This window comes from Mirounga leonina, unplaced genomic scaffold, assembly GCF_011800145.1.
Source record: "Mirounga leonina isolate KUSES-001 unplaced genomic scaffold, KU_Mleo_1.0 Mir_418, whole genome shotgun sequence".
Classification (NCBI taxonomy): domain Eukaryota; kingdom Metazoa; phylum Chordata; class Mammalia; order Carnivora; family Phocidae; genus Mirounga; species Mirounga leonina.
Window position 1 is genome coordinate 22259971 of NW_023270739.1, and position 72089 is coordinate 22332059.

At 39.1% G+C, this 72089-nt stretch overlaps 2 protein-coding genes across 7 annotated transcripts in view; both read left to right on the forward strand.

The window, feature by feature from the left end:
• Positions 1-15589, forward strand: part of NR2C1 (nuclear receptor subfamily 2 group C member 1) — a 45837-nt gene extending 30248 nt beyond the window's left edge. For 3 of the 6 annotated variants that reach the window (XM_034987827.1, XM_034987826.1, XM_034987828.1), the window contains 5 exons: positions 1340-1461; positions 7131-7270; positions 8634-8771; positions 10689-10794; positions 13693-13965. In XM_034987827.1, the coding sequence (XP_034843718.1) occupies positions 1340-1461; positions 7131-7270; positions 8634-8771; positions 10689-10794; positions 13693-13867 (681 nt within the window). In that variant the 3' untranslated portion in view covers positions 13868-13965. Of the gene's footprint in view, positions 1-1339; positions 1462-7130; positions 7271-8633; positions 8772-10688; positions 10795-13692 lie in introns of all 6 variants that reach the window. The other 3 variants (XM_034987825.1, XM_034987829.1, XM_034987830.1) reach the window with 3 other exon arrangements.
• Positions 15590-27995: 12406 nt separating this feature from the next.
• Positions 27996-56675, forward strand: NDUFA12 (NADH:ubiquinone oxidoreductase subunit A12). The gene is made up of 4 exons (XM_034987831.1): positions 27996-28146; positions 29056-29138; positions 31586-31673; positions 56397-56675. The coding sequence occupies exons 1-4, from the start codon at positions 28061-28063 to the stop codon at positions 56575-56577; spliced, it is 438 nt and encodes a 145-aa protein (XP_034843722.1). The 5' UTR covers positions 27996-28060; the 3' UTR covers positions 56578-56675.
• The last annotated feature ends 15414 nt before the right edge of the window (positions 56676-72089 follow it).

Consider the following 72089-nt stretch of genomic DNA (forward strand, 5'->3'; position numbering starts at 1 on the left):
GCTCACTCTCTCTCTCCCTCTCAAATAAATAAATAAAATATTTTAAAATATATATATATTTTTTTCTCATACATGAAATTTCAACTGTTAATTTCTCTGTTGTTTTATTAGTGGCACCATTTATAAATAGATAAACCATTTGTGGCTAATAATGAACAAAGGCAATATTTTTTACCTAACATTTCTGGAGAATTTTTGTATCATTTTGATGAAAACCTTTTGATCTGTTAGGCATCATAGACACTTTTGAGAATCTGATTAAAGCTATCCTTTCCTCAGAAAAATACATACGGGTACATCCACCTACTCTACCCCTGAGGTAGCCAGTGTTAACTTGCTGTGATAGATCTTCTGTCCTTTATACACACACACACACACACACACTCTCTCTCTCTCTGTCCCTTTCTCTTTAACATAAATTAGGTCATCTACACATTGTTTCGTAGTTTTTCCACTTAGACGTCTGTGAGGTATTTTTTTTCTATGCCATTACATCTCAGTTTATCTCACTAATTTTAATGCCTACAAAGTACTCTATAGCATAGGTTATTTTCCTTAGTGATAGAAATTTAGGTTATAGATGAAATTACATTTCATTTATAGTAATGAAAGTTCTCTTTAACAAGCTTTTCAAAAATGCTTTTGATGTGGGATATTTATTTTCAACAGTTGACCCACACTTAAAGTGACTACCTGAGGTCAGGAGTACAAACGGACAGCCTGTGAGTATTAGAGCCACAGACACATTTTGTTTTACCTGTAGATTAAACAGGGAGTTGCACACAGAACCTGCTCTTTGAAAAATAGAGCAGGCAGTCCTTAGTCCAAATTGCCATATGTTTTCAGTATATGGAATTCGAGTCCCAGATAAAGGAATATGCACTTCCCAGATGGCACCAGCAGGCCCACTTCACTCATTATTCTCCTGACCCTGTAAGATTTGAATTTGTTACTCCACATAGCCTGCGTGAATGGAACATTTAACACACAGGATTACTCCTTAAACTGAACTATACCATTATTGATAAAGGAAGAGAAGAAAGGAAAAAAAGCACATTGTTAGACCAAGACAGAAATAACTTAAAAACACAACCAGGGAATATCATACCTGATATTTATTAAATGGGATCCTGCTTGTCTAAATATTGCTTTGTTAGCAGCTATGATCTACTCATTCTAAATCCTATTTATAGCTGTAAAATCCAGTCACTTGGATTATTTCACGATTTGCCTTTTGGTGAATATATCAAACTCCTATTTGATATGTTTACATGTAACTTTTTCAAAGAAAGTATCATTTAGAACTGTCATAATTTACCTCAGTCCCTGTTCACACTAGCTCACCATGCCTTCTCCTATGCCTGAGTACCTGAATGTGCACTACATTGGGGAGTCTGCCTCCAGACTGCTGTTCTTATCAATGCACTGGGCACTTTCGATTCCTTCCTTCCAGGCTCTAGGGTAAGTGTTTTGAAGTCCTTGAGTATAAATGTGATTTTACCGCACAAATGTACACTAAGCAAGAACTTTTATTTTGGATGGATTTGTATTAAAGGGAAAAAATGGTATAACATTATAAAGTTTTGTTATTTATATGACAAATTATGGCAGTTAGTATTTTCTTATTTTTATGTAGGAAGGGTATCCATGTTTCATAATTTGACTGAGTTAATAATTCAAATGGAATATATGCAGTGGAGCTGATAAATCATGGCCAGCATTTGTAATAGGCTGTCTTTGACCTGAAGATAGGGAGGCTGTAGGTATGCCCTGGGCCGTTGTTTCCCTCCCAGCCCCACTGTTTTCAGTGTTCATCTCAGGCATGTTCATAAGGAGCTGAAACATGCATACAGTGAATGTTTCAAAATAGAAACAGTTGTTTTCCAATCTGTGATTACAAAAAGTGGGGAAGGGGGAGATACTGTAGACCCCATAGTACCACAGTGATAATTTGGAGATACTTACCACCAAGAAACACACCAGTAATCTGTATTACATCTGTATTACCTGATGTTTGCCAGATTTATTTAGATTGTGTTAAAGTAACTGGTATGAAGACGCAAAGAGACTATGGAAAAAGTTAAGTCCATAGTCATAAAAGTATTTTTCTAGTCACAGGGCCCTACTCACCAACATGATTTCATAAATAATGTGCTTTCATATCCTATACTTCTGTTCTCCCATTTGCCAAAGGAATGATAACTGTCCATCCTTTATTCTTACAGAGTATTTAATATGATTAAGAAATTTCTCAGTCATGACTTTAAAAGCATACATGGAGCACCTGGGTGGCTCAGTCAGTTAAGCGTCGGGCTCTTGATCTCAGCTCAGGTCTTGATGCTCAGGGTCATGAGTTTGAGCCCCACGTTGGGCTCTGCACTGGCCATGGAGCCTCCTTAAAAAAAAAAAAAAAAGGCACACATAGAACCCCAGTATAATTTGGTGTTGGGTATACCATGCATTAAATCATATACTTAACTAATATAGTTACATAGATTGAAAGCCTAATTTAGAATGGTTAACCTTTAGAACTATTGTTAGCCCTTTCTCTCAAAATAACATTTAGTTTTCAGAATTTCTCCAGTCTGCTTTTTTTAACAAAGAATTAAAATATGATATAAATTTACATATTAGCAGTTTATTTTAAAGGGTTAGGTTTACTTAGTTCCCTAAGCTTGTAACTGGAGTACTTTTGTGTTGAAAAGTAATCTGGTGATATTTGTCATAATAGGCTATCAACTATTATAGTAAAAAAAAAAAACAAAAAAAAAAACGATTTTTAGGGAGTGCTTTGAACTCTTTGAATTATTTATATAGCACTGTTGATCTTAAGTACTTCTGTTAAGTGTGATTATCCTATGGAAACATTTCCAAAAAGAAACCAAAAATAAAACCTGAGGTTTCCAGTTATAATCCAGTCTTACAGTGGCAGCCACATTTCCCTCTGATCTGTACTGAAAAATGGTTTTAATGTAACAGCCACAGGATTCTTTGCAATCAGAATTAACCATTGGTGTAGCATGTGAGGCCATTAATCGCTACATAAACTCACTGTCGCCATCTAGGTTGTTTGTAGTTCTAGTTAATCAGATGGAAGAGGACTAAGTACTGATGATGGGAAATTCTGTTGAGTGGTAATAAAAGCTATTCTGAGTCTCCTAGAAACTGACATAGGTTGCATTTTTATCCGTAGACCCAAAACTTGGGAACAAAGCCCTAATATTGCAGAGAGAAACAGATAAGCAACATTAATCAGTTACTAAAAGTCGAGTTTGTTTTGATTACTTATTAAATGGAGAACAGTAGCTTTAAGAACCTTTCAAACAGTGGGTGGTTAATACTGTCTATTGTACAGTCCTTTATATTTTACAAGGATTTTACTTTTCTGTTTAAGATTTGTAGTTTCGGGGCGCCTGGGTGGCTCAGTCGTTAAGCGTCTGCCTTCGGCTCAGGTCATGATCCCAGGGTCCTGGGATCGAGTCCCACATCGGGTTCCCTCCTCGGTGGGAAGCCTGCTCTCCCTCTCCCACTCCCGCTGCTTCTGTTCCTGCTCTCACTATCTCTGTCTCTGTCAAATAAATAAATAAAATCTTTAAAAAAAAAAGATTTGTAGTTTCAAAACTTATAGGAATTCAGTTGTTTTTCACTTCTACCTGTGTAATTTAGGTGATTACACAGTAGTAAGTTCAGTTACAGGCACTTGGCATGATTTGTCAGCAGTCTTCTCTACCTGGATTCTCGTAATATAACCCAAAATTCTAAACCACCACTATTTGCTACAGGAGACTTTATTTTTTGAGTAATTTAAGAAACCTTCCATAGATGCTAAGTCTGAAAGTTGAATCTTTTAAAATCCCACTGAAACAAAGTAATGTTTTACTATAGATGCGGGTTTAAAACCAGCTTTATTGGGCACCTGGGTGGCTCAGTTCGTTGGGTGACTGCCTTTGGCTCGGGTCATGATCCCGGGGTCCTGGGATCGAGTCTCACATTGGGCTCCCCCTGCTCTGTGGTGAGCCTGCTTCCCCCTGTCCCTCTGCCTGCCACTCCCCCTGCTTGTGCTCTCTGTCAAATAAATAAAATCTTTTTAAAAAATTTTTAAAAATAAAAATAAAACCAGCTTTATTGCCGTATCACTGACAACTTTTCCCTAAGGACCATGCTTTCCTTTCAAACACATGCTGCTAGGTAAAGTATAATGCCTTGGGTTTATTTGCGTGGAAGACAAATGGTTAGGTTATCCCCACGTATACATGACTTTGGAAGTCTTATTTTATCAAAATAAATAGTATAAACAATGATCTGATCTCTAATTCTGAGTACTATGTACATATTTTAATGAACTTAACAATATAGAAGACTAGTTAGAGAAAAATACCTATACCTATTTGTAAAAGAAGTTGACATATTTACCGTTATGCAACCTAATGCCTCTATTAATTAACACTGGCATTGTTTCAGTGTACCTGACTGATACTTTAGCTACCCCATCCAGCTCCTTTTGCTTTTCAAAGGAAAGATGTTTAGAAAATAGGTAGTATAATGTGATTACAATAGTTATTTGTTTTTCACAGAAAAAAGTTGATAGCAAACATGCCCTTACTGTCACAAAATACTAGCTGTAAAGGGGAGTCTCTACTGAGAAATTTGACTTTAGCATTTTACTTGCTAAAATTTTAATGAGTTATACAAAAGCATAGATTTTGAACACCTGGGTTCAAATTCTGGATTTGTTCATCTCCTAGCTTTGCTACTTAACTAGGCTCTATTTCTACATCTATAATTTAAGAGCAGAAATGCTTTCTTGCTGGCGAGGCTACTTAGCGGAGATAATGAATGTAAATTATCTAATCCAGTGCTACTGCAAACTAGATTATCAATGCTCATTTTCCTTCATTCTCTTAGGAACCTTCTCTTTAAAAAGGACTTGCTGTTTTCCTTTCCTAGTGAACTTTTTAAAAACATTTGAACAGCATAGCTAGCTATACTACAAGGATATTTGGGGTTTTGTTTTGGATGAAGATGTAAATATATGTATCTTTCTGCAATTAATCTCCATATTTAGTTCTTTCACTTTTCCTTTGGAAACAAAGTAATCTGGTGGCTTATTCCTCATTTGCCACTTTTCGTCATTTTTCCTTTAGGGTACTCATAACAATTTTGGTGTCCCTCATCCTCTGCACGGTTACTCAATCTTTTCTCTGAGTCTCCCACAACAATGTCAAAGTACTTTCATCCTACTAGGTATAACACAGGCCAGAAAGAGCTTTGATTTTTTTTTTTTTTTTTTTTTTTTTGTCAGTTGGTTCTGTTCATTTTCCTATCCTGTGTCCACTAATTACCTTGGTTAGCTGTTTCCTCTTTAAAACTTCGGACTCAGAGGTTAAGGTGAAAACTGAATTACTGTGAACTTTCCCATCATGTTTGCTTTTAACCTTTTCCTCCTGTTTATAAAATTTTAAAGTAACACTGAAGTATAGAAATATAAAGTAAAACTTCATTCTCCAGAGGTAACTAACCCCACTAATTAACAGTTTGGTGTCCTAACAGACCTTTTCAGTGCCATATTTTAACAATCCATTACACACTTGCATATCCTATTCTTTGCCTTTCTTTTTATACTTATAAGATGGGTCTCTTCCTATGTCTGCAAATGTCAGTTTACCCTGTTCTCCTGAATGGTTGCCTAGTATTCTCTTTTACAGGATCTCTTATTGATTTACTCATTCTTTATTAGTAGACATTTGGGTTCTTGCTAATTTTCTTTGTTATTCTATCCAGTGCTACAATAAGCACTGTAGCATTGTATGTATAATTTGCCTACTTTGTGTATTTCTATAAAATAGGTTCTTACAAGTGGAATAGCTAAGTCTCATCGCTTCTCGGCCTTTTGGCTAAGATCAAGTGTGGAATAGCTAAGTCTCAGAGGGTGTATGTTCTAGTTTTTTTATAGAGAGGTACTATTAAATTGTCCTCCAAAAAGATGTTGAGCCAGTTAACACCTCAGCAATGCTTACGTGAGAATGAATGCTTATTTCCTCACACCATCCTCGATTCTGGATTTTAGCTGTCTTTTCTGATACATGAAAATATTATCTTGGTCTCTTTTATTTTCTTTGATTTTAAGATATAAATTTTACATCATTTTTTATATGGAGATTTGAAAATATGATTTTCTTTTCATTTAAACTTCACTTTCAAATAGATTTTAATTGCCATAAGAAATTGGCAATACCCTAGATCTTTTTGTTTTTTAAGTTCTTTCCCATCTTTCTCTACTCAGATGTCAGCCCCTCAGGCTGGCCTTTTCTAGCCACCTTACCTGAACACCCCCCTCCCCACCGTTTTTTAATGCATAATCCTGCTTTATAGTAATGTAGAATTTTTCTTACCTGAGAGAAACCTAATGTATATATAACCATATACATGTGTATATAATATATAAAATATTTGAAATGGTATTTTTGTATGTTTACCTTCTGTTTCATGGAGGCAGACTTAATCCATCCTGTTAATTGCTGTTTCTCCAGTACCTTGAATAGTGCCTGGCATATACTATATGTCATCCCTTATTCACATAATTCTTATATTTACATCTCATAATAATGAGAGCAGGGAATAGGACGTATAGTTTCTCTTCATTTTATATAGCTAGGCAGCTGAGACCTGGGAAGCTTATTAGCCAGATTTCAAATGGATAATCAGTGGATGATCTAGTTTTTAAAACTGTGGCTGACTTCTAATATTTTTTCTACTCTCTCATGCTCTGGAGATTTCTTATTCAGAAGTTCAGGAAGGGACCATTCTTATTTTCATTTCTCCTAGCAAAATCCACAGTATCTCATTTATAGGGATACTAATATCCCATCTGAAACATGCTTAATAAACCGTTTCGGGATGCCTAAGTGACCTAGTTTGTTAAGCATCTGCCTCCGGCTCAGGTCATAATCTCAAGGTCCTGGGATCCAGCCCCTGCTCAGCAGGGAGTCTGCTTCTCCCTCTCCCTTTGTCCCTCCCCCTGCTCGTGCTCTCTCTCTCAAATAAATAAATAAATTTTTTTTAAAAAGTTGTAAAGTTTATAAAATACATGTTAATATCTGATACATGTTTGTTGTGTTTCATTTTAATAGGCAAGAAAATAGCATATCATTGGTGAAAGCTTATTGGAATGAACTTTTTACTCTTGGTCTTGCCCAGTGTTGGCAAGTGATGAATGTGGCAACTATATTAGCAACATTTGTCAATTGTCTTCACAGTAGCCTTCAACAGGGTAAGGAGCATCTTATTTATTTCTTTTTCCAGGATATAAGAGAGGGTGTCAATTTTATAAACTATGTTATCATTAAAGTTAGATAGTTGATTAATGTTTAAGATACCAGCATCCTTTTTACTAGAGATAACTTTTACATTTTGATAAATTCACCCATTAATTACCCAAAAATATTTTCAAATGAGAGCATAACAAAATTGAAACAATTATATTTAACTCTGGCAGGCAGCTTCTGAGTAGGCCCTGTGAAGTTTTGCATATTTGGACATAGATACCAAAGGATCCAGGGATTAGCTTACATAGAGGTGACCAGATATTTTTAAATGTATACTCCTCACCAATTTTCAAACTGACTTTTTTTAATTATAGTCCTTTGCATCCCAGCATAGGCTGGGTTGTTTTTGTTTTTGTTTTTAATCAGTTCATTGGGATATATTCTTTCACTTAAACAGAGCAATCTTTACTTTTTTCCTTTTCTTGATGCCGTGGTCATTACGGCTTTAATTGAGGACACAGGCGGTCATTGATTTATAAATGTTTAATTTTAAATTGGCTTGTGACTAACCAGGAGCATGGGAGGAACTGCTTTTTGAATTTAGGAATAATTTACAAATTGGGAATCATGTTTTATTTCCTTAGCATGTCCCATTTCTCATTGTTTTGCGTTATTTTTAAATCATCTGCTTCCACTTCCTGTTTGAGGCAGAAAAATCACCTTAAAATGTCATCAGCAGTAGATCTGCTAGAAGGTAGCACTACATTCCATCTTATTTATGGACTCCTGGTCTTGATTCATTTCGCATGAATTTGTAATGGGTTATATATAGCCTACTTCATTAAAGCTGTGGTTGACTAGTCAGATGTGTTTTAAACATAAACACAATAAATTTTAAAAGTTATTATAAAACTTTATTATACTCAACTTTTCTTTGGTCTTGGCAGTGTTTTTTTGCTAAGTATTTTTATTTTAATAGTGTTGGGAACTTCAAAAATCTAGGTGCTTTTGCTCATTTTTTTCAACCAATTACAAGCTTAAATAAAATCTTGTTACCAAAATTTGAGTCTTCTGTAGGCTAGTTTTTCAGGTTATCCTTACAGCTTACCTTCTCAAAGATATATCTTGAAACACTAAATTTCTTGGGGTTTTTGTTTTTTTTTTCTAACAGCTTGTTTTTTTCCTTGAATGAGGAATGTCTGAAGATCACAAGTTTCATCTTCACTTGCAGAGATAATGAATTTTAAACATTTACAGCTTGGTTATATTCAAAGCTAGAAATTAGTGAGAAGGAAATATATTGAGTAAAAATAGTCATACATTTTAGCCAAAAACTAGAAGCTTTCGTTTGTTTGTTTTTAATTAAAGATAAAATGTCAACAGAAAGAAGAAAATTATTGATGGAGCACATCTTTAAACTACAGGAGTTCTGTAACAGCATGGTTAAACTCTGCATTGATGGATATGAATATGCCTACCTGAAGGCAATAGTACTCTTCAGTCCAGGTACATAAACATTTCTTTCTTATTTAAAACACAATATTGGGGGAATCTCATACATTGCTGGTGGGAATGTGAAAGGATGCACTGAAAGTGGAGACAGCCCAAGTGTCCATCAATAAATGAATAAACCAGATGTAATATCTACAGACGGTGGGGTATCAGCCATAAAAAGGAATGAAATTCTGATACATGCTACATCGTGGTTGAAAACAGTACACTAAGTGAAAGAAGCCAGTCACAAAAGACCACATTTTATATGATTCCATTTATATGAAATGTCTGGAATAGGCAAGTCTGTAGAGACATAAACTAGATTAGTGGCTACCAGGGACTAAGGAGGGGGAGCATGGGAGGTGATTGCCAATGGGCACAGAATTTCTCTTGGGATGACAAAAATGTTCTAAAATTCAATTGTAATGATGGTTGCACAGCTCTGAATCTACGAAAAACTATTGAATTACACACTTTAAATCAGTGAATTTTATGGATATTAGACATTGATCTAGGTATGAAAAGGAAAGTTGAAGAAATCATTGAAATGACATAATTATGTTCACATCAATATTTGAATTCTTAGGCATATTTTGGTAGGCATGATGAGAAGGCAAATGAAAGGTGAGTATTGGTTTGTTAATGGGTTAAACTTCTAAACATCTTAGTAGAGTTACCAACAAATAGAAAAATGTCTCTTATTTTCCTGCCAGTTTCTAGCTTTCACATACAGTAAAATGACAGCTCAATGATCAATTTATGAATAAGAAAAATTGACTATTCTCTTAGACCCTGTATTTTTTATTTTGGTGTGTCTATTCCTGTGCATCATAATAAAATTATATGAGGAAACCTGCTTCTTAAACTCAGTGATACTAATATGACACTTAAAGCTTTTTTTCCTGTTTCTTAAGAGTTTCACGTAAGTTAATAACATGTATTTCCATTTTAATCACAACCAGTTTGCCACCTTCATTTACCTTAAAATTGAAAGAACATAGATTTGATTTAGTATAATTTTATTAAGTATTCCCAATATTTTCTATTTATTTTTTATTCTCTTTAGTCAGAGCAGAGCTTTCCATGTTTTTCAATATTGCCTAAGTTAGGCATAATTTTATTGAAGTTCTCTTAATATTCCCATTTTTGTGAAATTTTGTAGTGACTATTGAAATGTTTATATAGATTACTTTGTGTTTCTGTGTTACAGTTTTTCTTATAGAAATACTGTCCATTCTTTGATAATTTCAGAAGTATCTTTTTACCCAACAATGATGGGAAGGTTCTTATGAAAAAAGTAGTGTAGAATATAATCTGCAGGTATTTCATTGGATTAAAAATGCTTTTTTAACTAAGCTAAGTCATTTTATTTTTTGTTCCTGTTGAAGCAAAATGATCAAACTCCCTTCCATGACTTTTGGAATAGAGAAAACTATTTTAGTAGAAACCAGTGATCTCATTTATTTACATTTTAGAATATGTATATGAGACAAAATCATTATGAGGGTTAAAGTACAGGGGCACCTGGGTGGCTCAGTTGGTTGAGTGTTTGCCTTCAGCTCCAGTCATGATCCCCGGGGTCCTGGGATTGAGCCCCACATGGGGCTCCCTGCTCAGCTAGAAGTCTGTTTCTCCCTCTCCCTCTGCCCTTCCCCCCCCACTCATACTCTCTCTCTTTCCCTCTCAAATAAATAAATAAAATATTTTTTAAATAAATTTTTTAAAGGGCTTAAAGTAGAGTGTCTGGCATTTAGTAGGTGGGTTACTAAATACATTTGTGGAGTGAGAGAACCACGCATAGGATAGCGCTTTTTTTTTTTTTTTTTTTTTGACTGAACTGTTCTTCCCACCCCCTTCTATCTCATCTCTCTGTGTCTTATTAAATGAACATTCAGAACTAGGGTAACAATATATTCTTTAATGTTTCAGATCATCCAGGCCTAGAAAACATGGAACAAATCGAGAAATTTCAGGAAAAGGCATATGTGGAATTCCAAGATTATATAACCAAAACATATCCAGATGACACCTACAGGTATGTAAAAGTTAAATACTATTTAATTAAATCCATCTTAAAATTTTTTATGAATCTATTTCATTATTTTCCCTTCCAAGAGTATATCAGTGTTTTAGTCAGCATGGACCTTTGAAATAGCTAATCCTATTAAAAGCAGTAGTGCATTGGTGCAAGTGATTTACAGGTAGTATTTCATGCATTTCTTACAATTTATAGAAGAAGACTTGAGCAGAAAGGTTAAATAACTTGCTCAGGGTCACACACAGATGGCAGGGCCTGCCTGTGAGCTCAGGTTGTCTGGCTCTAGTGCCCAAACTATTTTCTTCAGATGAAATAAAGGATTTTATTGTATTTTTTTAAAGACTTTATTTGTTTATTTGACAGAGAGAGAGACACACACACACACAGCGAGAGAGGGAACACAAGCAGGGGGAGTGGGAGAGGGAGAAGCAGGCTTCCCGCGGAGCAGGGAGCCCGATGTGGGGCTCGATCCCAGGACCCTGGGATCATGACCTGAGCCGAAGGCAGACGCTTAACGACTGAGCCACCCAGGAGCCCCAAATAAAGGATTTTATTAGTGAAAGGGAAGAAACAGGAATGAATGAATAAAAACACCATCTGACTATTTTATAAATAATTAGGAATTTGGTTTATGATATTTCTACCAAGATATTTCTTGCCAATATCCCTTGAAAAGAAATTTTTTTTTAATAAGATCCAACTCAGTTTTTGAAGAGGAACAGTATTGGAGAGTAGTTCTGCTAGCACGTGGCTGGCAGAGCCAGAATACCACGGCTCTACTCCTGACCCCATCACTTACTAGCTATATGACTGTGGGCAAGTTACTCAACTTCTGTGTTTCAGTTTCTTTCTCTGTAAAATGTAGATAATAGTACCCACAATTAGTATAATGATTAAATCAGTTGATATATGTAAATAGCTTAGAACACTGCCTATTGTATAGTATATCATATTGCATATAGTGTAACATATATGTAATATAATATATAATAAGGACTATATAGATGTTTACTAAGATTATTAAATTAACATGCTTTGTACTAATAAAAGAATGTTTTACATAAAATAATTATTTACAGATAATAAATAATAGATTTATAAGCCAGTTCCATCATAAAAATCACCTTTAGTTTATCTAACCAGTTTTCCTACCCTGCTTCCTACCAGTTTTATTCCTGCAGCTCACGTGGTAACAAATAGGAACTGGGTAATTTGAAGAGGAGACTAGTGGGTATAGGAATGTGACTAGGGATGCCTGGGAGGCTCAGTCGTTCGATTAAGCATCTGCCTTCGGCTCAAGTCATGATCCCAAGGTTCTGGGATCGAGTCCCACATCGAGCTGCTTGCTCAGCAGGGATCCTTCTTCTCCCTCTGCCTGACGCTCCCCCTGCCTGTGCGCTCTCTCTCTCTGACAAATGAATAAATAAGATCTTAAAAAAAAAAAAAAAGGTGACTTAATCCTGTTTTCGATTGGTCACAAATGTTAGAGTGCAAGGCCTTAGAATACAAGAGGGATACACATACCCAAGCTTTTCAGAAAGTTGGTTTTTTTTGTTGGGGGTGGTTTTGTTATGATTGTTCTCAATTTTTTAAAGTCTCTAAAATTGTTTTATACCTCATTGTACAAACAAATATAGTATTTAAATTTTTCCTCCTTCTTGGCATATAGCTGTTGGCTGACCTCTGTTCCAGTAGGTTCCAGGTGCTTTGATTGATCTCTGAACTCTCTCAGTTTCTTATATTTTGATTTATTTAAAAATAATAAATTAACTTTGGGGGCACCTGGGTGGCTCAGTCGTTAAGCATCTGCCTTTGGCTCAGGTCATGATCCCAGGGTTCTGGGATCAAGCCCCGCATTGGGCTCCCTGCTCGGCAGGAAGCCTGCTTCTCCTTCTCCCACTACCCCTGCTTGTGTTCCCTCTCTCGCTGTCTTTCTCTGTCAAATAAATAAATAAAATCTTTTAGAAAAATAATAATAATATAATAAATTAACTTTGGATAGGAGTTTTCAGCTTATACCTTATGCAAAGTATGGTTTTGCCTTTAAGATCCTCAGTAGCACAGAAACTGGCAGGAATCATTTCATTAATCTTTACCACAACACAGAGAGACCAGGAGTAAGTAGCTAACACGCGTTCACATAGGTGGAGGGGTAGTTGAATCAAGATTTGAACCCAGTGGTCTTGATTCCATATTCTATGCTCTTCCCCAGTCTTTCCAGTAATAACTATTGCCTGTTTTACCATTTCCATTTGTTTTTTGATTACCACTGAGCCCCATGTGTCCTGATAACACAGAACATTGCTGTTCTTACAACCTCAACTGAATCTCTAAGCCATTCTTAAATGTATAATTTGATCTGTGCTTTAATAACTTAGTTCCATGGTGGAGCGCCTGGGTGGCTCAGTTGGTTGAGCGTCCAACTCTTGATTTCAGCTCAGGTCATGACCCTCAGGGTCGTGGGATGGGCCCGTGTCGGGCTCCAAGCTCAGTGGGGAGTCTACTTGAGATTCTCTCTCTCTTTCTCTCTCTCTCTCCCTCTCTCCCCGCTCCCCCGCAGTGCTCGTGTGTGCACATGTGCTCTCTCTAAAATAAATAAATATTTTTTAAAATAAATAACTTATTAGTTCCATGGTCCATTCAGCCAAGTGGAGGCAACACAGTATAGTAGTTAAGAGCAAAGCTTTCCTATCAAGTCTGTTGGACTGCATTTATATCCAGATGATTGTCATACCCTCTAAGGCTTGAGAATACTTAAGTTTTTATTTTTTAACTTTTTAAAATTAGATCTTTATTAAATTAGACCACAACCAATATACATGCAGAAATTACTCCTCTATTTTTCTACTAAATCTCTTTTGGATTTACACCCTTGTTTTTCCTTCCCCTTTTTAGGTTGTCCAGACTGCTACTCAGATTGCCTGCTTTGAGATTGATGAATGCTACCATCACTGAAGAATTGTTTTTCAAAGGTCTCATTGGCAATGTACGAATTGATAGTGTCATCCCACATATTTTAAAAATGGAGCCTGCAGATTATAACTCACAAATAATCGGTCACAGCATCTGAAGGCTGAGATGTCAGTATAAACTTATTGTTGTTTCCCAGAACACAAGAAGACACCAAATTGAACTCATTGCTTCCAGGGTATCAGGAAATTTAGACTTGAAAGAGTAACCAAAAACCCAGGGTGTTTTTATTTTAACTTCTTAAGAATTTTTGAAGTGACTGGGCAGGTGGCAGGAATTAGAATTTCCCTTCCTGTCTTAAGTGACTAAGAAATACTATGAATTTATTCTTGGTTAAGATGACACCCTAAGCTATCACTTCTTGGCATCTAAACTAAGATCACGTATTATATTTTATCTTATAAAACAAATAAATTAGTCTTTTTTTTTTCCAGAATTGTGTTCTATTCATGTTTTCATTATGAACTAGTATAAACATTTAATCTTCAGAAATCCCTAAGGAGGATTTCCTTGCAGTTTACTCTTCCATAATATAATCTGTTTGTTTTAATTACCATGTAAAAGATTATTTTATGCTTAATGGTATGATGATAACATTAGAACCATAGGAAATATTAATTAAATATATATATATTTTTTGTCTTTTGTAAATATTACGGCACCCTAGCATATACCAGTCTCATTGCTGGCAATGAGACATAAGCCTACATGATCTCAAGACTTTTTTTAGTGTTGTATATTATTAGTTATAAGCACTTTTTATTTATGTATGTAGCAGAAAATTGTTTTTGAGAATGAGATAGGGTTCATGTTTTAATATTTTTGGTTTACTGCTGTGTTTTAAAAGTAGTAGAGACTGAGCCCAAAATGTTTCAATATTTTAAAATAGACATTAAAATTGTTGCTCTTCCATTCCACAAAAAGCATTGGACTTCTCTCCCTCTTTTCGGACCTGAATTAGAACATCCTGACCTTCAGTGAGTTTTAGCCCTTTTCTTTTAGGTCATTAGAAATACCCAGTTTGTTAAATAATGGATTTATCATAGCCAATCTGTGTTTTCAAGGTGAGTTAAACAATTATTTTAAAGCAGATTGATAATTTTTAAAAATTTAAGTTTTTTTAATATGTAAAGGAATATGCACTGATATTTCACTCTAAAGGGGGGAAAGCTGTTTTAACAGTAGTATGAGCATCAGCCTGAAGCCTTGTTGCCACAGCAAAACCATTTTAGACTCCTTGGATGCCTTCCACAGTAATGTTTTCCTTAGCAAAACTGAGACTGTTAAATCTTTCTTTGCTCTGATTGTCATGATGAATTATTTTGGTATGTCTGTGTGTTGATTTAAAAAAAAAAACAAATATGGAGATTTTATTGCACTCAGAGTACATTTTTTATAAAGATTTTTGCAATAGAAAAACTGAATTTAGGGGAGGGTGTGGATTTTACAAATTGCTACTTTATAGTAAATCAGAAGTTTAAAAGTATCAACTTACAGTCTTTACCAACTTATTAAGGGAAACTTTTTTCCCTATTTAAAATGTGATTTTTATCAACAGGTTTATTTATAATTATCAACTAGGAAAAACTACATTTAGTACAAAATAATTCATATGGAAAAATCAGTAGGTTTATATCTTTATAAACCCAATGAAGTAAGCCAAGGATTCAGGAAAATAATTCTTTAAAATAATGTACTAATGGTTAATTAAGATACATGTTCCTTTCAGGTATTTGTCCTGATTAAATTTGTAGTTATATTTGGAAGTGTTTTTAAAACTATATTAAAATGTGAACTACATTAAAAATGTCCATTTATTTGACTTCAGAGTCCTGTTTGTTCAGTGTTTGTCATCCATTTGTTCTATTGTTAAGAAATTTCTAACAGGATTTATTAACTAGGAAGGGAAATGCATGGAAAACATTTCCATATCCAATATTTTAGGACTATTTCCAATTCGCTTTGAAGAATTTCTTCTAAAACTGCAGATTGACTATTTTCTCTCTCCTGAAATTTCAGTAAAATAGCAGAAAGGTGTAACCACACAATGATAAATAAGACAGGAAACAAGAAATCAAAGGATAAGAGAATTCAGTAAATTCTTGGAAAACAAAATGCGATAAAGACTAACTGACTTATTAGCAGAGCCAGAACGAAGGAAGCTCTATTCTGAGTGCCTGCAAAAGGCAGTTCAGTGAGAAAGGCCAGTATCCTCAGAAAAGATGCTTAGTACTTGGAAGAACTGGTACTCATATTCCGAGATGATGCTTGGGACATTTAAAAAAAAAAAAAATTGGTTGCAAGTCTGTGTACAAAATCATTGAATTACCTTTTCCTGCCCTTACTTAAGCCAGCTGACCACTTTTTGTCCTTCTACCTTTTTGATCAGAGGGCCAGAGGTTAATTTTCTTGAGCAACTGAACTGGAAGATCAGACTTAACAGCGCACCAGGAATAACAGAAAGCCTGGGTTAGATACGTATGGGGTTGAAAATATGGGTTAAGTGAAAATCTGCATTCTGAATGTGGGCTCTACAGTCATGTTTCCACAATGCTGGCCATGGGTATAGGCTCCTCTGCCAGGGTTTTTTTCTTCAGAGAAATTAATTGGTCTTAGAGAAAAGATCTCCAGATACTCACTTTTGGTTGTATCTTGATGAAAAGCCTGCTGGCCCCTTTGTCATTCTTCAGTGAAGCCCACTAATTTCAAGTCATAGAAGTATACATGCAGTTTCTGTTCAACTCTTTATTGCCTACTATTAAATTTGAACTTAGAATCAGGATCACCGATAATTGAGGAAAATCTCCAATACATAAGAGATCAGACATTGTTAGGGCTGAGGGCAGGCAAATAAATCCAGGGGTCAGAAAAATATCCACCCTCAAAGGTAATTAACATTTTGAAAGAAAATAGACGTTAAATGAGAACAGGATGGTTTGGGGGCAGGAGGGGTGGTTTGTTTTCAAATTTTTATTTAAATTCTAGTTAGTTAACATACAGTGCAGTATCGGTTTCAGGAGTAGAATTCACTTACATGCAACACCCAGTGCTCATCATAACAAGTGCCCTCCTTTATACCCATCCCCCATCCAGCCCCTCCCCCACCTACCTCCCTCCATCAACCCTCAGTTTGTTCTCTACCATTAAGAGTCTCTTATGGTGTAAATACCCAGTAGTGCAATTGCTGGATCATATGGTAGCTCTATTTTCAACTTTTTGAGGAACCTCCATACTGTTTTCCAGAGTGGCTGCACCAGCTTGCGTTCCCACCAACAGTGTAAGAAGATTCCCCTTTCTCCGCATCCCTGCCAACATCTGTTGTTTCCTGACTTGTTAATTTTAGGGATCCAAAGGGGTATGTGCACCCTGATGTTTATAGCAGCAATGTCCACAATAGCCAAACTCTGGAAAGAGCCAAAATGTCCATCGACAGATGAATGGTTAAAGAAGATGTGGTATATATGTACAATGGAATATTACGCAGCCATCAAAAGGAATGAAATCTTGCCATTTGCAACGATGTGGATGGAACTGGAGGGTATTATGCTGAGTGAAATAAGTCAATCAGAGAAAGACATGTATCATATGACCTCACTGATACGAGGAATTCTTAATCTCAGGAAACAAACAGGGTTGCTGGAGTGGTGGGGGGTGGGAGGGATGGGGTGGCTGGGTGATAGACATTGGGGAGGGTATCTGCTATGGTGAGCGCTGTGAATTGTGTAAGACTGTTGAATCACAGACCTGTACCTCTGAAACAATACATTAAAAAAATGTTTAAAAAAAAGGGGGGGAAGAACGAAGGGGGGAAATCAGAGGGGAGATGAACCATGAGAGACGATGGACTCTGAAAAACAAACTGAGGGTTCTAGAGGGGAGGGGGGTGGGAGGATGGGTTAGCCTGGTGATGGGTATTAAAGAGGGCACATTCTGCACGGAGCACTGGGTGTTATACGCAAATACTGAATCATGGAACACTACATCAAAAACTAATGATGTAATGTATGGTGATTAACATAATAAAAAAAAGTCTCTTGTGGTTTATTTCCCTCTTTTTTTTTCCCCTCCCATATGTTCATATGAGTGAGATCATATGGTATTTATCTTTGACTGACTTACTTTGCTTTAGCATAATACATTAGCTCCATCCACGTCATTACAAATAGCAAGATTTCATTCTTTTTGATGATCTTCTTTATCCATTCATCAGTCGATGGACATTTGAACTCTTTCCATAGTTTGGCTATTGATAATGACACTATAAACATTGGGGTGCCTGTACCCCTTCTAATCTGTATTTTTGTATCCTTTGGGTAAATACCTAGTAGCACAATTGCCAGGTTGTAGGGTAATTTACTTTTTAACTTTATAGGAAACTCCATACTGTTTTCCAGAGTGGCTGTAGCAGTTTGCATTCCCACCAACAGTGCAAGAGGGTTCCCCTTTTTCCGCATCCTCGCCAACATCTGTTGTTTCCTGTGTTGTTTATTTTAGCCATTCTGACAGGTATGAGGTTGTATCTCATCATGGTTTTGATTTGTATTTCCCTGATGATAAAGTAATGTTGAGCATCTTTTCATGTGTCTGTTAACCATCTGGATGTCTTCTTTGGGAAAATGTCTTTCATGTCTTCTGCCCATTTCTTAACTGGATTATTTGTTTTTAGGTGTTGAGTTTGATAAGTTCTTTATAAACTTTGAATACTAACCCTTCTCTTAGTCCATAGACTGCCTTTTAGTATTGTTGATTGTTTCCTTCACTGTACAGAAACTTTTTATCTTGATGAAGGTCCAACATTTTTGCTTTTGTTTCTTGCCTCCAGCAACACGTCTAATAAGTTGCTTCAGCACTCTTCTAGGATTTTGATGGTTTCCTGCCTCACATGTAGGTCTTTCATCCATTTTGAATTTATTTTTGTGTATGGTGTAAGAAAGTGGTCAGTTTCATTTTTCTGCATGTTGCTGTTGTCCAGTTTTCCCAACACCATTTGTTGAAAAGAGACTCTTTTTCCATTGGATTTTCTTTCCTGCTTTGTCAAAGATTAGTTGACCTTATTGGGTGCTTTGAAAAGGGACATTTTGAGCAAGGAACTGTCCTTGGAAATTAAAAATGATAGCCAAAGCAATTCACTAGAAGGGTTGGAAGATAAAGTTGTTGAGGAACTCACCCTGAAAACATATAACCAAAAGATAAATAAGAAAAAATAAAATTAGAAAATCAAATCAGGAGGCCTAACATTTTAATAGCTAGAGTTTAAGAAAACAGAAAAGAGGGGCGCCTGGGTGGCTCAGTCGTTAAGCGTCTGCCTTCAGCTCAGGTCATGGTCCAAGGGTCCTGGAATCGAGCCCCACATCGGGCTCCCTGATTAGAGGGAAGCCTGCTCTTCACTCTCCTGCTCCCCCTGCTTGTGCCCTCTCTTGCTCTCTGTCAAAAAAATAAATAAAATCTTTAAAAAAAAAAAAAAGACTTGAGGTAAGGAAATTATTAAATAATACAAGAAAAGTTACATAAAAGGACATGTGTCTGTTTCTAGGTTGAAAGGATCCACCCCTTTTTAAAAATATTTTTTTATTTATTTGAGAGAGAGCCTGCCTAGAGTGGTGGAAGGGGCAGAGGGAGAGGAAGAATCTCAAGCAGACTCCCCGCTGAGTGTGGAGCCCTAATCGGGGCTGGATCCCAGGACTCTAAGACCAAGACCAGAGCTGAAATCAATAGTCGGAGGCTTAACTAACTGAGCCACCCAGGCGCCCCAAGAATCCACCCTTTAAATGAAAAAGATCCATACTGTCTTAGAACAGTATAGTCAAAGAGAATATATTATATAGCTGCTTCTAGCAATATAGTGGAATAGGTACTGTGAAGGCCTTTTTTTCTATTACTGGGCTCATAAGTTTGGCGTGAGTTCTCAAAGAAGGGTAAGTTTGGTGCAGGTCATGAGATCCCCCCCCATCTCTGGTCCTGGCAGAAGCAAATATACATCTTCTCTGGAGCAAATATCCATAATTTAGATAAGTTGGCACACTCTTTTGTAAAGGGCAGAAAGTAAATACTTTTTACTTTGTGGGCCATCCACGGTCTGTAGCAACTACTCAAATCTGCTATTGTAGTGCAAAGGAGTTACAGACAGTACCTAATGAACGGGCCTGGCTGTGGTCTGGTAGAACATTTACAAAAGCAGGTAATGGACCCAGCTGCCCTTGGGGCATAGATTGCTGGCCCCTGATTTAGAACCTCAAGGCTGTCCCAGATTAAGCTCACCCATATATGAGCTCACAAAATTATTAAATTCACAAGGAAACAAGCCACTTGAACGAGTCCAAAATAAGCAGCACATAAAGACTCCAAAAGACAATATGAGATACAGAAATTGCCACATCCAGATTATAAATGTATATGATAGGTTTTAAGGAAAAAAACGGAATCAAAAAGTAAGCAAGAAACAGGAACAGCAGAAAAGACCAAACTTTAAAAACAAGCCAAAACAACATTTAGAAATAAACTTAATGAATTTTTTTAAAGATTTTATTTTAAAGAGAGAGAAGACAAGCATGGGGAGGGGCAGAGGGAGAGGGGAAGCAGGCTCCCTGCTGAGTGCAGAGCCAAACATGGGACTTGATCCCCAGGACCCCAAGATCATGAGCTCATCTGACACTTAACCAACTGAGCCACCTAGGCACCCCAAAAAACTTACTGAAATTTTAAAAATCTATCCACGGTGGAAGATCATGCTGCTGACACATTTAATTCTAACTCCCTCCTTAAATGTCATTAAAACAGCCAAATTTGTTCAAGGCATATCTCAAAGAAAAATAATGGGAGAGAAATAAAGCCACAAAATTTTGAAAGTTGGAAAACACATTAGTGGTGGTCATCTTATTAGCAAACCTGAGAAAGTTGACTTAGCCTGCAGTGGGGAAAGCGGGGAAGCAGCCTGATTTGCCCGACAGATCCTCCAGAATGCTTTAGTATTACAACATCTACTTTGGAACAGAATATAAAGGGATTTATTGAAAGTCTATTAAGGAGGCAGATACACACTAGAATGATAATATCTGAAAGTCTGGGGATAACAAGTGTAGAGTACGTGGAACAGCAGGATGTGTGTTGAAGATGGGAGTGTCCATTGATACAAGCATCTCAAAAGTAATTTAACATTACATAGTAAAGTATAATGTGCACAATTCTGCTATTTCACCCTAGACAAACTCTTTAACATGTGCCAGGAGGCATACAAAAGTGTTCATGTCAGCATTGTAAGAACAACAACAACAAAAACCTCCAAATACCCATTGACAGGAGAATGGATAGGTAAATTGCAGTGTAGTCACCCGATGGGGTATTATGTAACCCCAAAAAAGGAATAAAATACCAACATCAATGAATCCAGAAGTCATGTATGAAAAAGCAAGCCCAAAAGTATCATTTAACCTGTTTACTGAAAACAGGTAAATACAATATATTGTTGAGAGGTCCTTATGTATGTGGTGAAATTAACTTAAAAAGCAAGGAAGGGGTGCCTGGCTGGCTCCGTCAGAAGAGCATGGGACTCCTGATCTCAGGGTCATGAGTTCAAGCCTCATGTCAAGTGTAGAGATCACTTAGGTAAAAAACTTTAAAAAAAAAAAAAAAGCAAGGGAATTATAAGTACTTAATATAGAATTCTAGTTACTTCTGGAAGAGTAAGAAGATACAAACAGGGAGGGACATACAAGGGGCTTTCAAAGTATTAATAGCACTCTATTTGTTACAAATTCTATTGCTTAGTAACAAACCACTCAGGCTTAGTGGTTTACAATAACATTTGTTACTCTCATGAATCTACAGTGAGGACAGAGCTTGGCATAGACAGGTTTTCTGCACCAAGCAGCTCAAGGAGGGGTTGGAATTTTTGGAATCACACACATCTGGAGGTTGATAGCAGCTGTTTGCTGTGGCAAAGTAGCAAACGTCTGGAAGAGCATGAAGACCAGAAATATGTCAGCCGTTCTTGGGAGAGGATATATCTCAGCAGCCTCCGGAGAATCTCAATGTAGACAAGAGCTTACCCTGACAAGATTTCCTGATGGGTCTTCGTCTAATGAAGTTGTTTATAAATTGACACAAGAAATTGTAAGAAGTTAAAACAATTGTAGCATTTTGGACTAAAAGATACACAACAGTGCAAAATAAAGAGAATTTTGGCCCTTCAAACATATGGGCTGGAAGAAGGCTAAGAAAACTACTCAGCTACAGACATGGGCTCCTTTCGTGAGAAATAAAGGGTAATTTCCATGTGGCCATTGGGATGAGTGTTGAGAGAGACAGACAGAGACAGATGGAAGCCAGATCGTCTTCTAACCTAGCCTCAGTGTCTTTGTCCATTTGGGCTGCTATACAAAACACCACAGACTGGGTGTGAAACCGCTATAGAAACGTGAAGATGGATGGAAATTAAGATGAATACACTAATACTTCAGCAAACCTTGGCTTAAAACTGAACAAATTTTTCTCTTCCTCCTTCTCGAAGCCTCCTCCTCCCCTTCGCTTATTTTTCTGTAGAATCCTTTGTTCCGAGAACTCAGTATCTCTACTGATATCTTTGCTGACCTCAGTGTATACTCAGTAATGAGACTCAGATGGCCAGCACGGGTGCTGGTCATGAGACCACCTTGAAGACATGACTAAACGTGTTTGGCAGCATGTACCAGATTCCTCTGAAAACCGCCCGGGGGGCGCCTGGGCCGCTCAGTTGATCAAGCATCTGCCTTCTGCTCCGGTCTTGATCCCAGAGTCGGGCCTGTTTCTCCCTCTGCCTCTCTCCCCTGCTTGTGCTCTCTCACTCTCTGTCAAATAAGTAAAATCTTTAAAAACAAAACCAAAAAACCACCCAGATCCTGTATTTTCCTATAAAACCCCTCAGCCTTTTACCCCGGGCGGGTCTGCAATTTTGAAGGCGAGAGCCTGCTGCAGCCTCCTTTGCCCGGCAAAGTAATAAAACTAGCGTTCCTCTTCGTCTCCAAATTCTGTCTTTGGGTTGTTCTGGCTCTGGAGCACAGAGGTTGGTTTTTGACAACAGGTCGCTTATAAGGAACATTTGTTTCTCACCATTCTGGAGGCTGAAAAGTCAAAGATCAGGGTGCCAGTAGGGTCAAGTTCAGGTGACTTCTTGACCGTGGGTTGCAGGCTGCTGACTTCTGCAGTGTCCTCACATGATGGAAAGAGCTAAGGATCTCTCTGGAGCCTCTTTTAGAGGCACTAATCCCACTCATGAGGGTTCCACCCTCATGACTTAAACACCTCCGGAAGCCCCCACCTACTATCACCTTTGAGGGTTAGGATTTCAACATGAATTTGGGGGAGGGAGCACATGTTCAGAGAATAGCACTAAGAAACCAAGCATCATTGGGGCACCTGGGGCCAGTAGTTTAAGCATCCATCTCTTGATTTCAGCTCAGGTCATGATCTCAGGGTCCTGGGATTGAGCCCTGCATCGGGCTCTGCGCTGCGCTCACTGAGGAGTCTGCTTGAGATTCTCTCTCTCCTTCTCTCATTGTCCATCCCCCCCCACTCACATGTGTGCTCTCTCTCTCTCTCAAATTAAGCTTAAAAAAAAAACATCATTGCTTCTTCATTGAGACAGACACAAAGGCCTCTCAAATTCAGAGGAAGATAAAGTATACTTATTTTTAAGATTTATTTATTTGAGAGAGAGAGCACATGCGTGTAAGTGGAGGGCAGGGCAGAGGGAGAGAATCTTCAAGCAGACTCCTGGCGGAGCACAGAACCCAATTTGGGGCTCAGTCCCCCAACCCATGAGATCATGACCTGAGTGGAAACCAAGAGCCAGAGGCTTCACCCACCGAGCCACCCAGGTGCCCCTCAACTGTACTTCTTGATGGGAGAGTGGCAAAATTCTGGAACAGTGTAGCGAACCAGAATTTTTTTGTGGCCATTTTTGGAAAACAATCTGTCACAGATAGTATTCGCTTAGGCTCAGTTGTAGACTCTTAAGATTAAATACACACATATATATTTCACAATATTTGATATAAAATGATCCTAAAATAGAAAAAATTAGGTGGTCTTAGACCCTCAGAATGCCACAATTTCCTGTATCTAGAAGAAGGGAATAAGTTCTTCAGAGGTTGTAAGCACAAATTGGCCTTTAAATAGATACACCAAAAAATTCAGTGAACTTATATTAGGAGAATGGAACATGAATGTGTGTGTGTGTGTGTGTGTTGTCAAAGAGCGAAATCCTCATCTTCTATGTTGGGAAGTCAGATAATACCTAAAATTTTAAAAATCTAGAAATAAGAATGTAATCTAGCATTATGTTAGTGAATACCAAAATAAGTAGTTAAAGGGTTGAAACAATTCATACTGATCTTGGGAGTTGGAAATCGGATCAGGAAGCAGACCTATATAATTCTTTCGACCAGGTCTGTATACTAAATGTATTAAATTTTTAAAAAGAAAAAAATGGAAGAGCTAAACAGCAAATTAGATTGCAAAAGACAGAATTAAGATTTCTGGCAATATTTTTGTTCACATGAGGACAGTATTATCTGGATTATCTGGATTCTGCATGTGCCTTTAGGTTTCTTTGGCTCTGTAATAATAATACTAATATCAAGTTAATGACAAAAATCAGAACCGGGTACTATGACAAAAGAGCAACCAGGGATCAAGAAATCAAATAGAATAATGTTGAAATTGAAAAAAAATCTATCAAGACTGTATGGTATATAAAGGTGAAGAAGTGGCTCAGAATGCAAAATGCAAAGGTAGAAATGGAAAATATGCAGGTAAAATTTAAAAATACAGAAGATGAATCCAGAAGGACAAATGTTCACCTAATATCCAGATTTCAGAAATGGAGAGGGGGAAATTATCAAAAGAACAGTTTCTACAACTAACAACGACACATCTCCAAATTTAAAGATGGTGTTGAATTCCAACAAGGATCAACCAGAAAAAGCCCAAGATAAGTCCACATGAAATTTCAGAACTTTAAAAACAAACAGAAAAATCTGAGAAACAAGTTTCTTGCAAAGGAATAAATCTAGTTGACCCTTGAGCAACACAGGTTTGAACTACATGGGTCCACTTAAATGCCGATTTTTTTTTTTTAAGATTTTATTTATTTATTTGAGACAGAGAGAATGAGAGACAGAGAGCATGAGAGGGAGGAGGGCCAGAGGGAGGAGCAGACTCCCCGCCGAGCAGGGAGCCCGATGCGGGACTCGATCCCGGGACTCCAGGATCATGACCTGAGCCGAAGGCAGTCGCTTAACCAACTGAGCCACCCAGGCGCCCCTTAAATGCCGATTTTTTACAATACAGTACTGTAAATTTATTTTCCTTACGATTTTCTTAACATTCTTTTCTCTAGCCTACTTCATTGTAAGAATAAAGTATATAATACTTGTAACATACAAAACTTGTGTTAACTGGCTGTTTATGTTATCAGTAAGGCTTCTGGTCAACAGGTTATTAGTAGTTAAGTTTTGGGGGAGTCAAAATTTATACATGGATTTTCAACTGTGTGGGGGGGTGCTCAGTGCCTCTAATCCCTGTGTTGGTCAAGGGTCAACTGCATTAGATTGGCAGAAAGATTTCTACCAGTGATATTAGATATTAGAGGGTAATGGAGCAATATTTTCAAAGTAATATGAGAATTCCATGCCCTAGAATTCGTTTTGAGCCTAGAATTCTATGTCCCTGCAAATGATCAGTCAAGAGGGAAGTTAAAAAAAAAAAAAGGAAATTTTATTTCCTACACACATTAAAAAAAAAAAAGGTACCTACCAAAACAAATACAAACAAAACAGAAACAAGCAAACAAATGACAGAATTCTAAGAAAGAAAAATATGCAGGATCGAAGACTCATTCATATAGAAGCATGAATAATAATAGCTGTTCATCAGGCCTAAAGACAATTGATCAAAATTGGAACAGGAAATCAAAGTAGTCTGAAAAATTTATTCAAGAAGACATATGCCTCTTCTATTATTAAGAAGTAATTTATCCAACTCATGTTTGTTGTGTACTTATAATAATAACCAGGCAGTGGGTTAAGGATTTTATGTACCTTTTCTTATTTAATCCTCACAATGGTCCCATAATGTAGGTAATATTTTTTTTTTAAAAAGATTTATTTATTTATTTGAGAGAGCGAGAATGAGAGAGAGAGTACATGAGAGGGGGGAGGGTTAGAGGGAGAAGCAGGCTCCTCGCCGAGCAGGGAGCCTGATGCGGGACTCGATCCAGGGACTCCAGGATCATGACCTGAGCCGAAGGCAGTCGCTTAACCAACTGAGCCACCCAGGCGCCCTAGGTAATATTATTAACCCCATTTTACAAATGAGTAAAATGAGGCTAAGCACCTTGCCAAGTATAGCTAGTAAGTGACAGAGCTGAGATTTGAACAGACAAAAAATCCTAGGGAAGGGATCCTTAGAGAAATAGCTGCTGATAGCATGTCTAGAGCAGAAAACAGAAGATATGCTGGGGATCCATCCAAAAGATTGGAAAACAGAATCTGGAAGAGATATTCGTACTCCCCTGTTTATTGCAGCATTATTTACATTAGCCAAGAGGTAGAAGCAACCTAAAATGTCCAATATGTCCATCAAAAGATGAATGGAGGAAGAAAATGTGATATATACATGCAATAGAATATTATTCAGCCTTTAAAAAGAAGGAAATCTTGTCATAGCTACAACCTGGATGAAACTTAAGGACATCTTGCTAAGTAAAATAAGCTAGTTGCAAAAAGACAAGTACTGCATGGTTCCACTTATAGCAACTATCTGAAGTGAAATGTTATGGTGGTTCAGTGCATATAGGGTTTCAGTTTTGCAAGATGAAAAGGCTCTAGAGATCTGGTGTACAACAATGTGCATATAGTTAACACTACTATACACTTAAGAATGGTTAGAATAGTACATTTTATGTTGTGTTTTTTGCCACAAAAGAAAAAAAAAGATGCTAGGGAACCAACTTGTAATTTTGAATACTTAAATAAAAGAGAGAATCAAGCACCCATCCTGCCTTTTCTATATGAACTGTGTATCAGGAACCAGATAGTTGAAGGGAAGTGTCTCTTTAACAATTGTGACTAATGAAGAAGAAAATGAAATTATTTAGGCAATGCTCACCAATGTCTGCTAAAAATCACAAAAAGTGAAACACACCATGTATGCTTCCTGATGGAAAGATATCATCACCTATAAAATATACCTAAAACATAAAAAAAACACAAATCTGGGCAAGCACCTAGGTGTAATTACAAATACACAGGAAATACAGGGGATAGAGGAACACAGGGACATGATCAACAAAATCCAGACTGTGGAACACTCTACTGGAGAAACTGCCAGTTTTTTCGTCAAATAAATTGGAAGGACACACACACACACACACAAACAAAACGGAACAAAAACACAAGTTTTAAAGCATACTACGTAAAATAAAATAGACACTGGAAAATTGAAATATTCATTTAATATCCTTTATTATTTAAAAATTTTAAGTAACACGCACGATTTAGTTTTCTAATAAATTTTTAAGCTTTTAAATTTTGAATTTTAACTTTGCAACTAAATCTTTGAGAGCAGATATTAAACTTATACTTTTCTATACATCCTCCTCGCTCTCCTACCTACACTAGTATATGTACTCGTAGCGAAATGTATTCAATATCGAATTTGTTAACGGTATCTTGTTTCTAGGACAAGAAAGGATTTTTTTTTTTTTAAGATTTTATTTATTTATTTGACAGAGAGAGACACAGCGAAAGAGGGAACACAAGCAGAGGGGGTGGGAGAGGGAGAAGCAGGCTCCCCGCGGAGCAGGGAGCCCGATGCGGGACTCGATTCCAGGACCCTGGGATCATGACCTGAGCTGAAGGCAGACACTTAACCATCTGAGCCACCCAGGCGCCCCAAGAAAGGATTTTTTGAAGTAGTCTGAGCCAATCATTTTAGAGGAGGACACTGAGGTCCCTCGCGGAGGAACCTCCACCTATGGAAGCCTAGTCTCCACCTATGGAAGCCTAGCCAGAGCCTCTAAAATCTTAGTAATTTCCGTGCCTTCGCTTCCCAGGGAAACTAGCTGAGCGTTTGCCGGCAAACCGTAAAGTGGTCGCGCAGAGAAGCTCTAGCTCCGCGCATGCGTAGAGCCATCCCCGCCTTTCTTGCGCGCGTGCGCGAGCGGGAACTTTTCGTGGTGGGTACCGTCCTGCCGAGTGTTCGCTTCCTCCGGTGTGTTTTGAGCGTCGTACCCGGGAGGCTGGGCCTACGGGACAAGATGGAGCTCTTGCAGGTCCTGAAACGCGGGCTGCAGCAGGTCAGCGGCCACGGCGGCCTCCGTGGCTATCTACGGGTTTTCTTCAGGTAGGCGGCCAGAGCCATGCTCTTGGCCTCTGGGATTATACTTGAGTTAGCTGGTTTCTTGGAAGGAGTCCCGGGCTTGGATCCCCTTGGCGAATTCGCAGCTCTTGTCAAGGACAATCTGCCCAATCTCTGCCCTGCGTCCCCAGGCCGAAGTGTGTGTCCAGGAGTCGCCTTGAGACAGGATCAGAGCCAGCTGTAGAGACAGTAAGAGTCGAGGGCGTGTGGGCTGCACCCCTGCCCGGCTTTCTGGAGAGTAGTGAGCTTTGCCCTACGCTCTGACCTTGGGAAAGTTTTTACCTTCACTGGCCTTCAGTTTCCTCCTCTGTACTAGTAAGGCATTGGCGGAGATGATCATAACGGCCGCTACTAGTCCTGACATTGGTTCAGTTGGAGGCGCAGCATCGTCCGCGGGAACCGAATCGGAGACCCAGAATCAAATGAAAGCCTTGGAGACATTCGAATCATTTTAAGACGAAATACTTTGGCTTTCAGATTTCCTGAGGTTTTTTGCTAACCGCAGTGCTTCATGGCCTTGGAGTAATAGATAAAAGTAGTCTTGTAATTTGAAGATATTGCATCTATATATTTAGTGTAATTTTAAGCATATCCGCTGAGTCGATCTATCTTTTCTATGTGTCTACATGGTACTTGGGGCGACTTGAGCAGGGATTCTAGAGTTCTTACCTGAAGCTGATTCTTCAGCAGTGGCTGGCTTGATCCTGAAGATGGAGGCTAGAAGTGTACAACTAGTGACCATCCCCACATCTCATTTTACTAGTCGATGCAGCAGACTTTGTTTCTGAAAGTTGTTATACTCACTGTATTTTGTGCTTTGAACAAAGAATCATTGTAAAATGTTTCTCTCTCTCTCTCTCTCTCTCTCTCTTTTTTTTTTTTGGATATTCACAGGGCAAATGATGTGAGGGTTGGTACCTTAGTGGGGGAAGACAAATATGGAAACAAATACTATGAAGACAACAAGCAGTTTTTTGGTGAGTACAGTATTTTTTGGTATAAATAATGAGAGTGAGATTGAGACTTGATTTTTTTTTTTAAGATTTTTTATTTTATTTATTCGAGAGAGAGAGAGCAGGGGCTGGGGGAAGGAGCAGAGGGAGAGAGAGACGCAGATTCCCCATCTGGGGGCTCTGGGATCGTGACCTAAGCAGAAGGCAGATGCTTAACCGACTGAGCCACCCAGGCGCCCCGAGACTTGATTTGACTCTGTTTTCCATAATGTACAAAGAGCTTCTTTATGACTGTATAAACAGCATACCTTTTTTTTTTTAATTTCATGGGATTATGTTATGTATGTTGTTTGTAAATGGAAATATTTTTACTTAAAACTATGGGCCATTTTTCCATAGTGGTAAGTTGGATGTATCTATAGCATTCTTCTTTGTTTGAATTTTTGTTTGTGTTTTTTATTATTAAAAAAATTAGCATTCTTTTTAATAGCAACACAATATTCCACTGTATGAAAGAATCATTCTTCTTTCAAGCACTGATACTTAGATTGCCTTCAACCTTATGCTATTAGAAACAATGCTGCAGTGACTGGCTTGTAACTACATCCACATTCATTTGTTTAAGTATTGTAAGAATAAATTCCTGGAAGTAGAATTGCTGAGTCTAAGTATGTACATTTAAAATTTTGATATATGTATATTGTGAGATTGTTAAGGCCCATCTCTATCATCATGGCCTAAGAATTCTGTGAAACCTTTTCCAAGGTTTTTTCATCTGCCTTCACATTCCCCTGCCTAATTGGATTGTAGTTTACTTTTAGTTACTTATTCTCAAGATTGATGTCTCTAACAGAAGAAGCAAATCTTGAATTTTTTTTTTTTCCCTGCAAAAAGCTTTATTGTTTCCATTTGGTCTAGGGCTTGGGAGAAGGCTTCAGGATGGTTAAGAAGCTGCCTAGGGTGGTAGGGAGAGGCCCAGGCAGATGCCTTAGCACCAGGGGGATGCCAGAGGGGCCCCTTAAAGGCATCTGGGCTCCAGAGAATCTTAAATGTGCTTGAAAAATCTGTATTTCCTTTAATACATAAGGTCGTATTTAAATAGCATTTGTTGATATTTGTTGATTATGTATTTACCTAGGAAAACTCTATAAAGGGCTCCTGGGTGGCTCAGTCGGTTAAGCATCTGCCTTCAGCTCAGGTCATGATCCTGGGGTCTTGGGATTGAGCCCCGCATCCAGCTCCCTGCTCTGTGGGGAGCCTACTTCTCCCTCTCCCTCTGCCCCGCCACTCCCCCTGCTTGTGCTCTCTCATGTACATGCACGCTCTCTCTGTGTCAAATAAATAAATAAAATCTTAAAAAAAAAAAAGAAAACTCTATAAAGTAAATGCAGATTACTTTTTGTTTATTGGCTTAAAATACATTACAGGGATGAATTCAGTATTTTCTGTTTGGGGGATAGGGGCATTAAGGAAGAGGTGGAAGGAATTAACATTTATTACGCACTTTTTTGCCCAGTGCTAAACTAGATGTATGTGTGTGATATTTAATTTTCATAGCGACCTGAAGATGTAGGTATAATCATCCACTTTTTTTTTTAAGATTTTATTTTTAAGTAATCTCTATACCCAGCATGGGGCTTGAACTTACAACCCTGAGATCAAGAGTCTCATGCTCTACCGACTGAGCCAACCAGCGCCCCTATATTCATCCACTTTTAATAGAGAAACTGAGGCTCATAAAACTTATCTAAAATCCATTGATAATAAGTGACAAAGTCTTGATTAGAATCCAGGTCTCTGCTCAACTTAGTAGAATAGAAACATTCCTGTAAATTGTAATTAGGCCCCCAACTATTCCACAGAAATTTGTTAAATAAAGAATGCTGCCATACTGTTTTGATGACATGAGCTGTCTTACTTATCTGACCATTGTTTATAATGTTTGCTTATTATGTATGATCACCAATTTCCAAAAGGATCTCTGTGGTCATTTTAAAATATTTATATGGAAACATACAAGTATGACTGCTGTGAATGCATTTCTCCTGCCCCAGTCTCAGAAGAGCACTTTCTCTCCTGAATACCCTGAACAGCTGGGAACACATTCCCCTACTCTCCTCTACTCCCTTGGCAGAAGGACAGGGGAGAAGCAAGAGTTCTCCACTGTGGGAAATGCCTGAGCCCCAGCCACAGAGTGGGTCTCAGTCTCAGTGTAGGGATTTTGCTCTTGTAGCTGCCAGGCTATTGATAAAAGCTTGCCATATACTTCCCGAGGCATGCCTCCACTAATATACCCAGGGTGCTATTCCTCTAACTTTTCTCTTACGTAAGAGCACATAAAAGTCTTTTATTAATAAAAAATAGTTGTCTTCTTTGGTATTATACAATTATGCTTATTTTTGTTTGTTTTTGTTTTGTTAAGGTTGTCTTTATTTCCTCACATCTTTATAAATGTTGATCTTTCCACCCAGGCCGTCACCGATGGGTTATATATACTACTGAAATGAATGGCAAAAACACATTTTGGGATGTGGATGGAAGCATGGTGCCCCCTGAATGGTAAACTAAGTCAACATTTTATTTTATTTGGCTTGGCAGTATTTGTTTCATTACACAAATATTTGTTGAATATCTATTTATAAAACAGTGGTATTCTGAAAACATCTGTCCCAGGTATGGTGACTGTGTAATAAAGAGCCCTAAAGCTTTGTGTCTTATAACAACAAGTATTTATCTCTCATAGTTTTTATGGGTCAGGAGTTCAGGCAAGACACAGTCAGCATAGCTTATCTCTGCTCCACAGTGTCAGGTAGAAGACTCAAAGGCTGGATGCCAGAATCATCTGAAGACTTGTTCATTCAGTATCTGGCAGTTGGTGCTGGCTGTCAGCTAGGGGCATAGCTGGAGCATTGGGTTGGAACACCCTCAGGTAGCCTGGGCTTCCTCAGGCAGGTGCTCTAGAGAGAACATTTGGCAAAAGCCCTATTGCCTTAACTGACTTAGTCTTGGAAATCATCCAGTATCATTTCTGCATTCCGTTGGTTGAGGCAATTAGAAAACTGTGCCCAGGCTTAATGAAGGAGAACAAAGACCTACCTCTTAACGGAGGCATGTCAACATCACATTATATGTTGGCATATATAATGGTGTGCCCGTCTTTGGGAAAAAACAGTATGCCACATTGTCACCTGCTGTGAGTAAAGGAAAAAGTATAAAGAATTCTGACTGAATATTTGGCAATTTGACTTTAAGCAAGTTCCTTAATCTTTCTGGGGTTTTCTCATCTGTAAAATGAGAGCCCTCAAATTCCTTAGGTCTCTAAAAACTAATTTTATAATATACCAAAAGATTTTATTTATTCATTTGAGAGAGAGCAAGAGAGCACAAGCAAGGGGAGCGGCAGAGGGAGGGGAGCCTGATGCGGGGCTCGATCCCAGGACCCCGGGATCACAACCTGAGCTATGCCACCCAGGCACCCCTATAATATACCTATTTTGACATTGAATTCTAAATGCTCTTACTTGAATTATCAAATTTTATATAAAATATTTCAAAGCAAAGTACTCCTATCTATTTCATAGATTGCTAAAATAATGCCATTTGTTTGATACACAGTTATTAAACTCTGGATAATCTGTTACAGTCAGTCTAGAAAATTTCACCAAAAACTAGAAATAAGGTATGTTAGGTAACTGTGATGTTTTGTTTTAGTTGAACTTGAGCATCAGAAACAGTTTCGGGCTCTATTGAGTAGAAACTGGAATAATCTCAGAGTATTCACTTCTATTCTGAAGACTGAATTAGAAATCCAGGCATGTAACATGAGTGAGTGAAGTACAGTGTGAGACAATAGGGAGCAGTGGGGACTCTAGACTGAAAAGCACACACTGCGTCAAAGAGGACAGCAGTGCTATTCATCACTTCCAGTTCCATCAGCTGAGAATTCAGCCAGTGGTTTCTAGATAGAAAGTGGAAATGTGTATTTCCTTGGGAGGTTTCTTGTTTTGTTGTTGTTGTTGTTTTTTAAGATTTTTTATTTTGCACGAGAGAGAGCGCATGCGCCCGCCAATGAGCATGAGCAGGGGAAGGGGCAGAAGGAGAGGGAGAAGCAGACTCCCCACTGAGCAGGGAGCCTGATGCGGGACTCGATCCCAGAACCCTGGGATCATGACCTGAGCTGAAGGCAGACGCCTAACCAACTAAGCCACCCAGGCGCCCAAACTTCTTGTTTTTTAAATGTTAATTTAAAATATTTGTCAGCTTAAATACAGCAGTATCCAATAGAACTTTTTCTGATGATAGAAATGTTCTATGTCTGTGCTGTGTTCTAAGGTAGCCCAGGGCACTGTGAAATGTGACTAATGTGACTAAGGAAGTGAATTTTTTATTTTATTTTATTTAAATAGGCTACTTGATTGGACAGAATGGAAATTGTGAACTAAGCAAAACACATTTGTCAGATTTCACCTGCAATCAGTTTTCAACCTCTCGTGTGCTATTTGCACTAATTAGGAGCGTTGACCCTTGTCAGTGATGTTGTTTGAAGAACATGATATAGGCATACCTAGTTTCATTATGCTTTGCTTTATTGTGCTGTCCATATCAGATAATAAGTTTTTTACACATTGAAGGTTTATGGCAACCCTGCCTTGAGCAAGTCTGTTGGTGCCATTTTTCTAACACCATTTGCTCACTTTATGTCTCTGTTTGGTAATTCTTGGCAGTATTTCATTTTATTTTTATTGGGGTGGCAGTGGGGGTGGAGGGAGAGGGAGAGAGAGAATCTTAAGCAGCCTCCACACCCAACATGGAGCCTGACACAGGGCTTGATCTCACAACCCTGAGATCATGACCTGAGCCAAAATCAAGGGTTGGATGCTTAACTGACTGAGCCACCCACACACCCCAATTCTCACAAGATTCAAGTTTTTTCATTGTTACTATATTTGTTATGGTGACCCATAATCAAGTGATCTTTGATACTACTATTGTGATCATTTGGTGGTGCCATGCACTGCACCCATATAAGACAGTAAACTTAATAAATGTTGCGTATGTTCTGACTGCTCCACCAACTGGCCACTCCCCTGTCTTCCTGTCCTCAGGCCTCCCTATTCCCTGAGACACAATATTGAAATTAAGCCAATTAATAACCCACCAAAGGCCTCTGAGTGTTCAAGTGAAAGGAAGAGTTGCACGTCTATCACTTTAAATCAGGAGCTGAAAATGATAAAGCTTGGTGAGGAAGGCATGTCGAAAGCCAAGATAAGCTGAAAGCTAGGCCTCTTGCATCAGTTAGCTGGGCTGTGAATACAAAGGAAAAGTTCTTTTCTTTTTTTTTTTTTTTTAAGATTTTATCCATCCATTAGAGAGCGAGCACAAGCAGTGGGAACGGCAGGCAGAGGGAGAAGGAGGAAAGCAGACTCCCTGCTGAGCAAGGAGTCCGATGCAGGGCTGGATCCCAGGACCGTGGGATCATGACCTGAGCTGAAGGCAGATGCTTAACCGACTGAGCCACCCAGGTGCCCCGCAAAGGAAAAGTTCTTGAAGGAAATTAAAAGTGCTACTCCAGTGAACACAAGAATTTTAAGAAAGTGAAATAGCCTTATTGCTGATATGGAGAAAGTTTTAGTGTTCTGGAACCACAACATTGCCTAAGCCAGAGCTTAAACCAGAGCAAAGCCCTAACTCTCTCCAGTTCTATGAAGGCTGAGAGAGGTGAGGAAGCTGCCCAAGAAAAGTGAAGCTAGCAGAGTTTGGTTCATGAAATTTAAGTAAAGAAACCGTCTCCATAACATAAAAGTGCAAAGTGAAGCAGCAAGTTCTCCAGAAGATCTAGCTAAGGTAATTAGTGAAGGTGGCTACACTAAACAACAGATTTTCAGTGTACACGGAACAGCCTTTTATTGGGAGAAGATGTCATTGAGGACTTTCATAGCTAGAGAGAAGTTAATGCCTGGCTTTGAAGCTTCAAAGGATGGGCTGGCTCTTTTATTAGGGGTAATGCAGCTGGTGATTTTCAGCTGAAGCCTGTATTTATTCACTGTTCAGAAAATCCCATGGCCCTTAAGAATTAAGATAAATCTACCTGTGCTCTATCAGTAGAAGAACAAAGCCTGGATGACAGCACATATGTTTGCAACATGGTTTACTAAATATTTTAAGCCCACTTTTGAGACCTACCGCTCAGAAAAAAAGATTCCTTTCAAAATATTGCTGCTTACTGACAATGTACCTGGTCACCCAGGAGGTCTGGTGGAGATGGACAATGAGATTCATGTTGTTTCATGCCTGCTAACACAGCATCTATTCTCTAGCCCACAGATCAAGGAGTGATTTTGATTTTCAGGTTTCTTTTAAGAAATACATTGCATAAGGCTAGAGCTGCCATAGGTAGTGATTCCTCTGATGGATCTGGGCAAAGTAGATTGAAAACCTTCTAAGGGGCGCCTAGGGTGGCTCAGTCATTAAGAGTCTGCCTTCGGCTCGGCTCGTGATCCCAGTGTCCTGGGATTGAGCCCTGCATCAGGCTCCCTGCTCAGCGGGAAGCCTGCTTCTCCCTCTCCCACTCCCCCTGCTTGTGTTCCCTCTCTCGCTGTGTCTCTCTTTGTCAAATAAAATCTTTAAAGAGAAAAAAGAAAACCTCGAAAGGATTCACCATTCTAGATGCCATTAAAAACATTTGTTTTTTCATGGGAAGAGTTCAAAATATCAACAGGAGTTTGGAAGAAGTTGATTCCAACTTATTGATCATGGATGGTTTTGAGGGTTCAAGACTTGAGTGGATAAAGTAACTATGGACGTAAATGTAGAAATAGCAACAGAACTAGAATTAGAAGCTGAGCCTAAAGATGTGACTGAATTACTGCAATCTCATGATTAAACTTGAACAGATGAGTTCCTTTTTTCTTTTTTCCAGATGAATTATTTATAAGTTTTAAAATCAATTTATTAAGGCATAAATTACAAACAATAAATGAACTAATTTCAAATGTGCCTTTAATGACTTCTGACAATAAACATTCCTGTGTAATCACTGCCCAAATGAAGATACAGGATATTTCTATCATCCCAAACACTTCTTCTTATGCCTCTTTCCTCCTCTGCTTCTTATGGATGAGCAAATAAAGTAGTTTCTTGATACGGAATTTACTCCTGGTGGAGATGCTGTGAAGATTGTTGAAATGACAACAAAGGATTTAGAATATCACATAAACTTAGTTGATAAAGCGGTGGCAGGTTTGAGAGGATTGACTCCACAATTTTGAAAGAAGTTTTACTCTGGGTAAGTGCTGTCAAACAGCATTGCATGTTACAGAGAAATTGTTCATGAAAAGAAGAGTCAATCAGTGTGACAGACTTCATTGCAATTTTAAGTGCCACAGCCACCCTGCCACCCTGGTCATTCAGCAGCCGTCAACCTCAAGGCAAGACCCTCCACAGCAAAAAGATTAAAACTCCCTAAAAGCTTAAAAAAAAAAAAAAAAAAAAACCTCCCTAAAAGCTCAGATGATGGTTAGTATTTTTAGCAATAAAGTATTTTTAAATCAAGGCATGTTGGGTTTTTTTTTTTTTTAGACATTTTGCTATTGCACACGTAAAAGACTATAGTGTAGTATAAACATAACTTGCATGTACTGGAAAGCCAAAAAAACTCATTTGACTTGCTTTATTGCAATATTTGCTTTATTGTGTTAGTCTGGAACCAAACCTGCGATTTCTCCGAGGTATGCCTGTATTGGATTATGTCTTTATAATAAAACTCAGAGGCTCTTAACATGAGAAAGCAGCAGTGATGTTACATTTGAGGCTGCATTTTGTGCTCTTTTTATGTGTTTTTTAAGATTATTTATTTAGGGATGCCTCGGTGGCTCAGTCGGTTAAGTGTCTGCCTTCGGCTTAGGTCTTGATCCCAGGGTTCTGGGATTGAGTCCCTCATCAGGCTCCTTGCTCAGCAGGGAGACTACTTCTCCCTCTGCTGCTTCCCCTGCTTGTGCTCTCTCTCTCTCACAAGTAAATAAATAAAATCTTTAAAAAATATATATATATACTCTCCCTGGATTGGAAGCAAATAAAAAAAAAGATTTATTTATTTTAGAGAGAGAGTGAAAAAAACAAACATGCACACATGAGTGGGGGGAGGGGCAGAGGGAGAAGGAGAGAGGCTCAAGCAGACTCCATGCTGAGCGTGGAGCTCATTGTGGGGCTCTGTACCATGACTGAGATCATGACCTGAGCCAAAGTTAAGAGTCGGACACTTAACCAAGCAAGCCACCCAGGCACCCCTGTGCTCTTTTTAATGGGCAGTAATAGCCTATGGTTCTTTTAAGGTCTGAGGGACTGTGATTTTAGGTTAAGAGCTCTCTCCTTTCTCTCAAGGGACATTTTATATGTCAGAGGCACTATTGGAGTCCCAGGTCTCAAAGTGGAATTTGGTTTTAGGAGGCAAGGTGTCCTAGTTATTTGTTTATTAGTTGATTGTTTTGGGGGCGGGGTTAGTCCTGGGAGGATGCAGAAGGCCTGTGGGCTGTCTTGTTCAGATCTCAGATGGATTGAAGTCTGTCTCCTTCAAAGCACTCATCTTTACATCAGTGCTCATGGTCTGTATTTTGGGAGACTGTGCGGTGGGGGCAAGGGGGAACTGATTTAAATTATGTGATGAAACACATTTAAAATGATAAAGTAGTAAAAAATATGAAAAGATAAAAGTACTAAAATCAGCCAAGCAAGTTCTTTTATATGATCTGAGATCACACGAAAAAGGAGGTTCAAAGCTGTAGAAAAAACATCACTCCAGCAGGAGCCTGAGGGCAGTTGAGGATATAAAGCTGAATCTCTTTGTGGAGAGGATCCTCCTAAGGGCTGAGTATCTTTGATGACCCTTGTTTGTAAGGGAAGCTTAAAGTCTTATGATGTAGGGAGAAGTACGGTTGGACAAGTTTAGCTGTTTGTTTCTCAGACTCCCCTTTGCTGAGTGTAATACACTGTGGAATTCTAAATTTGTGGATTCTTACCTTTGATCCATGAAAAAATTTAAGTTGGGTTGATCATCTTTAATTAGAGTCTGGTATTATCTTACATTTAAATTAGTGAATAACACAATTTATCATCGTTACTCATTCAAATAACTATTTATTGCATGCCTACCAGGTGCCAAGAACTGTTGTAGGCACTGGGAATACGACAGTAATACAACAAAGTTCTTGCTCTCATTGCGGGGAAGGCAGAAAAACAAATGTGTTCTCTGTTTTAGGCAATGATAAATGCAAGGAAGATAACATGAAGCTGGCATTCATAAAGAGATAAAGAATAATGGGAAGGTCCGGTGGCTGTTTTATTTGGAGGTTAGGGAAGATGTCGTTGAGGAACTAACATTTGAAGAGGGGAGGGAGCAAGCCAGAGAAAGGGGGGGAAGAGGTCCAGGCAGTAGGAGCCACAAGGCAAAAGCCTGTGTGTTGAGATTTATTTGCTTGTATTCAAAGAGCAGCAATATGGCCAGTTTGGCTGGAGTGGAATGAGTGAAAGGAAGATTTTAGGTAATGAAGTAGGAGAAATAGCTAGAGCCTAGATCATGTAGATGTGGTGAGCCATGGTTTTTTGGCCTTTTTTCTAAGTTTCTTTGAAAGTAACTGGAAGGTAAAGTAGGATGTGATCTGTTTTACAATTTTTTAAAATTGGGAACAGTCCTAAACTTTCTGAGAAGTTACAAGTATCTGAATCATTTCAAAGTAGGTTGCCAAAGGGATGACCTGAATACTCAAGTGTGTGATTCCTACAAACAAGGATATTCTATGTAACCACAGTTTACCCATCAAAGGCAGAAAATTAACAGTGGTATACCACTACGGTCTAATCTTCAGACCCCATTCCATTTTCATCACTTTGCCAACAAGGTCTTTTATAGCCAGAGGATATAATTGTGCATTTCATATGGATCTCATTTCTCTCTAGTCTCACTCTAGATTTGTTCCTTAGCTTTTCCTTGATTTTCATGATCTTTGTGCTTTTGAAGATTACAGGCCGGTTATGTTGTAGAAAGTCCGTCGGTGTGGGTCCGTCAGTCTAGTCTCATGACTAAATTCAGGCTTTGTGTCCTGAGCAGGACTATCACAGAAGCCGTATCATGTTCTTGTTGCATTCTATTAGGTGGCACCCTATTTTGATTTGTCCCATTAGTGATAAGTTCTCTCACTTGAATAATTCAGGGTAGTTTTTCCTTTCTAAAGTTTTGGTGGCTCTGCCAGGTTTTTCCTTTCTAAAGTTTTCCCTTTGCAATTAATTAGCATTTTGTGTAGATGTACTTTGAAGTTATATGAGTTATATATATTACTCATCAAACTTAGTCTGCTCATTTATTTATGTCATTATGAACTCTGCTTTTAATAATGGGTTATAATTCATTACTATACTTGTTTTATTTATTTATTTACCCACTCCACCTATTTTGCTTATCACCCTGTCTCCCTCTCCTCTGACAACCATCAATTTGTTTTCTGTATTTATGGATCTGTTTCTGCTTTTTATTTTTTTGTTTTGTTTTTTATATGTTTTGTATGTTTGTTATACGTGAAATCGTATGGTATTTGTTGTCTCAGTCTGACTGACTTTGCTTAGCACAATACCCTCTAGTCCATCCATGTTGTCACAGATGGTAAGATCACATTCTTTTTTATGGCTACTACTCCACTGTATATGTATACCACATCTTCTTTATCCATTCATCTATGGGTGGGCACTTAAGTTGCTTCCATGTCTTGTCTATTTTAAATAATGCTACAATTAACATAGGGGTGCATTTATTTTTTTGAATTAGTGTTTTCATTTTCCTTGGGTAAATACCCAGTAGTGGAATTACTGGATCATATGGTAATTCTATTTTTAATTTTTTGAGGAACCTCCATACTGTTTTTCGCTGTAGTTGCACCAATTTCATTCCCACCAACAGTGCACAAGCATTCCTTTTTCTCCACATCCTCACCAACACTTGTTATTTCTCATCTTTTTGTTGCTATTCTGACAGCTATAAGGTGATATCTCATTGTGGTTTTGATTTGCATTTCCCTGATGATTAGTGATGTTGGGCATCTTTTCATGTATTTGTTTACCATCTCTATGTCTTTGGAAAAATATCAGTTCAGGTCCTCTGCCCATTTTTTTTTTAAAGACTTATTTATTTGTGAGAAAGAGAGAGATCACAATCCGGGGAGAGGGGCAGGGGGAGAAGCAGACTCCCCGATGAGCAGGGAGCCTGACGCGGGGCTCAATCCCAGGACCCTGGGATCATGACCTGAGCTGAAGGCAGACGCTTTACCGACTGAGCCACCTAGGCGCCCTCTCTGCCCTTTTTTTAAAGATTTTATTTATTTGAGAGAAAGAGAGCATGAGCAGAGGAAGAGGGAGAAGCAGACTCCCTGCCAAACCGGGAGCCCAACATGGGGCTCAATCCCAGGACTCTGAGATAGGTCCTAAGCCAAAGGCAGTCACTTAACTGACTGAGCCACCCAGGTGCCCCTGCCCATTTTAAAATCCGATCATTTGGGGTCTTTCGGTGTTGAGCTCTATAATAAATTTTTTATATATTTTGGATATTAATCCCTTATTGGATATATCATTTGCAGATATATTCTCCCATTCTCTAGGTTGCCTTTTTGTTTTCTTGATGGTTTCATTTGCTGTGCAAAAGCTTTTCATTTTGGTGTAGTCCCAGTAGTTTAGTTTTGCTTTTGTTTCGCTTGTCTGAAGGGACATGTCCATAAATATGTTGCTAAGGGCAATGTCCAAGAGATTACTGCCTATGATTTACATTTTTAAAGCATCTCTGTCATTGCTGTGAAGAATGAGGAAAGGGGCAGTATGGAAACAGACTAATCACTTAGGAAGCTGTTGTATGTAGTTGTCTGGGCAGGAGATGTTGGAGGCTGGACTAAGGTGCTAGTAATGTAGGTTGTGAGTTTTTGGGGTATTAGTTATCCATTACTATATAACAGATTATCCCAAATTTAGCTTAAAACAATAAACAGTATCTCACAATTTCTGTGGGTAAGGAATTGAGTGCAACTTAGCTAGATGCCTCTGGTTTAGGACCTTTCAGACTACACTCAAGATACCATTTGGGGCTGCAGTCACCTCACGGTTTGATTTGGGAAGGATCCATGGCCAAATTCATTCACAGGCTGTAGGCAGACCTCCAAGATTTGCTTCTGCGATCACTCCTGTGGGCCCCTCCACAAGGCCATCTCTGGATATGGCTTCCTGAGAGCAAGTAAAGAGATCACCTGAGATGGAAGCCACAGCCTTCTGTGTGTGAGTAGTTTTCTTTTCTTTTCGATTTATTTATTTTAGAGAGAGAGCAGAGGGAGGGGCAGAGGAAGAGGGAGAGAATCCTCAAGCAGACTCCCTACTGAACGCAGAGCCCCATGCAGAACTTGATCCCAGGACCCTGAGGTCATGACCTGAGCTGAAACCAAGAACTAGATGCTCAACTGACTGAGCTACCCAAGTGCTCCTCTCTCTCTTTTTTTTTTTAATTGAAGTGTAGTTAACACAGTATACATTAGGCCATAGCCTTTCTAAAACCTAATCTCAGAAGTGACATTCTACACTTAACTTGTATTTTAGTTATTAGAAGTGAGTCAGTAAATGCAGCTTGTACTCATGGAGAGAGGATGAAAGGGGAAAAAAAACTTCAGTCTTTTCCTTCCTTAAAATCCCGTTCTTCCCTACTGTGTGTTTCTCTTGTGAGTCTTCTTTACTACTTGCACAAAACTCTTCACTTCTGACACTTCTGGTCACCAAATGTGTAGAGATTTTTACCCCACAGCAAGTAAGTCTCTGACACCAGCTGGGTGTCCTACGGTTTAACCCATTTTTGACGCTGTCGACCCTGGAGGTAGGTAGCTAGCATCAGATCCCACAGGTAAGGTTCACTTCGCACAAGACTGCGTTCCTCTGCCTCTCAGATGCCCCTCACAAGCCCTGGTTATCACCTGTGCATCTGACCAGTCAGCTATAGCTCGGTCAGGAAGTTAGGGGGTGAGGCCGAAAATCCCAAGCTTTTGATCATGGCTTGGTCGTTCTGGTGACAAACCTCATCCAGGACCATCCAGGAGTCTAACCAGAGTCACCTTGTTAGAGCAAGAGACGCTCTTACTGCTCTTACTACTTAGGAATTTATAGGGTTTTACGAGCTCTGTGTCAGGATCAGAGTCAAAGACAAATATTAAAACTGTAGGTGCTCCTAGTGTTACCACTAGGAAATTATGAGAGTTTTAGGAGCTTTGTGCCAGGAGCTGGGTGCAGAGACCAGTATATACATTTTCTATTATCTCATAGAGGTTGCACAAGGATGTGCATACCAAGAGTCTATGATCATGGAAGCCATCTTAGAGGCTGCCTACCACAGGGATAGATTTTGAAGTAAGACAGGATTTGCTGATGGATTAAATTTTGAAAGAGAAGAGAGTCAAGGGTAACTTCAAAATTTTTGACCTGAACTACTGTTGGTATATTTATTGAGATGAGGAAGACAGGGTAGGATGGGGAAAGCAGAACTGGAAGAGATAATCAAGAATTCTACTTTGTCTGTGTAGGTATGAGGTGCCTGTTAGACAACCAACTAGGGATGGTGGGTAGACAGATAAACACTGGTCTTTAGGTCAAGATGGAATGTTTATGATGGAGATAGGACTTCATTGTAATTTTACCTAGTGTACTATACAATTCAACTTCGTGAATTGTGGATAAAGGATTAAGTGAATCTGATCTTTGGTTAAATGCCTAGCTTTGTTACCCTAGAAACCAGCTTAGATTGTATCAACTACAGTTGTCCCTTCTTATCCACGGTTTTGCTTTCCATGGTTTCAGGCACCCTGGTCAACCATGGTTTGGAAGCACATGATCCTCCTGATGTGCAGTCAGAAGGTTGATAGTAGCCCAACACTGCATCACAGTGCCTGTGTCATTCATCTCATCATGTAGGCATTTTATCATCTCACCTCATTGAGAACAGTACAATAGTATTTCGAGAGACAGGGGCAGGGGGACTACAGTCACACAACTTATAACATATTCTAATTGTTCTATATTACTATTAGTTATTGTTAGTCTCTTACCATGCCTAATTTATAAATTAACCTTTATCACAGGCATGTATGTATAGGAAAAAACATAGTATATGTAAGGTTTAATACTATCTACAGTTTCAGCCATGCACTGGGGGTCTTAAAACTGCAGATGAGCGGGAACTACTGTATGTTGCTAATACAATTGATCCTTGATTGGTAAATTGCATCTGATGAGAGGAATTAGAAATGCCTGGTGAGTTAGCTATGTTTGGGCTTCCCTGAGACTGCTGCTCTCAGCACTGGTATGTCCTTTGTGAGCATGGGAATCCAGAAGCTGTGCTGTGGAGTTGTCACTGGAGATGTTAGCTTTTGTGGAGCATGAAGCCTTTACGTCAGGGTAGCTCCTGCACCTGATACGGCTCTCATCTTCTTTGAGCCTGTGCTTTGTCACCTAGGGAGCCAAAAAAATAAGAAGAAGAATCGGTCCTGGATGGCTGGGTGAGCAGCTGCCGCCTTCGAGAACTACTGCGAAGTCTCCCAGTGAGAGGGACGCCGGATGTTGCCCAGCTGGCAAGCTGTGCTCTGTCCTCTTGTCTCTCTGAGTCGCCCGGTGCCAGGGATGCCCTGTGCTAGTGTATGAATCCGTTCAGTAGCTGCATAATCTCACCTAGAGAAGGATTCCCTTCTGAAGTGTCAAGTGTTGGGACGCCTGGTGGCTCCGTGGGTTAAATGTCCAACTCTCGATTTCAGCTCGGGTCATGATCTCAGGGCTGTGAGACTGAGCTCCACATCGGGCTCCATGCTGGGCGTGGAGCCTGCGATTCTCTCTGTCTCTCCCTCTCCCCACCCCTCTCTCACTCTTAAAAAAAGTGTCAAGTGTTTTTCATAGAATCAGGGAATTTCTTTAATAAACTTCTGTAGTTCACATAACGTTCCCTAATCTTGTGGGAACATTAGAAATCTTCTGAGGGGGGAAAAAAGAGAAATCTTGTGGGAAAATGAGTTCATTTCATTTATCTCATTGCAAGGCCTTCATTTCTTTGACTGTCAGAAGCCAGGAAGGCTGCTAGGGCTACCAGTAGATACAAGGGGTGTGTGCTGGTGCGAATGTCCGAGTGGGCAGTAGAGCTACATGCACCCTGAAAATAAAAAACAGTGCCTAGAACCTAGCACAGTACTCAGCTTACAAATCACTTCTTCAAAAAATCTTTATTAATAAAGTGTCAGGCACTGATGGATTTATACATTCACAGTGATAAGCAAAATATATGATCCTTGCTATCTTGGAGTTTATAGTAACTCAATGAATACTAGCTGGTAGACTAATACTGTACTCTAACTTAGTGTCTGTTATCTTCCTTTTTATAGTACCTTCATTCTCTTAGCGAAGTTCTATTCTCTTATAGAATCAGCAGTGAGATTTTAATTTCTTTTTCAGTTTATATTAGCTTAACTTGACTGAACAGAATACTCAAAGTATTTCAGTAGATTACAAATACTGTTTTATACCACTTCTGATTGTCCTTAATTTTATCTTTGTTTTAAATGAGCTAATTGCTGCCATCTACATAGTAATGCATAAAAGTCTTTATTTTCATTTTTATGGAAGTTAGCTTTTGCATAGAATTAGTGACCAATAAACCAAGTAAGTAACTAGTATCTACATGAAATTTGACAAGACAAAAGGTTGAGAGTAAATTGGTGGAAAGTTTGGGCTCTTTTATGCATAATAATATAAAATTACTGTTTCTACTTATATCAGGAGAAACAAAGATGCTTTTTTGTGGTTTGATGTGTTATACCCTGAAATCCTTTAAATCAAGTTAAAACCAACAAATAGGGCTTGCCTAGATTTTGCTCTACCGTGTATATACTTTTTTCCCACTTGGTGGCACCTTATGTTCATTTCTACACTAAGTAACGTCTTTTCTCCCTCAGTATAGTACAGCCAGTATCTCCTTGTATGTTGTTTTTCTTACTAAGATTAATGGTTAAATTACTGAACTAATACATAAATCCATTCTTTTAAAAATAATAGCATATGTTGAAAATCTCCCTTTTTTAACAGAAAATAATTTTGGTGTTGAAGATTTTTTCCAGGGCCGTGGTGAAATTAAATGTTTTGCTCTTGTGAGAATTCCTTTTCCTTGTGGTCAGCTTTTTTTCAGTTAGCATCTGATGTTGTAGATGCCTTTGTAGAAAAGCAGGTTGCGAGTTGGGATTGCTCGGGGGTGGTGGGAATCAAGGATGCTTCAGAGGTTTTGAGCTTGAGAGGTTGGGTAGATGGTAGTACCATTCATTGAGATGGGAATACTGGGAGAAGGGTAGGATGGGGAGTGGAGGATTGCAATCGGAAGCCTTTTTTGGATGTAGTAGGAAGTTGAGATACCTGTCAGAGAGTAAATATGTCAAGTGAACAGCCAGTATATAAATCTGGAGTTTAGGACAGAGGTCAAGCTAGCAAAGACGAATGAGAAGTAGCTAGCAACGTAGGAAGGCGAGAGAATAGCATTTCAACAAAACAGGCTAGCCATATCGATTGTTGCTGAGAGATTACATAGGATAAGGATAGAGAAGTGTCATTTGACTTGGCAATATGAACTTCATTGAATCTAAATGGAATTTGTTCTTAAGAATATGAGAGATCATGGGGCACCTGGGTGGGTCAGTTGGTTGAGCGTCTGACTCTTAATTTTGGCTCAGGTCATGGTCTCAGGGTGTGGGATGGAGCCCCTGGCTCCACACAAGTCTGCTTGAGGATTATCTCCCTCTCCATCTGCCCCTCCCACTGCCTGCATGCGCCCCTCTCTCTCTCTCTCTCTCTCTCTCTCTCTCTCTTGTCTCGCAAATTAATTAATTAATTTTTAAAAACGGATGTGAGAGATCAGGGACGCCTGATCTGGGTTGCTCAGTTGGTTGAGCGTCTGACTCTTGATCTCCACTTGGGTCTTGATCTTAGGGTTGTGGGTTCAAGCCCCGTGTTGGGCTTCACACTGGGCATGGAACCTACTTAAAAAAATGTGAGAGGGACGCCTGGGTGGCTCAGTCAGTTAAACGTCTGCCTTCGGCTCAGGTCATGATCCCAGGAGCCCCACACTGGGCTCCCTGCTCAGCGGGGAGTCTGCTTCTCCCTCTGCCTTTGCTGTTCCCCCTGCTTGTGCTCTCTCCCTCTCTCTCTCTCAAATAAATAAATTAAAAAAAAATCTTATAAAAAAATGTGAGAGATCAGAAAAGTTGAAAGAATCTGGCAGGGAGCAGGGATAATCTATAAAGCCCCCTAAGAGATAACCACTGTCAACATTTGGCTTATTTCCTTTAGTCCTTTTAAATAATTTTTTATGTAGTAGTTCATAATCATACAAGGTTTTTTTTTTTACCTCTTAGTATTATAAGCAATTTTCCATGTTATTAAAACAGTACAATCACTGTTCATTTTTTTCTAATTATAAAAATGTACAATTGTTATAGAAAACCTGGAAAATTCAGAAATATATGAGGTAGAAACAAAAATTCTAATTCCTTGGGCTCTTATGTGGCTTAGTTGGTTAAGCGTCTGCCTTCAACTCAGGTCATGATACCAGGATCATGGGATTGACATTGGGCTCCCTCCTTAGCGGGGAGTCTACTTCTTTTCCCTCCACCCTTCCCCCCCTGCTTGTGCTCTCTTTCTCTCTCTCTCAAATAAATAAATAAAATCTTAAAAAAAAACCAAAACTAATTCCTTGGCCCAGAAACAAGCACTGTAAATATTTCATTCATTCATTGAATGAATATTTGAGGGTCTACTTTTGAATAGGGAAGGAATATTTTGAGAGGATCACAGTGTGGAGAACAGATTGTAATTTATTAATCATACCCTCTTTAGAAGAAGGTTTGTGATTATAAATAACTATACATAGATCTGTGTGTGTTATATATATCTTCATTACATATAATATTTTGTTTGATATCCCCCTCTTCTCAATAAGTCACAGACTTTCCCCCATTTCACTAAATATTCTACTTGTCAGTTTGAGGTTTTTAGTGTCTGAGAGGCTTTTGGTGTATAAAGGATTAATGGAAATTTGGGTTTAATATTAATATGCTGTTTAGTACAGCTGCAATTTTTATATCACAATTCTTTTTTACTTTTTGTTTTAGTTCCAGTTGGTTAACATGCAGTGTTATATTAGTTTCAGGTGTATAATATAGTGCGTCAACACTGCATACATCACCTGGTGCTCATCACAAGTGCACGCCTTAATCCCCATCACCTGTTGTGCCCATCTCCCCCACACCTCCCTCTGGGGGAGAACAATCATCAGATTGTTCTCTATTAAGAGTTAACAGCTGCAGGAACCAGGCTCAGTCGGTTAAATGTCTGCCTTTGGATCAGATCATGATCCCAGAGTCCTGGGATCGAGTCCTGCATCGGGCTTCTTCCTCAGCGGGGAGATTGCTTCCCCTCTGCCTGCTTCTCCCCCTGTTTGTGTGTGTGCTCTCTCTCTCTCCCTCGCTAACAAATACATAAATAAAATCTAAAAAAAAGAATTACAGCTGCAATTTTTAAAACCTAGTTGTTCTTAAGCCTTGAGGTCCAGTTTATAAATAGGATAACAAGATTAGTAGATTGAACATTTTTGCATAAAAATAAAGAATAACTATTTTCTCTTGTTTGATGAATGTCTGATAAACTCTAATGGAAAGGATTAAAATCTCCTGAACAATTGTCTCCATTTGCAAGTTTAGTTAATTACATTCCTTTCAACATTTTAGGTCACATTTATAAATGTAGTATTTTTTTTTCAATATCTTCAAATGTCCAATGTAGATAGATGAACAGACCTATCAAGCAGAATGTTTCTAAGCTCTTGGATGACTCATGTTTAGCCAAGCCAGAAACGTAAGGGTCATCCTCACAAGTCTTCGTGATGTCCGGTCTATCAGCAGGTTCTTTGTGCTTAATTTCCGAGTAGGTCCCACATCTGATCATGACCTCTATCACTATTACTGTGGTCCAAGTCACAGTTCTCTTTCCTGAAACAACTTCTTTTTTTTTTTTTAACTATTTGTTTGTTTGTTTGTATATTGAGAGAGAGAATATATACCCTGAGATCATGACCTGAGCCAAAACCTTATCCTTTAATCTTGTTTGCAGAGTTTTAAGACAGACATTTCAGTTTCTGTGTAATAGAATTACACCTTTTTTTTTTCTTTATGGCTCTTTGCTTTTAATGTTAATCTTAGAAATGGTGCTTCACATTTTATAAATATCACTATATCTTATGAATATATTCACTCACATTTTATCTGAGCATTATTAATCTGTCTGGAATCTATTTTGATATATGGTTTAGGAAATCTAACTGTTTTTTTCCCCAACAAAATTAATCATCCTAGCATAATTTGTTGAGAAATATTTAGTTTCCGCAATAATTTGATATGCCAGGCTTATCTTATATATACTTTAGTCTGTTTGGGGAATTTTTTTCTAGTATTATTGTACTTTTTTTTTTTTAACTAGTTTTTATACCAGTCTCATGTTTGGGACTTTAAGGTCTGGTAATGTCAGCCTTTCCTGATTGTTGTGAGTTTTCAAAATTTTCTTGGGTAGACTTTCAGCTGATCCTTAGAATTATAATTGTCAAACCCTGTTAGGACTTTGATTCATGTTGCATTTAATTAAAAATAACAGTTACTGAGCCAGCGAGATTTGAATTGTCTTTTTTTGTTGTTGTTGTTTTAATCAGAGAGAGAGAACACAAGCAGGGGGAGCAGCAGGCAGAGGGAGAAGCAGGCTCCCCGATGAGCAAGGAGCCCGATGCGGAACTCTATCCCAGGACCTTAGTATCATGACCTGAGCTGAAGGCAGCCGTCCAACCCCAACCGACTGAGCCACCCAGGCGTCCCTGAGTTGATTATCTTGTAATGAACTCTTTTTTTAAGATTTTATTTATTTATTTGACAGAGAGAGACACAGCTAGAGAGGGAACACAAGCAGGGGGAGTGGGAGAGGGAGAAGCAGGCTTCCCGCGGGGCAGGGAGCCCGATGTGGGGTCCGATCCCAGGACCTCAGGACCACGACCCGAGCGGAAGGCAGATGCCCAATGACTGAGCCACCCAGGCGCCCCTATAATTTAAGTTTCTTGACCAAAAGGTTCTTTTCATTCATTGGGAAGTTGTGTCCAAGCCTTAGCTTTGTAGCATATGTGCTGTGGTATCTTGGGAAAGTCATTTCAATTCTGTTTGCTCAGTTTTAAAATAGGAAGTACCTACGCTAGTATTAAATAAGTGACTGAATGTTGTGTGTGAGTATGTTTCATAAACTAAAGTGGGAAAGAGTAATCATTTTAGTGTGGTGTATATTTTTACCTCAAAAAACAATCACATTTTTCTTTAGTCTTTCATATACTTTTTAAAAATAATTTTTATTTATTTTTTAAGTAACCTCTCCACCCAACATGGGGCTTGAGCTGACAACCCCGAGATAAAGAGTTGTATGCTCCACCGACTAAGTCAGGCACATGCCCCTCATATCCATTTTTTGAAAAACTGAAAAAAAAATCTTTGGAATTTCTATGCCTAGTGATGTTAAGTGAAAACATCTGAGGGGCGCCTGGGTGACTCAGTCGGTTAAGCGTCTGCCTTTGGCTCAGGTCATGATCCCAGGGGCCTGGGATCAAGCCCCACATCGGGCTCCCTGCTCAGCAGAGAGTCTGCTTCTGCCTTTCTCTCTCCCCCTGCTCATGATCACTCTCTCTCTCTCAAATAAATAAATAAAATCTTAAAAAAAAAAAAAGAAAGAAAGAAAACATCTGAAACATGAACATTATGGTCAGAAGCCAGCCTAGATTCCCAAAATTAATAATGTATATTATCCAAGGAGAAGAAAGATTCAAAACTGCCTAGATTTTTGTTACTGTTATTTGCTGTTATTTAGTAAGATTTTATTTCTGGGAATTTTCTGAAAGGGAAAATTAAACTTTCTTTGTTATTAATAACATTTTTTTAATTAAGTGAATCTTGATTTGAAAAATACTATTCTAAAATTATAATGCTCTTTCTATTTGAAATAGGAGCAATTGTAGCTCTAATTAAATGACAGTAGCTAAACCAAAAAGAGATAAATCAAAAATCACTTTAAAGAAGAAAACACGTACAGATGTGCCATGGTTGTAGGTGTTCAGGACCTGGCTGCTGTGAGCTGAGACAGACCTGCAGGTGACTCCAGATTGTGGGCCTCAGAGCATGACCCTCCTTCCTGGAAGGACTGATGGTCCAAGGGATCCCCTGACACTTCTGGGCCTCTGTGGGCTGCAGGTGGAGCAACAAGAGTAAAAGGACCACTTGGGGAAGGGTCGAAGTTGGACTTCACGTGGCCAACTGTTGGCCTGTTGTGATCATTTTCTTTTCTTAGCTTCTTGAGTTTTCTGTCCATCAATACAACTGCCATACAGCTTTCTTGGGCTCTTTTCTCATGGAAGAGGATCTCCTTTCTATAGTAGGAAATGTTTTTCTCCAGTTCTTTGCCCATGCGTTCCACAATCTTCTTGTAGAGGTTGTGAATCTGATATGTGGAGTTCATGTTTCTACACATGTTGGGAAGTTTCTTCTTTATTTCTAAGCAGTGTATTTCCTCCTCAGATAATTTTCCCTGAAGTTGCATGACATGTTCTTAATGTAATTTGGAGCTTCAGCTGCTGAATCTCACTTTCAAGCTGTGAATTTTCAACTGCAAAGATGCTTCCTCAGTTTGGAGCCTTGTTTGTCCTGTAAGCTCTTCATTAGTTTGCTTTTCTTCCTACAATTTTCTGGTTATTTCTGGATTTTCCTCTTCAGAACTTTGAAAGGATCCATTGAAATCAGCATCATCAGTGATACGTTTCAGATCAACTTCTGTTCGATAGACAAGGTCATTGCCATTTTCTGCTTCACTCTTGTGCTTAGTTTCCCAGTTCACGTGATCCAAGTGTGATCTCTAAGGAGATAAGGCAAGGGAATGGTCCTTAGCAGGTTTTCAGCCATTGATACTAATTGGCTGACTTTATCTTTCGATTCCTGTTCCATTCATGCATTCAACTGCTCCAGCCCTTTCTTCTTCTCCTTTTCCTGGACTGTGCTTCTATCTAACAGTTTCTTGGTGGAGTAGTTCTGGACTTTCTGGGAAATGAGTATTTTCATTCAAATCATCCATTATTTTCTTCTGAAGCTGTTCTCCATCCGCTGGTGCCTTTTTAAAAAGATCTTATTTATTTGACAGAGCAAGCATGAGCAGAGGGAGAAGCAGAAAGGGAGGGAGTAGGAGAGGGAAAGAATCTCAAGCAGACTCTGCTAAGTGCTGAGCCCAGCATGGGGCTTGATCCCAGGACCCTGAGATCATAACCTCAGCCAAAGGCAGACACTTAACCAACTGGGCCACCCAGGTGCCCCAAAGATTTTTATTTTTATTTATTTTTAATTGAAGCATAGCTGACATATAATATTACATTAGTTTCAGGTGTGCAACATAGTGACTTGACATTATATACATTATGAAATGCTCAGCACACCCATGTGATCATACAAGGTTATTACATTCTTATTGATTATATTCCCTATGCTGTATTTTACATCCCTGTGACTTATTTTATAACTAGAAGTGTGTACCTCTTAATCCCCTTCACCTGTTTCACCCATTTTCCCCACTCCCTCCCCATTGGCAACCACAAGTTTGTTCTCTGTATGTATATATAAGTCTTGTTTCTGTTTTGTTTTTTGTTTGTTTGTTTTTGGATTCCACACATAAGTGAAATTATATGGTACTTGTCTTTCTCTGACTTATTTCCCTTAGCATAATACATTCTAGATTCATCCATGTTGTTACAAATGGCAAGATGTCATTCCTTTTTTTATGGTTGAGTAATATTCCATTGTTTATTGTTTATATATAGCATGTCTTTATCCATTCATTTATTGATGGATGCTTAGGTTCCTTCCATATCTTGGCTATTGTAAGTAATGTGGCAAGGCACATAGTTGTATATGTCCTTTTGATTAGTGTTTTTGTTTTCATTGGGCAAATACCCAGAAGTGGTATTAGTGGATGATATGGTATTTTTTTTTTTTTAAGATTATATTTATTTATTTGAGAGAGAGCACCAGCACCAGGGGTGGGGGGAGAGAACACAGGGAGAGGGAGAAGCAAGCTCCCTGCTGAGCAGGGAGCCCAATGCAGGGCTCAATCCCAGGACCCCAAAATCAGGACCTGAGTCAAAGGCAGACACTTAACTGACTGAGCCACCCAGGTGCCCCTGATATGGTATTTCTGTTTTTAATTTTTCAAGGAACCTCCATACTGTTTTCTATAGTGACTTCACAAATTTACATTCCCACCAACAGTTGTAACAAGAGTTCTCTTTTCTCCACATCCTTGCCAACACTTATTATTTCTTGTCTTTTTGATACTAGCCATTCTAACAGATGTGAGATGATACTTCATTGTGGTTTTGATTTGCATTTCCTTGGTGATTAATGATGTTGAGCACCTTTTCATGTGTCTGCTGACCATCTATATATGTCTTTTTTTTTTTTTATGATTTTTTATTTATTTATTTGAGACCGAGAGAATGAGAGACAGTATGAGAGGGAGGAGGATCAGAGGGAGAAGCAGACTCCCTGCCGAGCAGGGAGCCCGATGTGGGACTTGATCCCGGGACTCCAGGATCATGACCTGAGCCGAAGGCAGTCACTTAACCAACTGAGCCACCCAGGCGCCCCCATCTATATATGTCTTTGACGAAATGTGTATTCAGGCCTTCTTCCTGTTTTTTAATCAGATTGTTGTGTGTTGAGTTGTATGAATTCTTTGTACATCTGGGATATTTTTTTTTTAATTTTATTATGTTATGTTAGTCACCATACAATACATCATTAGTTTTTGATGTAGTGATCCACGATCCATTGTTTTTGTATAACCCCCAGTGCTCCATGCAGTACGTGCCCTCCTTAATACCCATCACCGAGCCAACCAATCCCCCCTCCCATACATCTGGGATATTAATACCAATCTTAAAAACTTTTCATTTGCAGTGATTTTTTTTTTAAAGATTTTATTTATCTATTTGTCAGAGAGAGAACACAAGCAGGGGGAGCAACAGGCCGAGGGAAAAGCAGGCTCCCGCTGAGCAAGGAGCTTGATGCGGGACTCGATCCCAGAACCCTGGGATCATGACCTGAGCCAAAGGCAAATGCCCAACTTACTGAGCCACCTAGGCATCCATCTCATTTGTAGTGATTTTTAAAAATTCATTTTATATGGCATATGTTTTAATTTTTTTAAGATTTTATTTATCTATTTGTCAGAGAGAGATCAAGAACAAGCAGGGGGAGCAGCAGGCAGAGGGAGAAGCAGGCTCCCCGCTGAGCAAGGAGCCCGATGTGGGGCTCAATCCCAGGACCCTGGGATCATGACCTGAGCCGAAGGCAGACATTTAACTGACTGAGTCTCCCAGGCATCCCATATATTTTAATTTCTTAAATTTCCTTTTAGGCTATTTTATTCTTCACAAATAAATCCCTCCATTTTGCACTTTGAATGGCAGACAACCTCACACTGAGAGACTATTAAAGTGAAGTATATTTTCAAAGAAGGGGAGTGTCTTCCTTCCCTGTTCCTTGGCATACTCTTCCTCTTAAACAACTGAAAATAGGATCAACCACTGATGGGAATTATGTCCATTTGAGTTATGTTGTAATTGTGATTTAATATCTTTGTTTTCAGTTATTTCGACACACTTCAATGTATTTGAATACTGGTTTTTTTTCTAAAATGTAATATATTTTCATTATTTCCTAAAATGTAATATATTTTCTTTATAAATATTGATCTCTTTTGAATTTATAACATTTTCCCTTTCTGTCCGTTTTCTTACTTGTATTCTCACTGACTTTACCATCAAGTGTAAGCAGTTTTATATTTTGTCCTTTAGGATAATAATGGTGGTATAAAATTGAAGTGGGTTTAGTGCCAGCTACAACATAGTTTTCTAGACAAGGCCATTAGGCCATTGGCGTCTTTAATTTATTGGAATAAAAGTGACCCCGCTGAGTGTGCTTGGCTGGCCCATTTGGTGGAGCATGGGACTCTTGATCTCAGGGTTGTAAGTTTGAGCCCCACCTTGGGTGTAGAGATTACTTAAAAGATAAAAAAATTAAAAAAAAAATTTTTATGACCCAGCTGAAAATCTGTTTTGCCAAAGCTCTTTGGTGTGGAAACCTAGAAGGTATGATATACTTAGCCTTTATTTAATAACAACAACAGAGGGTTACATCAGCCTACCAGATTATAAACATTTTCTTGTTTCTTGTAGCTCTTCATACTACCATCATGAGAATAAATTATTGCTTATTCATTCCTTACTCTTGCCTGTGGCCTTGCTGGATAAACATTTTCAGATTTTATGTATCATGGTAAAAAATATTTTTAGTTTTTTTTTTTTTTTTAAGATTTTATTTATTTATTTGACAGAGAGAGAGAACAAGTAGGCAGAGAGGCAGGCAGAGGGAGAGGGAGAAGCAGGCTCCCCGCCTAGCAGGGAGCCCGATGCGGGGCTCGATCCCAGGACCCTGGGAGCATGACCTGAGCCGAAGGCAGCCGCTTAACCGACTGAACCACCCAGACACCCTATTTTTAGTTTTCTTGAGCATTTTCTGTTTCTCCATGAGATCTTCAGTCCCTCACTTAAGTAACTGAACAGGCGTATATAAGATTTAGACTCTGATTCCTTAAATATCATTTTAACCTTCAAGAGTCTTTACAGCAAGTGTTCGAATAATTTTTCTGTTATTTTATTCAGATAAATTAGTTGCTTAAGCTGCCTCAACAGGGTAAAAGTTAAATGTTTCTACTGTGCCTTAAGCTTACATAAAGCCCCTTGAGAAGTATCAGCCTTGGTTTTGACAACTAATCCCTCCTTTGAGTGGCTAGTGGAGCCTGTCTCACCGCCATCATCTTGGAGGTTCAGAGTTCCTGTTCATAGTCGCTGTTTATTGGTCCAGGTCACTTTCACTAATCCCATTTCCGCTGGAGGATATGAGACGCCAGCCCAGTGTGTACAGATGTCTTCATTCTTTATTATGGTAGCAGGTCATGATACATCTTTAGACAAAATATGGCAAGTAATAATAATTTATCATCTCTCTTCTTGGTTTGGTCCAATTACCTAGCTATATCTATCAATTACTGCTCGTAAATATTCTTAAACTTGAATGGCATCATAAACTTCTCATTAGCTGTAGTCTTAGTTATTTTACTGAAACCTCCTCCATTTGCCCTTTTCTCTATAGCTGGGAAGTCCCCCCCCCTTTTTTTTTCTTGGAGCCCCATTTCTCTGCTTGTTCCCTCCCCCCACGCCCTTTTCCCATGACATCATCCTGTCTTGTGAGCGAGCTCCCAGCCTTGGGGGATCTGGAATGAATGCTCTCTCCTTCCTGTCCCATGTAAACTCAGCGTGGCTTCCTGCTCAGTTCTCCTCTTTGTCCAGTGGACTTTAGGCCTTCTTTCTCTGCCGTGAGCAGCTGCATCATTGGCCTCTTCCCTTTCTTCTCCATGTACCCAGCTTCCTTTAAAATTAACTTGTTTTTTTACAAAACACTCAAAACTGAAATACCTGTGAACTTTAGGCTGTGATTTAATGTTCTTAATATAACAAATTGTATGTTCTTTAACATTCGGTCATGAGCTTGAATTTAAGATGCTAGCAGAGACCTCTTTTTTAGCAGGAGCCTTGTTGAGTTTTAAGCTAGAGCTTCATCACCAGAGCTGCCTGAGCATATCCAGAGCAGCCTCTCGCATCTGTCAGCAATACTGTATGCATCAGTTCTGAAATATCTTCTTACATCTACAAGTAGGATATATATTTTAATCAATAGTAGCATGAGTTAATTGGCAGCATTTTTGTTGTAGAGACACATAAAATAATGTATATCTTAAAATTGCTAGTGTCCTCGATACAGTAACAATAAAAGCAATAGCTAACGTTGAATACCTAGTGTGCACAGGAATTTTTCTAGGTGCACTTAATCCTTATGCCATCCTTCAGAAGTCAGGATGCTCAAATGAAAAAGCCAAGGCATAGCAGTTGAGCTTGTAAGTGAGGGAGATTTGAGCTCAAGCCACAGAGTAGCCCCAGAGCTGCCCACTTAGCCCTCCTCCCACCACACTACCCTGCCTCTTGTAACTGTCTGTCTTTTCCTCTTTAAGGCATCGTTGGCTTCACTGTATGACTGATGATCCTCCAACAACAAAACCACCTACTGCTCGTAAATTCATCTGGACAAATCATAAGTTCAATGTGAGTGGCACTCCAGAACAATATGTACCTTATTCTACCACTAGAAAGAAGATTCAAGAGTGGGTCCCACCTTCAACACCTTACCAGTAAAGATACTGGAAAACAGTTTGAACATGTGAAATATGGGGCTCTTCATACAATTGCACTTTCACTGCTTACTATTCACTTGATTAAAATTGTTTGATTAAGCAATGTCTTTTGTGCCTTTTTGCCCTACCTTTATCGTTCATGAACTGCAAAATAGAAGCTGACAAACATGGGTCATCGAAGTAGACTTCTACTGGGGTGGTGCCTGGTTTACAGCTCCTCCCCTTGCCACTGTGGTCACGTCTATGCTTCCTGACCTGCCCTCACACAGTTGATCAAGAGGGGAAGACCTAAAGCTGAACTGAGCCAACAGATTTTCTCAGGGGAATCTGCAGCACAACTGGAGGGACACAGAGGCTAAGAGTTACCAGAGCTGGACGGCTTTCATGGTAGCTCTCTAAGGAGGAGGTTATCAGACATTTCCTATTTCCTGAATTTCGGCTCTTTCCGTTTATTTGTACCCATGAACTATCCCAGGATCCATTCCAATATATTCTTATTTCCTTAAGCTAATTAGGGTCATTGATTTTCTGTTGTTGTTGTGTTGTTGTTGTTGCTTGCAAACAAAAGAACTTTAATATCCAGATTGGTTCCAGAGAATGGATTGTAGGCAAAAGACCTTCAGGGAAATGTGGGATCTCCGGAACTGGTTGTATCTGGGTGGGTGAAAGGTAATGCAACAGGCCTCTGTATTCCGGATGGAAAGCTAGCAGCTTCAGTGATCAGACAGCTTATCAGGCTACATTGCCTTTAGTCACCAGTTTCCATGAGCTCCTGAGAAGGCAGCCTTTGGATACTGGTTAGCAGCCACCATAGGACAATTTAACAGTGTTAGGGGAAAAAATGCTGGGATTATGGAACCAGACGGTTGCTTTCAAGAGCACTGGAGAACTTACAGGAGAAAATGAACTTCAATTCCCAAATCTCAACTCAAGACATTGAGTAAAACTCAGGGTATTTATATGACTTTGCTAACCTCAGGTTTCTTATATGAAAATTAAGAGATAGAACTGACTGTTGGTTTAAGGGACATCTGGAAGAAGCTAGAATATCATTGACTACACATTAGGGTTACGTGGGGTGTTTTGTTTGTTTGTTTTTAATAAAGAGGTCCAAGTTACTGAATCAGCATCTCTGAGAGTAGGCTCCCAGCACCAGTATTTTTTAAAGCTCCCTACTCTGTTCCCCACCTGATGAATTCACTTGCAGCCAAGGTTGTGAACTATTGAGCTAAAGAAATCAATACACCAAACATTCTTCTGAAACATTCTCAGATCGTAAGACACAAAAGTTTGCTCACAGCCTCACTGCTGAGTCTCCCTTAGCTGGATCGAGTTAAATTCGGTGCCCTCAGGAGATACTGTATGCATTGTGCTATGTTGGGACAGTTTGCTGATTGATTAACGAAGAGCAGAACCAAGCACTAAAAGCTGGCCTGTGCTCTGTCCATCTGCCACTTCACTAACTTTTCTGTCAGGGCCCCCAAATTGCTTTCTAATGCCATTAGGAATAGATCAGACTTGCGAGCAATTAGAAGTTCTGTCCAGGCTGCTATACTTTCTGGGTCAGATATGCTGGAGGTTCACCTGTTAAAAGAAAATGTGTGTCATCCTTACGGGGAGGGAGAAGGTCGAAATACACTTGCAGCTGCTAGTGAGTATTGTTCAACATCTATAAGCCAGGCTTATGGTTCAGCATTCTCAGTTAATTAGCCAACAACTCTCCACAAGAGCAAAGGGACAGATTGGTAGCAGCAGGTTATGGGAAGAGGGTGGCTTAAAGGCACAGAGTGGGGGAAAATCTGCTTCCACAAACTAGAAGTGCCTTCATGGCAAGCTCTCCTACCATCTAAGAAGTGATATAGTTCTACTGGAAATGGTCAACTTTGAGTAGGTGGATCAGTTCATACATGGTGTCCCATTGTCTCCAACGTACAGAGCAAATGGAAGTTGTTTCTCAAAGGGAAAACAGTAATCTTTCTGAAGGGGGTCATGGCCTTGCTCCAAAATCCTGTGGGCTTCCATTGTGACTCTTGTGGAGAGACTTGTTTCTGACTTCAGTAAGTCTCCCGATCATCCAGATACCGTGAGAGCTGAACAGCTCCGCTGTTCGTAATGAAGTAAACCAGTACTGATCAGATTTCATAATGTTGCAGCAGGTGAGATAGGAACTGAAATTGAATAGCAGTGGCCCTGAACAGCAAATTCTGAAGTTTCAGAAAGCAAAAGCCTTCGTGGGGAATAACACCAAAGCATGCAAATAGTTATGAACAGGAAACTGAAAAAGGTTCATTGAGCAATTTTTAAGAGAGAAAAGAAAAAATACACTAGTCGCCATGATGTTGTGCCGCGTGTCCAAAAAGACCAGTTATTATTTGAAGGGTTTGTAGTCACGTGTGTGATCAGCTTGCAAAGACCTTGAGGCCTGCTTCACTGCTTTAAATCATGCTCCTCCACATGGAGAAACCCCATCTATAATAACCTCCTCGAAACCAAGTTAATTCATACTCTGGTGCCAAGTGTCCCTGAGTATGAAATGTGGTTGCATCGTGAGTGCGCCGTAATCCAGCCACATTTGTCAGCTCTGGCTCGAGGAAGGTGACGTGTGAGACTTAAGCAGATAATGGAATTACACAAGTGGACTCGTCATGGTAGATTGTTTAACAAACCCACTGGGATAGAACTGGCCTCTGAAAAGTTGTTTCCCAGGCTGACGTCTGGGGTTGATCCAGCCTCCCTGTCCCAGAGCGAGGGGGATACCCAAGTGCCGCTGTGCTGCGCATTTCATCTACGTGCATACAGCGTAAACGGTGTCCCCTGCGTTGCACAATACGTTAGTTCTGGGTTACTCACCAGGATGTGTCAGAGAGAGGATCCAGTTCCTGGAAAGCATATGTCTAGACATCTGCTGTTTGTGCTTGCCCAGCATTGCTTTTCCTTTTCTTCTGTCAGAGAATCCCGATTTCTCTCGGGGACCATCCTTCCCCTTCTTTTAGTCTATATGGGTCAGCGGACTTTTCACCACTCTCTAATTCTCAGAATATTATATCCCACTGGCTTTGGTGATTGATTCCAGAAAGAATAAGTGACCCAAGACATGCCAGTGAAACTCAAGTACAGGACATGAGTTGGAAATACTGGAAAATAGAATTCTTCATTCGGTAAGAGCTGAAGCTTGGAGGATACATGTCCAGTGTGAGAGGTGCTCCACTAAGGAAGGCAGCCTGACAGTAAAGTCAGTGTAAAGGACAGTGAAGCCGAGACAGGGAACAAGACAGATTTCTGATGACGGTGTGGAGCACCTGGCTCCAGAGGTGCCTGAAGCTAGAACTCACACAGACTTTTCAGTTCTGGGAACCAATACATTTCCCTAATGTTTTTTCCTGAAGCTAGATTGACTTAGGGTTCTTTCCCTTGCAACTGAATGTCCTCACTGATCTAACATCCTTATGACTTGATTGTTTCTCTATAGTAATGAAATTCATTATTGGTATGCACTATCTTTCTTATTAGATATGGCCCTGATTGGGATGCTTAGGTGGCTCAGTCGGTTAAGCATCTGCCTTCGGCTCAGGTCATGATCCCAGGGTCCTGGAATTGAGTCCCACATCGGGCTCTCTGCTCCCTGGGAAGCCTGCTTCTCCCGCTCCCTTTGCTTGTGCTCTCTCTCTCTGTCAAATAAATAAAATCTTAAAAAAAAAAGATATATATAGCCCTGATTATGAATTTTCTGATTCATAAATGTGGGCATATGATGGACCAGTGGTGTCAGGATTTATTACCATCAACTAATAAATAGCTATATTTAAAATTTTTTAAGTTTGTGCTGAGGTGGATACATACATTCTATGAAGCCTCTGCATATGCATTTGAGGATATGTCCAGGTCTCTAAAATTCCTGCAAGTGATGGATGATTCCAGTTGGAGAGGCCTGTGGATTTGCAGATTCAGTGGCATGTTGCCTGGTATTGGAACTTTGAGCTGCAATAAAATTGCTAAAAAATGGTCAATCATTATTATATCACTAAATAAGGCTAAGCATCAACCCCACAATTTTAGGTGATTTATAATACTCTTTTCAAAGCAGTAGAAGGAGGATGAAAGATAACATGCCAGAAAAAATCTGCATCCTAATTTGAAATTTAAATTAAGTTTCCACAAAAAATTATTTTCTCATTTATGAAAAGCTATCTGTTTCAGGTAGGATTAATTTGTAATGTTAATGTTCAAAAATTACTCATAGAAGAAGCAGGTGGCTATAGAAAGGCCATCCACACACACAATATATATATATATCACAAGTATCATCCAATCAAATAGAGCAATATTCAATGAAGGCTAAGAGAGGATGCCCATGGGGTGGGTGTTGGTCATTAGAATTCGGGAGGCATCTGTATTTTGAAAGAGAATATACAATATTAAAACATAATTTTGCATTGGTAAAATGAATGAAACAATCCATCGTATTATTTTCATGATACAAACTAACAACTCAGCAAAACTCTTGGCTGTTCGGACATGTGAGTTAAAGAAAAAAGTATTGAGAATTGGGATCGACTGCTAATAGCGGTTTCTTTCTGAGGTGATGGAAATGTTCTAGAATCAGATCGTGATGATGGTTGCCCAACACTGAATATACTAAGAACTACTAACTTAAACATGACAGAATGGTGTCTTCTATGCCACGTGATTTTTATCTCAATTTTTAGAAAGGGTTTAAGAAACTTAGTTTTAATAGATTATTGACAGTAATCCTGTATCTTCAGCATATAAAAAAGTGACATTTACCCTACTATCGATCTTCTTAAAGTCTACTCTGTCTCCTGGGCAAGCACCATATGATTATTCCATCTTTTGGCAATTGGGCTTAACATAGTTTGAGTTGAATCTTCTGCAAATTCCATTATCTGAAAGCAAGTGCAATGTGGCTTTGAGGGCAGATAAAGTATGGAGTAAAGGTCTGGGAGGAGAGCGGAAAGGAAGGGAGGGAGGAGAAGGTAGGTGAGGATGTCAAATTCCTAAGCATTCTAAGACCACACAGAAGTTAGACAGCTGTTAGGGAGGGCTGGATTCTGATCTTACTAGGATGTCCTGATACTAGATTTTGATACCTCTGGCTCACAGAGAATCTCAGGAAGCTTTGGCCAAAGAGAAAACCAATCTAAAAGTGCCATCAATAAGACATTTAATAATACACATATTAAAGAATCTGTAGTTAGACTTCAGTAAATAGTAGTTTCTAAGTTCAGTGGCTCAATACCATTATCAAGGACTCTGGTTTTTCCCATCTCTCCACTCTCCCATCCTCAATATGGTGATTTATTCTCTTAATTTGGCTCCTTCCATAGTCCTAAAATGGTTACCACAGTTCTAGGCATCACATGCAGATCACAACATCCAGAGCCAGGAATAGGGGGATGCCCCTGTCTTATATCCTTTCTGAGAGGACAAAAATCCTACCAGAAACTTCCAGAAGTCCCTTGGCCAGAACTGCATCTCTTGCCCATGTCAAAGCCAGTCATTTGACAAGGATCATAAGATGACCAAGTCTGATTTATTTATCAACAGTCATCTCCAGAGGGCCAGACAAGGACTCAGTCTTGTTGAAAGACACAAAAGGCAAAGTTAAGGTTCTGTTAGCAAAGGCTGGAGGAAAACTCTTGACTAGCATTAATGATATCTGTCATGGAGAATCCTAATCTGAGCTTGGTGATGCCAAGTGATTCTAGTGGTGTCATGATCAATATTCCCCAGTGGAGAAAAGTGGCCTTGTCTGCTGGAAAAAATACAATCCTACTGAGACTTTGTCCAAAAATGTAAAGCTCTTTTGATAAACCTCTTTGTATTTTGATATGTACTTATATGCGACCTCAGATGAGCTCCTTCACTTAGGTAGGCTTTACCAGAGAATCTCAAAAAAGGCTGTTGCATTTGGAGACAGCTTGCCCTGCAGGTTGACCTGGATTTTTCGGTTGGAGAATTGAGATGGCCATTAATATTTGTCATATAACTATGTTTGCTTCAGCTCCCTTGTTGTCCTCACACTGTAAATTAAAACCCTTAACTTATTTTCCATTGTTGAAGAGAGCTATGATCTTCTCATATTTTCCCTCATTGTCCCTCAGAGCATACTTTCTCCCTGACTTTTGACTGAGCAATGGCTGCCTTGCCTTCATTTCTTGTTAGTGTGTTTGCTCATTGAGTTTGATGTCGAGATTTCTTTTAGGGTCCAGAATTAGCCACTCATTTTGCACACTGCAAGTGTGTCTACTCTGGTTTTGGAGAACATTTTGGAATCTAAGAAAGTAACTTCTTTGACCAACTTTATAGCATATTCATACAATTTATGAGTCAATGATTATTTCAGAACATTCGATTGTTGGATTCCTATTTTATTAACAAACGCCCTGTGCAATTTTGTTCTTCTCTCCAGCAATGCTTAGTCAGGGAAGCAATGTGACAGATTGGAAAGGTAATTGTTTCTAGAGTGGACCTAAGGCCACCCTATAGGTTATTGGCCATGTAGCTTGGAACAAACTTCTAGGAACTCAGTTTCCTCATCTAGAGCATATTGATAATAAAACCCTCCTCACGGAGTTGTCAGGCAAAATATCTCATATATGGTAGTCATTACTATTATTATCATACCTTAATTTTTTGGTAATTTTCATTTTATTTGTTTTTAAACCGCTTTATTGAGGTATGATTGACGTGTAAAAAGCTGTACATAATTATTGTATACAACTCGATGAACTTGGCAATAAGTATACACCCAAGAAACCATCATCATCTTCAAGGCCAAAAACATATCTATCACTTCCCAACTCTTTATTATTATTAAATTTTTTGAGATAATAATGCTTAATATAAGATCTACTTTCATAACAAATGTTAAGTATGCAATATAACATTGTTAGCTGTAAGCTCTGTGCTATATACTGGATCTCCAGAGGACATACCTTAATTATTTTTATAGGCTCATAGGCAAAAGATCCCAAAACCTAACAAAAATTTTAGAATATGGGCACCTGGGTGGCTCAGTCTGTTAAGCGTTTGCCTTCAGCTCAGGTCATGATCCCGGAGTCCCGGGATCAAGTCCCACATCGGACTCCCTGCTCAATGGGGAGTCTGCTTCTCCCTCTGCCCCTCACCCCTCTCTCATGTCTCTCTCACTCTCTCTTTCTCTCAAATAAATAAATAAAATCTTTTAAAAAAATTTTAGAATAATGATAATTTAGTTTACTGATTTATAGGGTTTTTTTAAATTTTTTTTTTAAGATTTTATTTATTTATTTGAGAGAGAGAGTAAGAGAGAGAGAGAGCACAAGAGGAAGGAGCGGGAGAGGGAGAAGCAGACTCCCCACCGAGCAGGGAGCCCAATGCGGGACTTGATCCCGGGACTCCAGGATCATGACCTGAGCCGAAGGCAGTCGCTTAACCAACTGAGCCACCCAGGCGCCCTGATTTATAGTTCTTAAAAGCATGATCAATTTTAGGCCTTTTTACCATTATTTATTGTAAATAAATAGAATCAAATAAATACTAGTTCAACTAAACCTTATAATAGGTGTCAATATAGGTCACTATATAGTACACTTACTATGATGAACACTAAGTAATGTATAGAATTATTGAATCACTATATTGTCTACCTGAAATTAATATCACACTATGTTAACTATGCCGGAATTAAAATTAAAAACTTAATAAAAAACATAGGTCACTATACAAGAATGACTTAGAGATATTTTTAAAAGTTATTTTATGGGGCACCTGGGTGGCTCAGTCGGTTAAGCATCTGACTCTTGATTTTGGCTCAGGTGATGATCTCAGGGCCATGAGATCAAGCCCAGTGTTGGGCTCTAAGCTCAGCATGGAGTCTGCTTGAGATGCTCTCTCCCTCTGCCTCTGCCCCTCCCCACACACCCGCCCACTCCCCACCCCTGCTTGCGCGCACGTGCATGTACATACACCCTCCCTCTCTGTTTCAAAATAAATTTAAAAAATCTTTAAAAAATAAAGTTATTTTATGCAATATTTCCTTAAGTTTTAATAAAAACTTAATTTTGAATTATTATTATTATTTTTAAAAGATTTTATTTATTTGAGAGAGTGCGTGGGTGGGGGGAGGAGCAGAGGGAGAGAGAGATGCAGATCCCCCACCGAATGCAGAAGCCCCACATGGGGCTCAATCCCAGGACCCTGGGGTCATGACCTCAGTTGAAGTCAGACACTTAACCAACTGAGCTGCCCAGGCGCCCCTTGAATTATTATTTTACTGATTAAAAAATCCTTAATAAATGTAACATATTTGGAAACAAAGCTAAAAATATTAACTATGATATTAGATTTTATCTTTATAGTACCTTCCTTTAATTTATGGGAAATTTATTTTATATTTTCAGTAATGTACAGCTAATGTCCCCCCTCCTATGAGAGCTAATTAAATGATTGAGGAAGATCAAACCAAATCCAAGTACCTTCCAGACAGCTGAGATACTGTAATGTTTTGCCTTTGCCAAGACAACTTAGGCCAGCTACGGAGAGTAGCAGCTTATGAAAATGACTTTCATCACTATTTCAATAAATGTGGGGGACATTTGTTCTTTGTCTGCTCAGCACCAGTTTTTTCTCTTTGGAAATAGCATCCCCTTCCTTCGAGGAACGTCTCCTTCCCATCCCAGTCCTGCTAACTAGAGTACCCCACCTCCTATCCTCATACCAAGAGTAAGCATGTGACTGAAGCCTGGCCAATCCTAGGACCATCCTCCTGGCCCCAACTGGTGGCCCACAGATAGACGTGTGACCCACACCAGGCTAACCAAATCCTTCTCTAGGGTTTTTTCTAAGTAAAACTGTAGAGAAAGTGCTCTGTCCGACCAGGGCCACAAAACTACATAGAGCTCTAGGGTTGTAGGTGGCCATGTTTTTAGCCTCAAGAAGAAAGCCATAGGAAAGGTAACACTCATAGAAAAGCAGAGAGAAATATATATACTGTGTATATAATAGAATATTACTCAGCCATAAAAAAGAATGAAATCTTGCCATTTGCAACAACATGGATGGACTGAGAGGGTATTTTGCTAAGTGAAATAAGTCAGACAGAGGAAGACAAGTATCATATGATTTTACTTAATGTGGAATCTAGAAAACAAACAAACACACAAAATAAAACAGAAAGGGACTCATAGATATAAGAAACAAACTGTTGGTTCCTAAAGGGGAAGGGGTTGGGGGCTGGCAAAATAGGTGAAGGGGATCAAGAGGTACAAACTTTCGTTTATAAAATAAATAAGTCATGGAGATGTGATGTATAGCCTAAGGAATATAGTCAACAATTTGTAATAACTTTGTATGGTGACAGGTGGTAATGACTCATGGTGGGGAATCATTTCATGATGTATAAAAATACTGAATCGAGGAGCACCTAGTCGGCTGAGCATCAGTTTCGGCTCCAGTCATGATATCACCGTTTGTGGGATTGAGCCTCCAGTCGGGCTCCATGCTCAGCGGAGAGTCTGTTTGGGATTCTCTCTCCCTCTCCCTCTGCCCCGTACTCACTAGCTCTCTCTCTTTCTCTAAAATAAATAAATAAATCTTAAAAAAAAATACTGGATCCCTGATATACACCAGAAGTGTACAGGATATTGTATGTCAGTTATACTTCAATATTTTTTATACTTCCATTTTTAAAAATTAATTTATAAAAAGAGGGGCACCTGGATGGCTCAGTTGGTTAAGCGTCTGCCTTTGGCTCAGGTCATGATCCCAGGGTCCTGGGATTGAGCCCCACGTAGGGTTCCCTGCTCGGTGGGGAGTCGGCTTCTCCCCAATTCCCCTTGCTCATGCGCGCTCTCTCTCTCTCTGTGCTCTCTCTTTCTCAAATAAATAAAATCTTTAAAAAAAAAAGAGAGAGAGAAAGAGTCCCGGGTGTGTGAGGTCCATGGTGCCTAGTCCTGGAGAGCCCTGGAGAGCTGCCTGATTCCCGGATGTCTTTCCTTTGATTCTATGATTTCCTCCTTCCCACAAGTCCCCTTTGTGCTCAAGCGAAGTTCAAGGTGAATTTCTTTTATTGGCAGTAAAAACAGCCCTGACAAATGCAATAGGACATTAGTAGTCTTCTGTGGCACTTGGCTAACAATCGGTGCTTTCCAAACTTATAAAGAGGGTTATGGAAGAGAGTAATTTTTACTCTTGTGAGATATGATCATTAGTGTCTTATTTAATACTATGTGGCTTTAAAGGAATAAATGTCATTTGTAATTAGATTAAAGGGATTTACTTGACAACCTTCACTGACCTTCAGTTTTCTACAGATGAAATGGCTTTCTCTGGCTAAGGTTGTCACTCCAAATCTGGACTTTGTTTGAACGTTGTTATTTTGGGTCATTTTTATGAGGCCTCCATTAGCCTAACTCAGCCTTTTGCTCTTGCTTTATCTGTGCAGCATCCTAACGAAAGGTCAGCTTACAACTGCACGGTTGGGTCTGACAGTCATTACCTAGGCCATGTTACTTCTGACTGTGTTTCAGCGGATCTTTGGCTTCTACTCATGGAGACTCCGGCACTTGACGTTGATTTCTTTTCAGCCGTTGCTAGGATACGCCATCAGCATCCATTCATCCTTTAGAATTACAGGCAACTCCAGCTTTTCCTGACTTCTCAGTGTTGCAAAGCAGAGGCAATGTCGAAAGATTCCCATTCTGGTTTTGTGGAGGGTCATGTGGAATGTTGCTGGGGCCTCGGGGAGGGTAGGTGCTAGCTACACGACTCAAATATTGGGTAGGGTCTTCCTGCGCCTTTAGATTTAGATAAAATGGATTCAAACTCTCCCTGCTCCTTTCACATTTGAAGAAAGCCCAATAATCTAACCAAAGATTCAGGGAAGGGTACAGTTTATGTGCTTACAGATTAAGCTCTGGCTCCGGATTCCCATTTCTGCTGAACTAATATATTCAGAATTAGTCCATTCAATAGAATATATGCTCTCCATTGCTATTCTGCATCAACACAAATATGGAACTTAGCCCCTTCTCATACTTAACATCAAAAATTACAATAGATATTTTTGTGCCAGGCAGACTTTAAAAAGAGGATTTGGGGTGACCAATGGTCTTATTTTTGAAAAAGATTATCAATCTCAAAATTAATATCGGGTATTTGTAAATGTCCTCCTCCACTCCGCTGTGTTGCTTTGCTTCTCCTCTCTTCCCTCTCTTTCCTGTTATTTCCTGCTCTGTAAGGAAAAAAAAAAAAAAGGAAAAGGAGTTCTCACTTACATAATACAGGGCAATTCAGTTTTCATCTATCCTATGTCCAATACTCTTTGCATATCTCAGGATTTTGCTTTGTCCTAACAGTGTATAAGGGCCCAGGTTATCAAAGAGTGTGTTTGGGTTCCTTCTGTCTCACACCAGCATTCTGGGGGTTGCTGTGCTAAGTGCTCTGTAAAGCTCTGTGCTGAGTGCTTTCCATGTATATCTCATTCAATTCTCAAAACCCCACTGTGAGGCAGGTGCTGTTTGTGTCCACCTCACAAATGACGGGACAGAGTTATAGAAAGGGAAATGGCTGTGCCCAGGGACTCTCAGCTAGTGGATTTTGAATTTAAGTTCCAGTGTAGTCTAGCAACCACTAGAAAGAACCCCAAGCCAGGTGATTTGGACCTGATGGCCTCCTGGAGCTGCCTATAGCCCTGGACTGCCCACCTTTGAACTACTTGCAGGTCCTCAGCAAAAATGAGTATCAAGTCTCTATCTTAAGCTATATTATTTCTCATCTCTTTTACTAGCAGCTGAACAGAATTCCTAACCTATCCCTAATGAGGAATCCCTAACAGAATTCCTAACCTATACTGGGGTTAAAAAAAATAAACCAGTTGTCAATATTTAAAAATTGGGGGATTATACATAATAATCTAGATTTCTGCCTTCTCTTGAAAAATAAACCTTTCAACACGGGACCTATATTACCCTTGGCAACAATCCACTACAGCTTGACAACTAGTGGATAACTCATTTATATTACTTAATAGGCTTTGCCACTTTGTGTCCCCCAGCCCAGTAGGTTGGTGAGCAGAAAGGAGAGGTACTAGGGGACTGAGACAGAAGGTTGATGCGTCCATCTCCTTCCCTACTTGGGAAAAGCCCTATGATGGGATATTTGCATTTCTAGACCCTGGAGTCTGTTGAGAGGGAGTTTCTTTGTCTCTTTGCTCAGAACCGAAGAAGAGGGGAGTGATCTCTAACGTATCTGGAGCATGATGGCTGCAAAAAAGGTGGCCACTAACGAGGGCTGTAGAGGGGGGCCAGTGCTGGAGAAGGTGGTTGAAGCAGTGGACAGCACCTGAAACCCCGGCATGAGTGCTCAAGGAGCCCCTGAGGTCCAGCAGTGACAGCATTCCTTCCAATACCAAATGCACCCCACCTAGCGGGGACTGGAAGGATCTAGGGATCATGAGATGAAAAATTCCACAAGGGTTTGAAGGGGAAGGTGACTGACCCCTTACTAGAGTATGAGAATCTAGACTCTTGAGACATCACTCCTGGGAGCAAGAAAACTTCACCTCCGGACCTAGAAACACTAAAATGCCCCATGTGGCTGGGACTGGGACTATTCTCCTACAATGGAATCTCACTTAGATGTTAACTGAATCCAAGTAAGGGAACAGCCAGTCAGCCTTGGGATTCCCCAGAGTTTCCTTTGCTGCTCTAATTGGTGCTGTGTTTATTCATTCACTCATTTATACGTGCATGTATGCATTTCTTCCCCTACCTCATTCCACAGAGGATATGTGGCTGCTTACAAGAAGAATACTGAAATTTTTAAAGAATAAAATATAAGTACAATTAGAGATCTACAGATGTAGTGGGTATAATTTTTTAATTAAAAATATCTCTGCTGTGTCTTTTTTTTTTTTAAGATTTTATTTATTTATTTGACAGAGAGAGAGTGAGCACAAGTAGGCAGAGTGGTAGGCAGAGGGAGAGGAGAAGCAGGCTCCCTGCGGGGCTCAGTCCCAGGACCCTGGGATCATGACCTAAGCCGAAGGCAGACGCTTAACCGACTGAGCCACCCAGGCACCCCTGCTGTGTTTTTCTTATTACAAAAGTAATAAGTGGGTATTGTAGAAAATTTAGACAATATAAACAAGAAGAAAAAGATTCAAAAAGAATATTCATAAAAAAATTTTTAAATTTTAAAAATTAAAAAAAAGAATATTCATTATTATCCCACCACCTGGAGAAAACCACTAGAAACACCTTATAGGATATCTTCTCATTCTTTCTGTGCAAAAATGTAAATATTTTAGTATTTTATAAAAGTGCAATTATAACCTCCAGATTATTTTGTAAATTGTTTTTTTTACTCAACAATATATTGTGAGCATTATGCAAACATATTTTCATCTACAGTATCATTTTAAATGAATGAATAGAATTCCATTGTAGAGATATATCATAATTTATTTAAACAATTACCTGATTATTTTTATTATTATTATTATTATTATATTATTATTTTTATTATTTTTATTTTTTTATTTTTATTTTTATTATTATATTTATTATTTTATTATTATTATTATTATTATATACCAGGCAAACTTTGAAATCTACTGCTATATTCTAACATACCAGTTGGAAACTTTTATTTCAGATAAATATATTGGCTCTCTCAGCCTGCCGGACCCCTGGCATGAATCAAGGACAAGTAGCTCAGGAGGTAAGAAAAAATTTATTGAATAATCATGCTACCAAAACTATTTTACTATTCTCTTCTAAGCACAAAAGAATGATTGTTCTCATTATTTTCTATCTTCCATGTTATGTGACTTGCTAGAGTTTTGAACTGGGCTACCCTAACATTATCAATTATATCTCTAACTTGGGAAATTCTTCAGGGAATGAACAGTGATCCATCTTCCTATGGCTTACCTGAACCAAAGTGACATGCAGAATGTTAATAGAGTGCTGCGTTTCAGGAAGCAACCATCCTTGATAATAAATAAAGCAAGAACTTAACAGAACATTAACTCACTCTTTAGGGTGTGCCGCATGAGTCCTTCCAAGAACACTGGGTAAAGTATAGGTATCGAGATCCATCTTCAGAGATTATTCATGTGAGTTGTTTTCCTGTGTCTCATTTCATTTGATGGAACAGCTGCTGACCAGCTGAGCATGGCCACAATCATACCATGGGAGCCTTCTTTCCAGTCATCCTTTCCCATGCACACTCTCTCTCTCTCTCTCTTTTTTTTTTTTAAGAAAAGCCACTTCCAAGAGAGAAACTTTCACTCTTTGCCTTTCTCTTTGATTTAGAATATACATTACGTACATTTCACCTTTCCCTGTACATCTGATACTCAGCGACCGATTGTTGGCTATCCAGCCATTATTCCCCTTCCTTCATAATGATAATGATATCCTATTTATCTTAGGAAACCATCACTCCCACCATTTTCAGCCATCAAGAGTTTATATGAGGGACTCCACAGTCACCTCAGATTAGAACCTGATTTCCCTTCCTCCAGACACAGTGATTGGTTCAAAGTTGGTCACAGGACCGAACCTAGTCCAATCAGAAGTCCCTTGACAGGGCTTCTGGGACAGAGAGTCCTTTTTTTCCTATCTGATGGTACAGTAGTCCCCCCTCTTATCACTTTCCGAGGTTTCGGTTACCCAGACTGTGGTCTGGAAGCAGATGATCCTCCTTCTGATGGATTGTTAGAAGGTCAGGAGTAACCTCATGCTGTGTCCCAGCCGACGTCATTTCCCTCCCTTCATCTCATCATGTAGGCATTTTATCATCTCACATCATCCCAAGAAGAAGGGTGAGTACAGGACAGTAAGATATTTTGAGAGAGAGAGGGACCACACTCACATAGCTCTTATTACAGTATATTGTTATAACTGTTCTATTTTATTGTTGATTATTTTTGTTAATCTCTTACGGTGCCTAATTTATAAGTCAGACTTTATCACAGGTGTGTATGTTTTGGGAAAAACATAGTATATATAGGGTTCAGTACTATCTGCAGTTTCAGGCATCTGCTGGCATGTCTCCCCTCCAGATAAGAGGGGACTATGTAACGAGGAAGCATGCTCCCCGCCTGCCCCCCGTCCTAATGGTACCCATCTTGCAACAATGAGGAGAGCCAGCCTTAGGATGAAGAGAGTAGAAAGGGGCAGAAACTGAATCCTTTGAGTTGTTGGATCAGATCTTGCCAGAGTCCATTTTACATTTGTCCCTTTCAAATTATGTGAGCCAATAAATTCTTTTTCTGTCTAAGCCAGTTTGGGAAAGGTTTTCTAATGCTTACGGCTGAAAGATCCCTAAACTAATTGATGCCATTTGTGAAGAAACTATAGCAGACTTCCCTCTCTTTCCTTTGACACCCTTCTTATTTACAAATTCCTTCTCCTCCATAACCCATGGGTTTCCTGCCCATTAAGCCTCCACAGCTGCTTCTCATCACTGCCTTTCTGCACCTCTCCTCTTTTCCATAGGTCCCAA

Coding starts and splice junctions, on each gene's coding strand:
- NDUFA12 (XM_034987831.1), top strand. CDS start 28,061: ATGGAGCTCTTGCAGGTCCTGAAACGCGGGCTGCAGCAGGTCAGCGGC. Junction 28,147..29,055: donor TATCTACGGGTTTTCTTCAG/GTAGGCGGCCAG, acceptor GGATATTCACAG/GGCAAATGATGTGAGGGTTG. Junction 29,139..31,585: donor AGACAACAAGCAGTTTTTTG/GTGAGTACAGTA, acceptor CTTTCCACCCAG/GCCGTCACCGATGGGTTATA.